The sequence below is a fragment of the Amblyraja radiata genome, chromosome 2 (genome assembly GCF_010909765.2).
Source record: "Amblyraja radiata isolate CabotCenter1 chromosome 2, sAmbRad1.1.pri, whole genome shotgun sequence".
Classification (NCBI taxonomy): Eukaryota; Metazoa; Chordata; class Chondrichthyes; order Rajiformes; family Rajidae; genus Amblyraja; species Amblyraja radiata.
Genome location: NC_045957.1, coordinates 130,985,557 through 131,057,645, shown reverse-complemented (window position 1 = coordinate 131,057,645; position 72,089 = coordinate 130,985,557). Strand labels below are relative to the sequence as shown.

The following is a 72,089-nucleotide window of genomic DNA, read 5'->3' as shown; positions in this document are numbered from 1 at the left end:
AGAGGTCAATGCAGGCAGGGCAGTAGACACATTCTATATGTGCCAAGCGCTTGTTAAGGTTTAACATGTTAAGCTATTCTGGAAGGTTAGATTGCATAGGATCCAGGGAGAGCCAGATAACTGGAATAGAATTGGCTTGATGATAGGAAGCAGAGGGTGATGGTGAAAAGTTGCTTTTCGAACTGGACGTCTGCAACTAGTGGTGTACTACAGGATCCTGCCAGGCCTATTGCTGTTTGTCATTTATATTAACAATTTGGATGAGAATTAACAAGGCATGGATAGTAAGTTTACAGATGACGCAAAAATAGGTGGTATCATAGACAGTGAAGATGAGTCTTAGAGTGATACAGCGTGGAAACAGGTCCTTCAGCCCACTTTGCCCACCCCAGCCAACATGTCCCAGCTACATTAGTCCCACCTGCCTGCGTTGGTCCATATCCCTCCAAATCAGTCCTATCCATGTACCTGTCTAACTGTTTCTTAAATGTTGGGATTGTCCCACCCTCGCCTACCTCCTCTGACATCTTGTTCCATACACTCACCACGCTTTGTGTGAAAATGGTACCCCTCAGATTCCTATTAAATCTTTTCCCCTTCACCTTAAACCTATGTCCTCTGGTCCTCGATTCACCTACTCTGGACAAGAGACTCTGTGCATCTACCTGATCTAAACCTCCCATGATTTTATACACCTATAAGATCACCCCTCAACCTCCTGTGCTCCAAGAAATAAAATCCCAGCCTAGTCAACCTCCCTCTAAACCTGGCAACATCCTCATAAATCTTCTCTGTACCCTTTCCAGATTGACAACATCTTTCTTATAACATGGTGCCCAGAACTGAACACAATACTCTGAATGCGGTCTCACCAATATCTCATACGTGCAACATGATCTCCCAACTTCTATACTCAATACTCTGACTGGTGAAGGCCAATGTGCCAATAGCCTTTTTGACCACACGATCTACCTGCGACTCCACCTTCAAGGAACCATGCACCTGCACTCCTAGATCCCTCTGCTCTACAACACTCCCCAGAGCCCTACCATTCACTGTGTAGGTCCTGACCATGTTAGGCTTCCCAAAATGCAACACCTCACATTTCTCTGTATTAAATTCCATCAACCATTCCTCAAGCCCACCTGGCCAATCGATCAAGATCATTGCTGCAATTTTTCACGTCCATCTTCACTATCTGCCAAACCACCCACTTTTGTACCATCGGCGAACTTGCCTATCTTGGCATGTATGTTCTTATCCAAATCATTGATTTAACGCGCCCAGTAACAACCCTGAAGCACACCACTAGTCACAGGCCTCCAGTCCGAGAAGCAACCTTTCACCATCTGCTTCCTTCCATAAACACAATTTTCTATCCAGAATATCAAAAATTCTTATCAAGACTTACAGCAGGATTTTGATCGGCTAGGCAAGTGGGCCAAGGAATGGGTCATGGAGTTTAAATGAGATAAGTGCAACTTGGTGCTTTTTGTAATGTCAGGACCTTCACAGTGAATGGCAGGGCAGAGGGGCTGGGAATACAAGTAACTAAGTGATTAATCTTTATAGTCCAAAATTTTAATAGGGTTTAATGAAACTTTAAGCGTGAGTTTATTAGCTAAATACTATTACTTACAAATTGGTTCCTAGACATCAAACTAAATATTTAATATGTATGTCTATGCTTTCAGAGCATTGAACAGAAAATCAATTATCTAAACCTTAACAACATTTCAAAATAAGACTTTTGTCCTTAGGCCGCACATCATGAACACAACTGCAGCCACCGCGGCTAATATAATTTTAATATAACAGACATTATCTCATCTAGCTATTCATGAATCGATTTTCAACTGTGCAATGTTTTTTAACAGTCTTCAGAGATTAACATGTAATATATAATTTATGCTTTCCAATCATCTGATTCGTCTTATTACCTCATGCGAAATAACGATTTCAGGGGTGATTGAGACCAGGAACAATGTTCTAACAACATACAGAGTGGCAGGATTCAGGTTTAATCCCTCAATCCAGGTTTCCCCGACTGCTGGAAATGTAAACCAGCACCTGTAGTTCCGTGCTTCTACATCTTGTTTGAATGTTAGTAGGAGGAAAAGATAGTAATGGGGTCACAGAGGATCTGTGGGTGCTCAGTCAATATTCGTACTGACAGAAGCTGGGAAATAGGTCACCAAAATTATTTCCTTATCTGCTAGTCTGAGCCAGCAATATGAACAAATATTCCTGGGAAAAATAGAAGATGGCTTTGATTCTAAATTTTAACCGGGGCAACAACAAATTGGGACCATAACTTACAAGACCCCTTTTACGTTAACCAGATTTGATCACTAACCAAATGCATCCTAGTCAGGCACGGGGTCAGGAGACCGCTGATGAAGACATCTGAGAATAATCTTGGGCACAGGAATGGAGGTATCTTTCTGCAGGCATCAGCAAGATGACCTGCAGCCCAAGATTTGTTGTTTTAATTGTCCTCCCCACCCGTCACTTTCTAGACCACCCACCCCCCTCCTCTGGCCACCTGCTTCTTGAACTGGGTTTCCCCAGTGGTCTGAACTCAGTCATCAGCCCCATATTTCTGCATATCAGGAAGTTCTGAACTCCATGAAATGAGAGCTGGAATCACTGCCAGATACATGCCTGTTTAACAGGGTAAGTTGCCAGTGTGGACAAAGCAAGCACACAGTGCTCATATTTTAACCTTGCAAACATACCATTCTCATTCTGTGAAGAGACACACATGTTTGTATTAGAAGATACAAACCCGCTAAATTTGGTGATCTAAAATGTTTTAACTGTTTGGGTAAAACGTATTATAATACAATTCTGTTCTCTAGATAAAGTAGAACAATATGATTGAATGTAGAAAATAATATCATTGCACAGCTTGCCAGCTATAGAAATAATGCTACGGTATATACTGCATTTCAGCAGTTATGCTTAGTCTCTCTTTCACTCAAATACATGTACACACTGATACATACACAAACACACACACACACACACAAACCCATACACAAATACACACCCACAGAAGAGTTAGAGCAGTAAGAATTTTTGGTCTCAATGCCAGAAGGTGTGGTGTTCCATTTCTTAGATTCCATTTGAATCATACGCAGAATGTGAATGCATAAATAATCTGCTAAAACAGATTTATAAAAACTGAGTGCCAAGATCGCACAGCAATATGGGTAATCACACTGCTGTCCAGAATCCACCCACCCCCATACCATATGTTACTGCTGGTAGCATAGATCACTGAAATGGATTTTGCAGGATTTTTGTTTATAAATTTCATTCAAATACAAATATATACTGACATATACATGATCCTCACAGTAGGCTGTGAAAATAAGGATACTTATATTTTCAATTAGATTACTGTAACAGCCATGGCGTAATGACACTAACATTCAAACAAGATGTAGAAGCACGGAACTACAGGTGCTGGTTTACAAAAAAAAGAAACTAAGTGCTGGAGTAACTCAGCGTGTCACGCAGCATCTCTCGAGAATATAGATAAGTGACATTTCGGGTCAGAACCCTTCGTCAGACAAATTATTTCAAGCATTCTGTTAAATCTAAGACCATATTACTTTAATAAACTAGTGATATTGAACTTGGAAATATTTATAGGTAATAGAGTACTAATATTCAGAATAGGCACAAATGCAGCATTCAATGTGTTTAGCTACTGATTGAGAGTTTGAGTTCATGATTGGTTTTACACTCACATGGATTTCAGGATAACTCGAACGGTGGTAATACATAATCAGCAAAGTGAAAGAAAAGTCCTGTGTGGCTACGCTTGTTTCTTTTTGAACATATTGCAACCTGGACATATGAGACCACGTTCTCTCCACAATGCTACCTGACCTGTTAAGTATCCCAGAATTACGTTTTTAATTTCAGATTTTTAGCACCTAAGGGTTCCTTTGTTCAAAACCGAAAATGCGTTTTTCCTTAGACACAAGGAAATGCAGACATTAGTTTACAAAAAAAGAAAAAAAGTGCTGGAGTAACTCAGCAGGTCATGCAGCATCCCTGGAGAACATTGATAGGCGACATTTCATGTTGGGAGGTACACAAAAATGCTGGAGAAACTCAGCGGGTGCAGCAGCATCTAAGGAGCGAAGGGAATAGGCAACGTTTCGGGCCGAAACCCTTCTTCAGCATTTTTATGTACCTTCGATTTTCCAGCATCTGCAGTTCCTTCTTAAACATTTCATGTTGGGACCCTTCTTCAGATTAATTGTAGTGGGGGGGGGGAGAAGAAAACTGGAAGAGAGGTGGAGACTGGACAAAACTTGGCAGGTGATAGATGGACCATGGGGGGGGGGGGGGGGGGGGGGGGGAGTGTGTGTGTGTGTGTGTGTGTGTGTGTGTGTGTGTGTGTGTGTGTGTGTGTGTGTGTGTGTGTGCGTGCGCGTGCGTGTGTGTGTTCTAAAATTAGAGATTCAATGTTAATATGCCCAATTATTCTCCATCCCCAATACCCAAGTGGAATATGAGGTGCTGTTCCTCCAATGGAGAGGCCCAGGACTGTAAGGTCTGTATGGAAATGAGTAGGGGAGTTAAAATGATTAGTAAACCAGGAGATCCAGCAGGCCTTGACGGACCGAGCGCAAGAGTTCAATGAAATGCTCGCCTAGTCTATGCTCAGTCTCACTAATGTAAAGGAGGCCACATCAGGAGAACTAAATGCAGGTTGGAGGAAGTGCATGTGAACCTCTCTCTCACCTAGAAGGATTGCAGTGGTCCCTGGATAAATGTGAGGGAGGAGGTACAGGGACAGGTGTTACATCTCCTCCATTTGCAGGGGGTGGATAGGATGGGGATGAGTGAACCACAGAGTTGTGGAGGGAGCGGTCTCTGTGGAAAGCAGAAAGGTGTGGAGTGGAAAATGTGATTGGTGGTGGAATCACATTCAAATGGCAGAAATGTAGATGAATAATGTGTTGGATGTGGGGGCTGATTGGGTGAAAGATAACAACCTCAATCCTCATTCATCTGGGGGAGAAGATACAAGAGCAGAGCTACTGGATTTAGAGGCCACACAGGTGTGGTCCTTATACCTCCTCCCTCACATCCATCCAGGGACTCGAGCAGTCCTTCCAGGTGAGACAGCAATTCATGTGTACCTCCTATAATAATCATCAACTGTATTTGGTGCACCCAATGTTGCTCTTTTACATCTTTTCTTTTTTTTTGTTCTTCTATTCACTCCTTTGATGTGAACACAAGGGCAATTATTGTCCATCCCTAATTGCCCCTAAACTGAAGGGCAATAGGAAGTCAGCATATTGCTTAGCCAAAGATAAAATACAGGCAAGGAAAATTAAGCAGCTTTTTCACGGGGCGACTTGACGCAAGAGTCAACCAGAATTTAACATCGTGGGAACCTCGTGCGATAACAGTACGGCATTCGTGGACCACCGTGGCGCTAACGGCAGGTAATCGTGTAACTTGGTGACTCGGGAGAAAATTCAAGCAAGTTTGAATTTCTCCAAGAGTGACTTGTACACTTGTGGTTGAGCATTGCAACATTATATGAACGTAGTGGCCAGTGCAATATCCGTGCGATATCCGTAATAACTCTTGCGGTTACCGTAGGAACTCCTGCGAACGGTGAACCCGGAAGCTGGACAGAGGGGACAGAAGGTGAGTAAAAATTGTCTTCTGTGGGATTGAATTTAAAAAATAAATAAAAATAAAGATTTGCATCCGCATATGGACATCAACTTATTCATGAGTTATGTTAATGAGATTCAAGAAAATAACTATAATCTTTAAAAGGGACTTTAAAAGGGACTTTACTGAAAGGTCCCGCATTTTTATGGTCCGTGATAAATTTTTCACATGTACTTCTTTGAGAGATACAGCTCGAAGTCCACGCCGACTAGCGATCGATGCCTTTCCGAAGCAGGGTCCGGAACGCTACCAATCAATGTTCTCCAGAGACCCGTGTAAGGAGTGAACTGCACATGCTGGTTTAAACCGAAGACAGACACAAAAAGCTGGAGTAACTCAGCGAGTCAAGCCGCATCTCTGGAGAAAAATAGCTGATGTTTTGGGACGAGACACATCTTCAGACTCAATTCCGATTAGGATGTCTGAAGAAGGGTTCCGATTCGAATCATCACCTATTCTTTTTCTCCAGAGATGCTGCCTGACCCGCTGACTTACTCCAGCTTTTTATGTTTTTCTTCCCAGATCTGACTTACATGCTGAGTTACACCAACATTTTGTGTCCTTTTGTGCGTATTAACCAGCATCTGCAGTTCCTTGAGACATTACCTAACTTCAGATTTTAGAGATATAGCGCGGAAACAGGCCCTTTGGCCCGCGCCGACCACCTATTCTTATCCGGCTTCAGAACGGTTCTTCCTTCCATTCGTTTGGGCACTGACCCGACCTACCAACCTACCTCAATGCGGACATTGGACTTTTTCCCCCTGGAACTGTCCTGAAAACATATATTCTGAACTCTGGTATTTTCCTCTTCGCTCTACCTGGTGTTCTTGTGCATGTGTCGGAAGGAACAGCAGATGCCGGTTTAAAGAGAATGCTGGAGTAACTCGATGGTTCAAAATGCTGGAGTAACTCAACGGGACATGCAGCATCTCTAAAGAGAAGGAACGGGTGACGTTTCGGGTCGAGGCCCTTCTTCAGACTGTACGTGGCTTGGTTATATTCATGTATAGCATTATCTGATATGATTGTATAGCACGCAAACAAAAGTTTATTCCCTGCATAGAATCATACAGCGTAGAAACAGGCCCTTCGACCCAACTTGCCCACACCGACCAATATGTCCCATCTACACTAGTCCCATTTGCCCGCGTTTGGCCCATAACCATCTAAACCTATCCTATCCATGCTTCAGTCTAATGCGTCTTAAACATTGCGACAGTACCTGCCTCAACTACCTTAACGGATAGCTCATTCCATACACCCACCACCCTTTGCGTAAAATAGTTACCCCTTAGGCTCTCATTAAATCATTCCCCCCGAACCTAAACCTGTATCTGCTGGTTCTCGATATGAGACAATAATAACAAACCAAAGCGAGTTAGGACATCAACGGGGAGATCCTGGATAAACCCAAGGTAGCCACAAAATGGAGGAACTCAGCGCAACAGGCAGCATCTCTGGGGAGAAGGAATGGGTGACATTTCGGGTCGAGACCCTTCTGATATGCTGCCTGTCCCGCTGAGCTACATGTTGTGTCTATCTTCGTTTTAATCCAGCATCTGCAGTTCCTTCCTGGCCGAACCCGATTGAAAGATGAGAGGCTGGGCGATAGAGCACTGGGTGTGACAAGGATCAGGCTTCAGTAAGCAAAGTAAAGAGAGGTGGCAACGTTATGGAAATGAAGCGGGTAATCCGAGTGATGGCGAGACGGTATCCTCTAATGTGTCGGAAAGAACTGTAGATGTTGGTTTGCGCCGATGATAGACACAGTAATACTGGAGACAGACATAAAATACTGGACGGGCAGCATCTGGATAAAAGGAATGGGTGACGTTTCGGGACGAGACTCTGAAGAAGGGTCTCGAACCGAAACGTCACACATTCCTTCTCTCCAGAGATGCTGCCCGTCCCGCTGTGTTACTCCAGCATTTCGTGTCTATCTTCCGTATGCTCTGTGATGGTCATCTCGGAGTCATGTGGCAACTCTGGTCTGTAGACACGAGGAACTGCAGATGCAGGAATCACGAGCAAAACACAGAGCGTTGGACGAGCCTGACCCTTTGAGTTCCTCCATCACTTTGTGTTGAAGTCAGGTCTGGACATTGCTTGGCTCAGTCTCAGGCGCCGGCTAACTAGGAAGATCGAGTCAAAGTCCAGCACTAACACTCAAGAAATAACGTTTGCGGCCTGATGTTCCCAATATTTAATTGAAATCATTAATAAAGTAAATAAATAGATACCGGTCTAATCAGTATCTACGGGATTGGACAGGCTAGATGCAGGAAGAATGTTCCCGATGTTGGGGGAGTCCAGAACCAGGGTCCCAGTTTTACAGTCTACCGTGGGAACTCTTTAACTCAGTAAAGTAAAGTAGCCTTTATTGTCATATCAGCGCACAGGCAGCAGTTCTTCTTCTTTCGTGTGGCATGCACAGCCTAAAGTTGTTGGACAACTTGTTCTATTTGATCTTCCGTTTGTGCACGTCGAGTTGATTGCATTAGTCGAAACAGGGCGGACCACGTGAAGGTTGCAATCTTCTACCCCAGGCAGCAGTTGATTGTTGCTCTATTCAGTTTCCCAGGGGGTCGGGACGGGACTGGAGTTGGGAGGGAAAGGTGGGGGAGTCGAGGGAGAGGAGGGGGAGACAGATGGGGGTGTCTTCATTTACTGGCGGCGGGTGTCTGTCACTGAAACAGGCAGGTGAGATTTCACATCCACCTTGTGTGTGCCTCTCTCTCTCTCTCCCTCCCTCCCTCTTACACAGGCTGAGAGACTCTGCCTCTGTGAGTGTACGTCTCTTTCTCCCCCTCTTCCACACACATAAGACCGAGGTACTGTGCTCAGTCCATCTGTGTCTCCCACATACACAGTAAAACATGTCTCCAAATGAGCCAATTCAACCAAGGGAGGATATTTATAGTGTGTGAAAAAAAAGTGACATCATTTGTGCCACGTGATGATTTAACAACACTTCACAATGTTCATTCAAGATTTAACGGGAAAGCTCGGGAGATGGACAAGTCACTCGCACAAATAACAGAAATGCCGAGTACCGTGGGAACTCTTTATCTACCCCCCGTTATATCATGTGATATCGTGCTAGACCACGACCACTTCACTCTGGTTACATCTTGCATCAAGTCGCCCCGTGAAAAAGTGCCATTAGTGAAGTGCATTGATGAACAACTAGGTGTTATTCACCAATATGACAGCCCCTTGATTACCACTATTACTTTTTTTTTTTATACAAAAAACATTTAAAAAAATACAATACAAAAAAAACATGACAAGGTTCAATTCACGGATGAATTTCACTCGTTTTATCATGTCCCATTATGATAAGCTCTCCCGATCTGAGAGAACTCCTCCTGAATCCCCATTAATATTTTATACACTAGTGAAATCATGCTTTTGTAATTGGTTTGCTTCACTAGTTGTTTTTGTAAAAATAGAATCTTAGCCTCAAACTATACTGCATAATGACGTAGCAGTTCTTTCAAGCCCCCTTTGATCCTCGCCCTCATCCATTTTTAATAAAAACGCAATCTAATCCGAACAGGGCAGACTTGGGTATCCTGAGAAAACAAATTCATGACTGGAGGCATCAGTTAGCCACTTTACTGGAACTGCTGGTGTAATGTGTCACAACACTTACTGTTACCAAGACAGATAAATGTGCCTCTGTCAGTAGCTCTTCCTAGGAACAATATTTGTTTCTTCCAAAAGGTGTGTTTATTCTTCCTGTTCTGGCATTCTAACGAGCTACACCTCCCCAAATAGATTTTCTAAGCAGAAATTTAAATTCCCTTCTGCAAGATTCTCACAATCCATCACAATAGACTGCGTATGACCAATCAGGTCACTGTAGTCTTCTTACTTATGTAGTCAATTTCATCTGATTGAAATGAAACAATCTAGTTTACTTTGGTGACTATCAGGGTAGCCGTGCACACGATACATTGGAATACCTTGTAAATGGGGCCCAACCTTGCATTATTTTTTAACTCCACATTCTATTCCCGAAGCAACAAATATTCCAGCATGCGTAATCTGAAGAAGGGTCCCCATCCCCAACATCACCTATCCACATTCTCCATAGATGCTGCCTGATCCACTGATTTACTCCAGCACTTTGTATCTTTTTTTGTAAGACAGCATCTGCAGTTCCTTGTGTCTATACTTTTATTTCACTTTTTTATTGCATTACATTTTATTTTATAATGAATCTTCTGAGTTAACAGTATGCGAGAAAGTGAACTCTGATGTGTTTAAAGAGAGCACAGAGAACATTTGTGCATTTTTACTTGAAATTGTCTGCTAGTCAAAAACACTAAAACATAGAAGCACTCCTGGTCCTAGGTCAGCCGTATGTCTGTGGCACACCCAGGAACCTGCCTTTGGTCGCAAACGTAGTCATTTCGAACCACAATTGCCCACATACTCCCAGTAATAGTCAGCCAAAGACATAGCTTTAGGGTGTGAGGAGGAAAGTTTGTTTTAAAAAAGAGATTTGCATGGCAAATCTTTTCTACACAAAGAGTGAAAAGTGCCTGGAAAGTGATGTAGGGGAGGTGACAGATGCAGGAAAGATAACAATGTTTAAGAGGCATTTAGACAGGCACTTAAGCATAAGTAAGAAGATGGGATTAGTTTTGATTAGCATCATGGCCGGCACAGACGTCGTGGGCCAAAGCGTCTATCCCTGTGTTGTATTATTCAATGTTCTATGATGTCAAACTATTTACATTGACAGAGATACCAAATTTTCAGTTTAACTATGCACTCTTTCCCGTAATTGCATCACTAATGAGCAGCACAAAATATCTAGATGCTTGATTACTGTGTTCTCTGTCATTATTATATCCCCATTCTTTCCAGTCTATCCAGTGAAGAAAGACTGGATAGGCTCGGCTTGTACTCGCTAGAATTTAGAAGATTGAGGGAGGATCTTATAGAAACTTACAAAATTCTTAAGGGGTTGGACGGGCTAGATGCAGGGAGATTGTTCCCGATGTTGGGGAAGTCCAGAACAAGGGGTCACAGTTTAAGGATAAAGGAGAAATCTTTTAGGACTGAGATGAGAAAAACACTTTTTACACAGAGAGTGGTGAATCTCTGGAATTCTCTGCCACAGAATGTAGTTGAGGCCAGTTCATTGGCTATATTTAAGAGGGAGTTAGATGTGGCCCTTGTGGCTAAAGGGATCAGGGGATATGAAGAGAAAGCAGGTACAGGATACTGAGTTGGATGATCAGCCATGATCATATTGAATGGCGGTGCAGGCTCGAAGGGCCGAATGGCCTACTCCTGCACCTATTTTCTATGTTTCTATGTCTATATTTTACATATGGCTCTCATTGTCTTAATCTGCTTCTATTAAATTGTCTTTTGGTATCTAATATTCTAGCTCATACTTTCTTGGTCGATTGCACTGTCTATGTCATGTCTTTATTTGCCTATTCAAATATCTTTATATCTCAAATACTCTCCTAATTATGTCTCTGCAACTCTCTCCATGACTGTCAGATGGCCTAGTCATACCCATGAACATGCTACGACAGTATCTATTGAAAGGCACTTTTAATACACCACAGCATGTTGCTTCAGCTGTGCAGCAGCGTAGACTGCCAGCACGAGTTGGGTTACGATAATATGAACAGTGTTGTGGGCAGAGCTTCTAATAATAAAGCACTGCATTGGTTAGTAAGTGAAGTAACCAATCTACATCTTTCCTTGAGGAAATAAAAGTGAAGCACATCTAAATATTGGTGACTTATAAGAATAAACACACTACTATGTGATGACTGAATAATACAGTATCTGAAACGCTAATAGCGCATACAGGGACATACAGATAGTTTAAACAAAATCCCAGTATCGAGCGGGCGGCCTACGAACTCGTCCCACGCGCATGCGGTATAGATCCGCGTCTCCTTCCATCGCCGGGGAAGTAACCAGGGACCCATGCAGGGAGAGCATTGGAGAGCCGAGGGGGTGAACACGGCGAGCGGGGCACCGAACATTGTGGTGGGGGTATAGGGGGCATAGGGTTGGTCTGCAGCAGCAGAGCGCGAGGGAAGAGACAGTCCAAGGGTAGGTCGGTCGTGTGGCTTCTGGATACGAGACCGCAGGACGTGGTTCCTTCACAGGAATGAGATTTTGACGGATGCGTCTGTAAATTCCTCCGTCAGCACTTACGAGATACGAGCGGGGCTATTTTGCAGGGGTGTGGATGTGACCCAAACGGCCATAGCACTTGTCGGTCTGAAGGCGAACAACTTGCCCACTGGAGAGAGGTTTAAGTGGTTTGCTGGACTTATCGAGAAATCGTTTCAGGGCTACGCGTTTCAGTTGGAGTTGTTTCTGGTCAACAGGAGGTGAACGGACCTGCGGCTGCAGCAGCTGCTGCGGCACGGGCAGGGCAGAACGGGTTGGCCGAGACATCAGATGTTGGGCTGGAGACGCCAGTATTGGGTCACGGGCGATGTTTCTTACGTTGAGCAGGTCCAAGAACACATTGGATTTAGCAAGGTGTGAGAGCTCCATTAATTGTTTGGCGCTACGAACTGCTCGTTCTGCGAGTCCGTTGGACTGTGGAAATTCAGGACTGCTGGTGACATGGCGAAAATCCCATCGTAGAGCAACGTTTTTGAAACATTGGCTGGTGAACTGACTGCTGTTATCAGATAGGAGACGTGCAGGGGCGCCGTGTACGGAGAAGTGGCGTGACAGCTTTTGGATGACTGTATCGGATGTGATGTTTTGAAGTAGGTCAATTTCAAACCAGCCCGAATACGAGTCAACGAGAACCAGATAGTGTTTTCCACGCCACTTGAATATGTCGGTAGCGACTGTGGACCACGGTAGAGGAGGAACAGGGTGTGAGAGCAAGGGCTGCTTCTGTTGGTGTGGCTGTAGGCTGTTGCAGACAGCGCAGGCTTCAACTTTTTTGCGTATATACTCGGTCATCCCAGGCCAGTAAAACATGCTCTTTGCTCGTTGTAAGGTCGCTTGCACACCAGGCTGGCCCCTGTGGATGGCATCAAAGTACTTGCATTGTAGAACAGCTGGGATGACTGCTTTGTGACCCTTGATTATGACCCTGTCCTGTAGCACCAGTTCGTTGTGAACTAGGTAAAATGGGCGAATCACAAGTGGGGTACTTTGTTGATTATCCGGCCAGCCTCGCCGGATGACTGAGGACAGTAGTTGTAGAGTTGTATCTGCAGCTGTGTGCTCTGCCAGGCTGCTTAGGCATTCAGTAGGTGCGTACGACACCATCATTACTGTGAACTGGTCTTGTTCTGATGGCTGTTGCTCTTGATAGCGTGTCAGCTAGGTGCATGTCCTTGCTCTTTTTGTGGACTATAGTGAAATCGAAATGCTGTAGCTGCATGATCATCCATTGCAGGCAAGCTGGAGCAGCATGAATGGGTTTGTTTAGAACGGTGACCAGCAGCTGGTGGTCTGTTTCAACAGTCATGGACTTGCCAAAAATCAAGTCCTTGAATTTCGTGCAGACAAAAACCACGGCAAGTAATTCCTTTTGGATCTGGGCATAACGTTGTTCAGTCTCAGACAGGGTGCGAGAGGCGCAAGCAACAGGTCTGCAGTCTCCTTCGGTGGAAGTCAGTAGGCAAGCAGCGCCAAGTCCATATTGGGATGCATCACACGTGAGCATCACTGGTTACTTCAAAGCAAAGTAGGCAAGGGTTGAAGCAATGGACAATTGCAATTTGAGGATTTCAAAAGCTCTCTGGTGTTGTGGGTACCAGGACCAGGCAGTGTCCTTGTGAGTCAGTTGTCGCAGGGGAGCAGATATTTCGCTGAGGTTGGGAATGAATTTCCCCAAGTAGTTGACCATTCCCAGGAATCCCTGTAAACTCGTTGATGGCAGTGGTCTTGGATGGGTCCGGTCTGGTCTGAGGCCATCACTGTGTCGGACATACGTGTCCGACATAGTTGACCTCCTTGACACAAAATCTGCATTTGAGGGGGTTGAGCTTGAGATGGATGTCTTTAGCACGGTTGAGTACTTTTTTCAAGTTGGCATCATGTTCAGCCGTGTTGCGTCCGGCAACATCGACAATGATGGCGCATGGATTCCCCGCAAATAATTGTTCCATTGTGCGTTGGAATACCTCACTAGCAGAATTGATGCCTAAGGGCATCCGCAGAAATTTATAGCGGCCAAAGGGGGTGCCAAACATGGTGGGATTGGACGAATCAGGGTCCAGCGGGATCTGCCAGAACAAACTTTTGGCATCCAGAACAGAAAACACGGATGCATTGCCTATCTGAGCAGCAACTTCCTCTACTGTACACCATCGGTAGGGGGCGCTGCACTGGGGGCGCTGCACTGGCAGCAGCCTGTCGGCAGAGTGTCCGTCTTTTTTCAACTTTATTTATTTTTTTAGTATGTTTAAAAGTGTGTTTTTAATGTTTCTTTGTGTGTTATGTGTGGGGGGTGGTGTGGGGGGGTAAGGGGGAAACCGTTTCGGCCGCCTCTTCCATGGAGAGGCGACTTTTTCAGGTCGCCTCCCCCGTGGCCTAACAGCATGGATCGGCGCCGACTTTCCCGGAGACGCGCCCGGAGCTTCAGCGGCGGGCACAGCGTGGACTCTCGGCGCGGAGCGGGTGAGACCTCGCTGGAGGGGAGCGCTCCGTTACGCTGGCCCGCGGCAGCCGGCAGCCTGAAGCAGCGGTCTGCAGAACTCCAGCTGGTGCGGCGTCTACAGCCCGGGATCCCTCGTGGAGGACCCGGGGGGAAGAAGAAGCTTCCACCGCCAGCCCGCGGCCATCTTCTACCGCGGGCGTGGTATGGACTTACAATCTCCCCTGGAGGGGAGCTTCGACCGCCGGCCCTGCAGACTGCGGTGCTTCCGGCTGCGGCACGGCAGGTACTTTAAAACTTTGACCGCCGGCCTGCGGCCTACACCAGCCTGAAGCTGTCTCTGGTTGAGAAGAGCCGATCCTGGACTCACCTTGACTTTGACTTTGTCCCTTACCATCTGGACGCCCGCAGCAACGGCTGTGGAGGGTGGAGGTCCCGACCACGGGGGAAAATGGAGGAGGACTGGCCAAGCTCTGTGCCTTCCACCACAGTGATGAATGCTGTGGTGGATGTTTGTGTAAAATGTTTTATTGTGGTTGTGTTCTTTATTATTGTACCGCTGCTGGCAACCCAAATACCACCGACCTTGGTTGTGTGGCAATTAAATTATTTCTTTCTTCTTTCTATCGGATAGTGTGGGCGTCTGATCACTGTGTTCAGGTCTCTGGGGTTGATGCAAAATCGGATTTCTTCCTTGTTCTTCTTTGTTGCAACCACCATGGTGGAAACCTAGTCGGACGGGTCGGTGACCATAGCAATGACACCCAGGGACACCATCCACTGGAGCTCATTGTACACTCTGTCGCACATAGCATGTGGAATGCGGTGTGGTGCTCAGACCACAGGTAAGACATTTGGATCTGTGGCGATGTTGTATTTGATGGACAGCATTCCAAGCATATCGTCAAATAGTTCTTTGTATTGTGAAAGTACCTGCTGGGTGGGGCCCTTAGTGGGAGATATTTGATGGACAGCAGGCACAAAAGTAACCAGTCTTAGATCCTGGCACGCATTAATGCCAAGCAGAGTTGCAGCTTTCCCATGGACAATGAAAAACTTCAGTTTGTGAGCTTGTGACTCCAGGCAGCAATTCAATTCAGTTTCTCCAAGTGGGAGCAGCTCCCCTCCCCCATAGGCTAGCAAAATGACCGAAGTGCTTCCAATACATTCGACGTTACGGGTTTGTTTAAATTCAGATGACATGACATTGCACTTGGCAGCAGTGTCGATCTTTGCAACAGCGATGCTCTTGTTGACGAGCAGAGAAACATCAGGGTCAAGTTGATTGTTAGTGGAAGCAATCAGAGAGTTGTTACCTTCATGCTCTGGGAGCCGAACAGGAGAACGGCAGCATTTCATGAAGTGATTCTTTTTTTTGCAATAGTGGCAAATTTTTCAGAAAGCAACGCAGAGTTCGCGACCTAGAGGATGGGAGCCATCACAGTTAGACCATCGTTCGATAAATCTCTGAGGCCGTCGAGGTGGCGTGTGGTGTTGTGAATGCCGGTTACGATAGGAGGTGACGGTAGCACCGACACTGTACGAGGAATGTGGCCTAGGGCCCAATTACTTTGTGTGAGAAGCTGTTCAGCAATCCTACAAGCATGTTCAGCTCGGGCCAAGGTCAGTTCAGTATTGCGAAGTAATTCATCTCGCACCTAATAATAATATATCTTTTATTGTCATTGCACGTCAGTGCAACGAGATTTAGTGTGCAGCTCCACTGATGTACAAGAAAGGTAAATAAATACAATACATAAATAAGCAAGCTGAATTGATTGACGTGACCATCTGAGGGAGACTGTCCAAAGGGAGTGGGTGGGGGGGCACTCATTAGGGCCGGTTCAGAGCCGCTATAGCTCTTGGGATAAAACTGTTCTGAGTCTAGAGGTTCGGGCGTAGAAGGCCTTGTAACGTCTGCCGGAGGGAAGTAGTTGAAACAGACTGTGGCAGGGGTGTGATGAGTCCTTATGGATGCTGAGGGCCTTCCTGAGGCACCGTGTGTGGTAGATGCCCTCCAAGGCTGGTAGCTCTGTCCCGATGATCCGCTGCGCTCTGTTGACGACGCGCTGAAGAGCTCTCCTCTCCGCCTCCGTGCAGCTGAGATACCACACAGAGATGCCATACGTTAGTATGCTCTCTGTGGTGCAGCGATAGAACGTTGTCAGCAGCTGTTGGGGCAGACCAGTCTTTTTTAATGTCCTCAGGAAGAACAGTCGTTGCTGTGCCTTCTTGACCAGCGCGGCGGTGTTTGTGGACCATGTGAGGTCTTCTGAAATGTGAGTGCCCAGAAACTTAAAGCTGGACACTCTCTCCACACTTTCCCCGTAAATGGAGATTGGGGCGTATTCTCCAGAATGGGACCTCCTGAAGTCAATAATCAGCTCCTTGGTCTTGGAGGTGTTTAGTGCCAAGTTGTTATTGGCGCACCAGTCCGCCAGGTTCTGCACCTCCGCTCTGTAGTTTGTTTCATCACCGTTGGTGATCAGCCCAATCACTGTTGTGTCGTCTGCAAACTTCACGATGGTGTTGGTGTCGAATGCAGGGACACAGTCGTGAGTGAAGAGGGAGTAGAGCATGGGGCTTAGTACACAACCCTGTGGTGTGCCGGTGCTCAGGGTGATGGTGGAGGACAGGTACGGGCCCAGTCTCACTGCCTGCGGTCGCTCCGTGAGAAAGTTCAGGATCCAAGCGCATATCGGTGAGCTGAGGCCTAGCTGGTGGAGTTTGGTGGTGAGCTTGGTGCAGATGACCGTATTGAATGCAGAGCTATAGTCAATGAAGAGCATCCTCACATACGTGCCCTCGTGAATACCTCCGCCAGCTGTCCAGCACAGTCCTTTAATACTCTTCCCTGTACTCCATCCGGGCCTGCAGCCTTGCGTGGATTGATCCTACGCAGAGCGCACTGTACCTCCTGAGTGCTCAGTGTTAAGGCCTGTCCCTCCGCTATGGCCGGGGTTATTCCACACCTGGTGGTGTTGCCAGTATCGAACCGGGCAAAGAAGGTGTTTAGTTCGTTGGCCAGTGTGATATCACCGTGGGGGCAGGCGGGGCTGCTCTTGTAGTCAGTGATGTCCCTGACACCCTGCCACATGCTTCTGGTGTCCGCGGTATTAAAGTGATCTTCTACCCTTTGCCTGTGGATGACTTTGGCCTTTTTTATGCCTTTGTTCAGGTTCGACCTGGCCGCACTGTAAGCAGAAGTGTCCCTGGATTTAAAGGCGTTGTTGCGTGCCCTTAGCAGATCCTGAACCTCCTTGTTCATCCAGGGTTTCCGGTTTGGGAACATCTTTATTTGCTTGTCCACTGTGACAGTCTCCACACAGCAGTTGATGTAGGAGAGCACAGTGGATGTGTACAAGTCTACCTCTGTACCACTGGTAGCCTGTTGTGCAAACAGGTCCCAGTCGGTGCGATCAAAGCAGTCCTGGAGTTGTAGGGTGGCATCATCGGGCCATATTTAAGCATATTAACCTTATCACTAAGCAGGCCTCACACCAGTCTGTCGCGAATTAGTTCATCACACAGATTCCCAAAATGGCAGCGTGCAGCAATGTGTTTCAGACCACCAATTTTCTACAGGCTCACCTTGCTGTTGGTAATGAGCAAAAAACTTAGCACGTTCAAGTATGGAGTTGGCACAAAGGTCACACAGCTGTCGGAACTTAGTGAGTAGGACCGGAGGATCATCAATAGTTTCAGCAGGTACCACGATCTGGTTGTTGTGATCCAGAACTGCAGGCGCATAATCGAAACGCTCTGCATGCTTCATTGCTTCAGGGCCAGCGACGTTGAGTGGTATAGAGGCAAGCTCTTCTGGTGTAGCGTTGCGATGAGCAGCATGAATGTAATGATTGTAATTGCGCTCAAAAATACGCCAACGTTCAGCGATGTCAGAGTCAAAGATCAGGGGGTCTGGCCGGTGAAGTGAGCTGGCCATGGTAGCGCGAGTGAGTGGGTGAAAACAAAATACAGGGGATAAAATAAAACCCGATATACTTAAACACGGAGTGGGTTACGAACCACTTCGTGACACCATGTCAGGTGACCCAGTCAAACTCACAAACATGGTACAACAGTATTTATTGAAATACACTACAGCATGTTGCTTCAGCTGTGTAGCAGCGTAGACTGCCAGCACAAGTTGGGTTACGATAATATGAAGTGTTGTGGGCAGAGCTTCTAATAATAAAGCACTACATTGGTTAGTAAGTGAAGTAACCAATCTACAATGACCTTCCATTGCACTTTAACCCATTAGTCTCCCTCCTTCCCTGTTATTCTACCAATATTTGCACCCACGGTTACTCTAAGTATTCTGTCACTTTATCTCTGTTAGGCTCCCTATCATTTGCTGATATTGTCGTAGAATCATTGTCATATACCACAGAAACAGGCCATTTGGCCTTCCTTGTACCTAGTACCTTGCGAAGAGTCCACCAGGCACTATTCTGGAAGTTGGACAATTTATTAGATTTATCAAGCCAATTAACATACAAACCTGTACGTCTTTGGAGTGTGGGGGGAAACCGAATATCTTGGAGAAAACCCACGCAAAAAGACAGCGCCCGTAGTCGGGATCGAACCCGGGTCTCCGGTGCTGCATTTTGCTGTAAGGCAGCAACTCTACCGCTGTTCATCCACACCAACCAAGATGCCCGATCCAAGCTAGTCCCATTTTCCCAAGTTTGGCCCATACCTCTCCAAAATCTTTGTTATCCATGTACTTGTCGAAGCGCGTTTTAAATGCTGTTATGGTACCCGCAAATACATCATCTGGCAGCTTGTTCCATGTTCCATATACTCACCACCCTTTGAACAACAAAGTTGTCCTTCAGATTCCTATTAAATCTTGCCCCCTATCCCTTCCTCCCCCCCCCCCCCCCATCCCTTCCTCCCCCTCCCCTATCCCTTCCTCCCCCTCCCCTATCCCTTCCTCCCCCTCCCCTATCCCTTCCTCTCCCCTATCCCTTCCTCCCCCTCCCCTATCCCTTCCTCTTCCTCCCCTATCCCTTCCTCTCCTATCCCTTCCTCCCCCTCCCCTATCCCTATCCCTTCCTCCCCCTCCCCTATCCCTATCCCTTCCTCCCCCTCCCCCATCCCTTCCTCCCCCATCACTTCAAACCTATTCCCTCTTGTTCTTTATTCCCTTGGGTAAAACACTGTGCATTCACCCCTATCCATTCCCCTCATACTATTTATACATATCTGTAAGATCAGCGTTTGCCACTCTCCAATGGTGTTCCTAATACACGCTTGCAATTAATTGGTCTTTATTTCTCCGTCTGTGTGCGCTTTATTCTACCTGCATTGCCCCTCACACAGCAGCCACTTGCTCCTCAGGTCAGGGGTCAGGTCAGGCCCGGCCTTCACCGGAAGGGCAGTGTGTGGGGGGGAAGTGACGGTCCCTGGAGCCGGCTTCTGTTGTTAGCGACCGTCTCCATGGTAACGCGCACTCACCGTCTCCACCTTCCACCAACTGCACCTTCCACCGGCCCGCCATGGACGGCCTGCTCTCCGGCGAGTGCATCTACAACTTGCTGCCCCAGCCCGAGGAACCGCCTCGCCACCGGCTCAAGTGAGTGTCGGCCGTGGGGCTGGCGGGGAGGGGCGGCCCATGTGGGGGATGAGAGAGGTGGGAGATGGGGAGAGGGAGGAGAGGCAGAGGGGAGGAGAGGCGGAGGGGGTGATGGCGTGAGGAGGAGAGGCAGAGGGGGAGGGGGAGGGGTGGGAGATGGGGAGAGGGTGATGAGGGGAGGATGATGAGGAGGTGAGAGTGAAGGAGAGGGGGGGGAGACGGAGAGGGAGTATATGGAAGAATGAAGAGGAAGAAGGTGGGGAGGATGGAGAGAGAGAAAGGGGGGAATGGAGAGAGAGAAAGTGGGGGGAATGGAGAGAGAGAAAGTGGGGGGAATGGAGAGAGAGAAAGTGGGGGGAATGGAGAGGGAGAAGGTGGGGAGGATGGAGAGAGAGAAAGTGGGGAGGATGGAGAGAGAGAAGGTGGGGAGGATGGAGAGAGAAAAGGTGGGGAGGATGGAGAGAGAGAAGGTGGGGAGGATGGAGAGAGAGAAGGTGGGGAGGATGGAGAGAGAGAAGGTGGGGAGGATGGAGAGAGAGAAGGTGGGGAGGATGGAGAGAGAGAAGGTGGGGAGGATGGAGAGAGAGAAGGTGGGTAGGATGGAGAGAGAGAAGGTGGGGAGGATGGAGAGAGAGAAGGTGGGGGGAATGGAGAGAGAGAAAGTGGGGGTCCTGAGAGGGAGAAGGTGGGGGTGAGGGAGAAGTGGGGGAGGGGGGGGGGGGAGGGAGAAGTGGGGGAGGGGGTGGTGAGAGAGAAGGTGGGGGGCATAGAGGGAGAAGGTGGGGAGGATGGAGAGAGAGAAAGTGGGGAGGATGGAGAGAGAGAAAGTGGGGAGGATGGAGAGAGAGAAGGTGGGGGTCCTGAGAGGGAGAAGGTGGGGGAGAGGGAGAAGTGGGGGAGGGGGTGGGGGTGAGGGAGAAGCGGGAGAGGGGGTGGTGAGAGAGAAGGTGGGGGGCATAGAGGGAGAAGGTGTGGGGTGGAGAACAAGAAGATGCAACAGATGGAGAAGGTGGGGGAAAGAGAGAAGAGGAATGGAGAAGGGATGTTACAACATTTTGAGATGTTAAAAAATCAAGCCTGTAATTTATCCCATCAGATAAAGCATAAAAAGAAATTTAATTTGATACCTAATTCACTTTCATATCTTCAGTATTTAAAACGTTGTGGTCATTTTCATACTCGGAAATTAGCATCTTGTTTAGCAATGTTACAACATTTTGAGATTTTTTAAATCAAATCTTCAATTTATCCCATCAGATAAAGTATAAAAAGAACTTTAATTTGATACCTAATTCACTTTCATATCTTCAGTATTTAAAAAGTTGTGGTCATTTTCATACTCGGGAAATTAGCACCTTGTTCCCTATAGCTTTTCCATCAGCTGAACACAAAAGCTGTGGTGCAGGACAGTCACTTGACACAAAAGCCCATAACTTTCTTAAAAATTAAGATAACTGAATTACATTTTCAGTCATTATAGATCAAAGATTTCTGAAACAAATATGATACATCTTACTTGGATGACCTGAAATTAAAGTATATCATTAGTTAATTACCTAATTACGTAGCTAATTACAAAATTAACTGTTGTGACAGAAATAGTAATAAACACCCAGACTGCCTTGAAAATTCAAAAATGTGATATTCTCAAGATCAGAACTTTAATATTATTGTAACATTAAAACAAATAGTAAATACGCAACAAAAACATCATATTCATCAGGGTCATCAAATCAATTAAATTCATCTAAATTCAATTACTAGATCTAAACATCTATCCCATTCTAAAGAAAAGGCTAAAAATATTTTTTTTAATAGCCAAAGTATCCAAATAACAAACTGATCCCATTCACACAAGAATTCACAGTATATCACGATTTTTAAATCACACTTTGTCATGAATCTCTATGCTAAATCGAAGGAATTGAATGTTTAATTCCCATAAATTTTACTCTGTTGGTTTATAACACTGCAGCAGGCAAGGAGCCGTTTTGCACAGACATGTATTCAAAATCCACAATAATTCACTCTCAAGATAATCAAATTCATTATTTTTTGCACAATCATGTCATATGATCTAAATTATCTATATTTTGTGTAATTGTCTATCCATGATCAATATTTTCATACTAAATATCTGACTAAAAACTATGTACTGTGGAAGTTTTTAGTCAGATATTTAGTATGAAAATATTGATCATGGATAGACAATAACATAAAATGTAGATAATTTAGATGACTTATGACATGATAGTGCAAAAAATAATGAATTTGTTTATCTTGAGAGTGGATGTTTGTGGATTAAGACACAGAGATCAGATTGTGGCCGCTGCCATGGTTTTGCTCACACTCACAGCCGGCAGGCAAGACACGGCCGATACCGGGGCCTAAATAACATATTTCGCAACATCAGATTAAATTGAAATTACACCAAAAACTAGATAAGATGTTAACTAAACCCCCTCCAGTACATACCTTTTGTTTTGTCCTGAACTTGCGATCCGTGATTTTGAAGGCGTTGAAGGGGCCCGATTTTCATCCAGCGATTCAATAGTTAAACAACTTTTTTTTTTAAATATCGCGGACGGGATGACAGAACAAAATTTCCTCATGAGCTTGTTTTACGAGGAAATCCCATCCTGACAAGCGATAAAACCCTGCATTTTACTGCACTCCCCACCAACAGCCTCTTGAATCGCACGCACAGGCAGTGAGCAGATCAAGAGCGCCACTGATGGCAGGAATTTGGGGAGAGGGGGGTGGATAGGGTGGGTGTTAGAGGCAGATGGAGAGTGACAGAGGTAAAGGAGGGAGTGAGATAGAGAAACGTGATTTGGATATGAATGTAGGGGATGGAATTAGTATGTTTGCAGATGATCCAAAAGTTGGAGGTGGTGTTGATGCATTAGGGACAAATATTGATCAGTTGTTAAGATGTGCAGAACAATGGCAGATGAAGTTTAATTCTGATAATGAGGTGAGGTGATGCATTTTAGGACATACACACTGAATAATTAGGTTAGGGTTCGCTGAACACTTGCTCTCGGTCTGTCAAGGCTTGTTGGATCTAATGGATGACGACCATTTTGACTCCCCTTCCCATTCCCATATAAACATTTCTGTCCTTTTCCTCATCCATTGCCAGATTGAGGCCACACGCAAACTGGAGGATCAGTACCATATAATAACCATATAACCATATAACCATATAACAATTACAGCACGGAAACAGGCCATCTCAGTCCTTCTAGTCCGTGCCGAACACTTATTCTCCCCTAGTCCCATCTACCTGCACTCAGACCATAACCCTCCATTCCCTTCCCGTCCATATACCTATCCAATTTATTTTTAAATGATAAAATCGAACCTGCCTCCACCACTTCCACTGGAAGCTCATTCCACACAGCCACCACTCTCTGAGTAAAGAAATCACCCCTCATGTTACCCCTAAACTTCTGTCCCTTAATTCTCAAGTCATGTCCTCTTGTTTGAATCTTCCCTCCTCTCAATGGGAAAAGCTTACCCACGTCAACTCTGTCTATCCCTCTCATCATTATAAAGACCTCTATCAAGTCCCCTCTTAACCTTCTGCGCTCAATGTATGTCATATGTCCTCTTGGATACATACAACACAATGGTGTGAACACTGAATTCTCCAAATTTAGTTAACTAATGAACAATCTCTCCCCCGCCCACCTCTATTTTTCTTCCCCTGCCTCTTCTCTGTGCTCGACCTGGATGTGCATGTGCACCTATTTCTCCCACTATTCCATACCCCTTTCCCCTTCCCCAATCCTACATCTTGTCATCTGGTCTCACAATTTATGCATTTCTTCTCCATATCTTACTTGCTTTTGTCTCCTTCTCACCCCTGGCCTTTGTCCACCCATCTGCTATTAACCCCCCCCCCCCCCCCCCCCCCCCCCCCCCCCCCCCCCCCCCCCCCCTCATCTGCCTGCCTTTGTCCCACCCCACCTCTCTTCCAGCACTCTCCCCCCTACTACATCAATCTGAAGAAGGGATCCAACCTAAAACATTGGCATATGCATGTTCGCCAGAAAGGCTGCCTCACCCCCTGCGTTACACCAGCAATTTGTGTTGTGTTCAAAATTCCAGCATCTGCAGTTCCTTATATCTGCCTTGCAATAAGATTGGCCTTTGTTGGTCGGTTCTTTCAAAGGTCAAATTTACCCAGGGATACATACAGAAAGTTCTTGGATGTTGAAGTGAAGTTGTTTGAATAGTTAGTACACAATCTCAGCCAATGTTTTGTTCGCTAATAAGTTGACTATCCCCAATGATAAGTGAGTGAAGGGAATGAGCAAACATGAATAGAGACAAATGCAAAAAAGGGGGGAGAGGAGAGAAGGAGAGGAATCGATGGATGCTTGGATGACTAGAGATACAAGGGTACAGAGGTAAAACCTTAAAACCTAAATGCCATTCCAATCTTGTAATAGCCATTATGCCTGCTTATGTTGAAGTTCCTGAGAGGACCTCTAGTGCTCTATCCAGTCTTCGTATTGATTGCATTCTGAAGTGAAGTAGATGAAACATTCCACACATTTTTTCATAGCTTCGTTGGCATATTGCAGTTACTGCTTCACTGATCAGAGAAGGCATGTGCATCATATGCTTCTGAAATGTGGATGCAGAATGTGCTGGTGCAATCTGATCAGACTGCATCACTCCTTTGGAATCTAATTTTTTTCCGAAGACTTGTTCTCAGGAATGAATCCTGTTCCAGTTTTGGAGACACGCAAAAATTATTTCAGAACAATTGCCGCTTAGATTTCTGAAGCTATAATTAGTTAATAGCAACAAAAAACAGATAGGAATGTGAGAGCAGATTGGAAATGACTTGAAAATTTCTATTAAAAATATGTTTCGCCAGCATCTCAAATATTTTGTATTCCATTTATTGAATGTGTGTTACAGTCAAGGGCATTGTCTATTGCCCATCCCTAATTGCCCCAGAGCAGTTGATGCTGAGCTGCCACTTTGAATTACACCAGTTCTTGTGATAAAGGGAGGCCCTGAGTGGTGTTAAGTCAGGCGCTGCAGGTTTTTGATCTGACACTGCTACAAATTGGAAATGATTTCCAAGTCACGATGAAGTGTGACTTGGACGGGAACTGATATCTGATAGTGATGTCACACATTTATTGCCCGTCTCCAAAATGGTGTCTACTAAATGTTTGGAAGCTGCCATTGATAATGATTTAGTCAGTTGCGGCTTTGCATCTTGCCAATAGTACACTGCAGCCAGAGTGTATCGGTGGCGGATGAGGTGCTGGCAAACAGTCTGAAGAAGGGTCTCGACCCGAAATGGCACCCATTCCTTCTCTCCAGAGATGCTGCCTGTACTGCTGAGTTACTCCAGCTTTTTGTGTCTATCTTAGGTTTAAACCAGCATCTGCAGTTCCTTCCTACACAGACAACTTTCTCCTAAATGACACCAGATGCTGCATAAAGAGAATTAAAGTAACATAATATTCAAATACAATTTTATTCTCTGCACTGCATATGGAGGTTCATAATTTCAAGAAGATATCAGAATTTTTAGGTCTTACTGCATGTGAACTTCTTTGGAAAATAAGAAACATTTTATCCCAACATAATATCATATTCAAAAATATCTTGACTCAAAAATACTATGTTTTATTATTTTTTGAGGTATTATTCAAAACAACGGAAAATGGTACAAGAGGAGTTGGAGCGTAAGAAATCTTCTTACAAAACAATGGGTTTACCCAAGGTTGAGCCTCCTTGTCCAAGACATCATCTGTTGAAGCATTCCAAGGAACCAAAACTACCAGACAGTAAGCCTCTTTAAAATATAACAAAATATTCTATAATTTGGGAAGTGAAATATGGGTTTCATTAGCATGCTAAATGCATGCTTTTTTTTCCTTTTAAAGGTTAAATCATTTTGAAATGGGTTTCATTTTCTCTGTGCTCTGCTGAAATGTAAGCATCATGCTACAAGCCAACATGGTTTTATGTGCCTTCTATGAAGACAAACATATTTTTGAGGTGCTCAAAGAAATTAAGTTTCACCTGAAACCAGCATTGGATGAAGCAAATGATGTCCTGCATCCTGTTTTTGAAGGAAATGTCTATGGATATGGAGATACACTGGTTGACATATTCCAAAATTCTAACAGTTCATCACAATGAAAAGTTGTGAATAGGGAAAAAAAAGCTCTTGATCAATTAGCCTGACAACAATAGTTAACAATAGAAAATCCTGCAAATATATAATAACAAAATAGAGATGGGGGGCATTTCGAAAAGAATAATAAGACTGATCTCTGGTCCTAGACTCTCCCACTAGTGGAACCATCCTCTCCACATTCAATCTATTCAGGTCCTTCACTATTGGGTAAAAGTGTTAATGAACTCCAACGAGTACAGGCCTGGTGCCGACAAACAGCATACGTTAACCCAATCGTCCCCGGGATCATTCTTACAGTATAAACCTCCTCTGGACCCTCTCCAGTGGCAGCACATCGTTCTCAGATATGATGCCCAAAACTGCTCACAATACTCCAAATGCAGTCGAACCAGTGCGTTATAAAGCCTCAGCAATACATCCCTGTTTTTATACTTTAGTCCTCTTGAAATAAATGCTAACTGCATTTACCTTCCTTACCACTGATGCAACTGGCAAATCCTGCACCAGTACTCCTAAGTCACTTTGCACCTCTGATTTCTGATTCCTCGTCCCATTTAGAAAATAGACCTACTACCAAATTTTATTCCTACTACCAAAATGCATAACTCCACACTTTGCTACACTGTATTCCATCTGCCACTTCTTTGCCTACTCTCCCAACCTGTCCAACTCCTTCTGCAGAGTCCCTGCTTTCTCTATACCACCTGTCCCTCCATCTATCTTCATATCATCCACAAACTTGGCTACGAAGCCTTCCATCCCCTCATCCAAATTATCAATATACAACGTGAAGAGTAACGGCCCTAGCACCGACCCCTGAGGAACTAGTCACCAGCAGCCAACCAGAAAAGGCACCTTTATTCCCAGTTTTTGCCTTCTGCCAATCAGCCCACCTTCTATCCATGCTAGCATCTTCCCTCTAATACCATGGTCTCTCATCTTCTTTAGCAGCCTCACTTGTGGCCCCTTATGAAAATCCAGGTAAACAACATCCACTGACTCTCCTTTGTCTATTCTGCTATTTACTTCCTCAAAGAATTCCAACAGAATACAGGATTTCTTTAATGAGATGCTATTGTTATTAACCAAAATTAGAGCTCAAAGCTTTGGGATAATACTTTTTAGTATTGGCTGAGCATTGATTGTGAGAACAAATGTGGATAATAGAAATGATTTTTGAGTTGAGAGGCTATGACCAGGGGATGCTGGATGTATCAATGACAGATAGCCCACTATATCAATTAATTGGATGATAGGATGCTAAGTATAATATAAATCTTTTTATTGTTAATTCAAAGCTAGGTTGTAGTGTGGAATGTGAGGAGCATGTAAAGAGCTTTGGAACATGTAGAGAAACTACACAAAGTGAATGAACATGGAAAAAGTAATATAATGGACGACACATGGCACAATGGGCTAAGTGTTCGGCTGGCAACCGGAAGGTAGCTGGTTCGAATTCCGCTTGGAGTGCATACTGTCGTTGTGTCCTTGGGCAAGACACTTCACCCACCTTTGCCTGTGTGTGTCCTTGGGCAAGACACTTCACCCACCTTTGCCTGTGTGTGTGAATGTAATTATGTGAAGCACTTTGGGGTCAATGCAAGTTGACTAAAAATGTGCTATATAAATAAATGTATTTAATTTATTTATTTATTTAATGTTGAAATTTGTGAAGTCATTGACCTTGATTTTTTTTTTAAAGAGTGATATTTTTTGTTAAATGCTGAGTGATTAATGTATTTCAATGTTCAGTGGGCCTGGGTGTCCTGGTAGACAAATCACTGAAAGTTAATGTGTAGGCACTACAAGCAATTGCAAAGGAAGGTGATACATTGCAAGAGACTGAGTGTAAGAGTAAAGATTAATTATTCTTATTAGAAACATAGAAACATAGAAATTAGGTGCAGGAGTAGGCCATTCGGCCCTTCGAGCCTGCACCGCCATTCAATATGATCATGGCTGATCATCCAACTCAGTATCCCGTACCTGCCTTCTCTCCATACCCTCTGACCCCCTTAGCCACAAGGGCCACATCTAACTCCCTCTTAAATATAGCCAATGAACTGGCCTCGACTACCCTCTGTGGCAGGGAGTTCCAGAGATTCACCACTCTCTGTGTGAAAAAAGTTCTTCTCATCTCGGTTTTAAAGGATTTCCCCCTTATCCTTAAGCTGTGACCCCTTGTCCTGGACTTCCCCAACATCGGGAGCAATCTTCCTGCATCTAGCCTGTCCAACCCCTTAAGAATTTTGTAAGTTTCTATAAGATCCCCTCTCAATCTCCTAAATTCTACAGAGTATAAACCAAGTCTATCCAGTCTTTCTTCATAAGACAGTCCTGACATCCCAGGAATCAGTCTGGTGAACCTTCTCTGCACTCCCTCTATGGCAATAATGTCCTTCCTCAGATTTGGAGACCAAAACTGTACGCAATACTCCAGGTGTGGTCTCACCAAGACCCTGTACAACTGCAGTAGAACCTCCCTGCTCCTATACTCAAATCCTTTTGCTATGAAAGCTAACATACCATTTGCTTTCTTCACTGCCTGCTGCACCTGCATGCCCACTTTCAATGACTGGTGTACCATGACACCCAGGTCTCGCTGCATCTCCCCTTTTCCTAGTCGGCCACCATTTAGATAATAGTCTGCTTTCCTGTTTTTGCCACCAAAATGGATAACCTCACATTTATCCACATTATACTGCATCTGACAAACATTTGCCCACTCACCCAGCCTATCCAAGTCACCTTGCAGTCTCCTAGCATCCTCCTCACAGCTAACACTGCCCCCCAGCTTAGTGTCATCCGCAAACTTGGAGATATTGCCTTCAATTCCCTCATCCAGATCATTAATATATATTGTAAATAGCTGGGGTCCCAGCACTGAGCCTTGCGGTACCCCACTAGTCACTGCCTGCCATTGTGAAAAGGACCCGTTTACTCCTACTCTTTGCTTCCTGTTTGCCAGCCAGTTCTCTATCCACATCAATTCTGAACCCCCAATGCCGTGTGCTTTAAGTTTGTAAACTAATCTCTTATGTGGGACCTTGTCGAAAGCCTTCTGGAAGTCCAGATACACCACATCCACTGGTTCTCCCCTATCCACGCTACTAGTTACATCCTCGAAAAATTCTATAAGATTCGTCAGACATGATTTGCCTTTTGTAAATCCATGCTGACTTTGTCCAATGATTTCACCACTTTCCAAATGTGCTGCTATCCCATCTTTAATAACTGACTATAGCAGTTTCCCCACTACCGATGTTAGACTAACTGGTCTGTAATTCCCCGTTTTCTCTCTCCCTCCCTTCTTAAAAAGTGGGGTTACGTTTGCTACCCGCCAATCCTCAGGAACTACTCCAGAATCTAAAGAGTTTTGAAAGATTATTACTAATGCATCCACTATTTCTGGAGCTACTTCCTTAAGTACTCTGGGATGCAGCCTATCTGGCCCTGGGGATTTATCGGCCTTTAATCCATTCAATTTACCCAACACCACTTCCCGGCTAACCTGGATTTCACTCAATTCCTCCAACTCCTTTGACCCGCGGTCCCCTGCTATTTCCGGCAGATTATTTATGTCTTCCTTAGTGAAGACGGAACCAAAGTAGTTATTCAATTGGTCCGCCATATCCTTGTTCCCCATGATCAACTCACCCGTTTCTGACTGCAAGGGACCTACATTTGTTTTAACTAATCTCTTTCTTTTCACATATCTATAAAAACTTTTGCAGTCAGTTTTTATGTTCCCTGCCAGTTTTCTTTCATAATCTATTTTTCCTTTCCTAATTAAGCCCTTTGTCCTCCTCTGCTGGTCTCTGAATTTCTCCCAGTCCTCCGGTATGCTGCTTTTTCTGGCTAATTTGTACGCATCATCCTTCGCTTTGATACTATCCCTGATTTCCCTTGTTATCCACGGATGCACTACCTTCCCTGATTTATTCTTTTGCCAAACTGGGATGAACAATTTTTGTAGTTCATCCATGCAGTCTTTAAATGTCTTCCATTGCATATCCACCGTCAACCCTTTTAGAATTAATTGCCAGTCAATCTTGGCCAATTCACGTCTCATACCCTCAAAGTTACCTTTCTTTAAGTTCAGAACCATTGTTTCTGAATTAACAATGTCACTCTCCATCCTAATGAAGAACTCAACCATATTATGGTCACTCTTGCCCAAGGGGGCACGTACAACAAGACTGCTAACTAACCCTTCCTCATTACTCAATACCCAGTCTAAAATAGCCTGCTCTCTCGTTGGTTCCTCTACATGTTGATTTAGATAACTATCCCGCATACATTCCAAAAAATCCTCTTCCTCAGCACCCCTGCCAATTTGATTCACCCAATCTATATGTAGATTGAAGTCACCCATTATAACGGTTTTGCCTTTGTCGCACGCATTTCTAATTTCCTGTTTGATACCATCTCCAACTTCACTACTACTGTTAGGTGGCCTGTACACAACACCCACCAGCGTTTTCTGCCCCTTAGTGTTTCACAGCTCTACCCATACCGATTCCACATCCTGCAAACTAATGTCCTTCCTTTCCATTGCGTTAATCTCCTCTCTAATCAGCAACGCTACCCCACCTCCTTTTCCTTTCTCTCTATCCCTCCTGAATATTGAATATCCCTGGATGTTCAGCTCCCAGCCTTGGTCACCCTGGAGCCATGTCTCCGTGATCCCAACTATATCATAGTCATTAATAGCTATCTGCACATTCAACTCATCCACCTTATTACGAATGCTCCTTGCATTGAGACACAAAGCCTTCAGGCTTGTTTTTACAACACTCTTACCCCTTATACAATTTTGTTGAAAAGTGCCCCTTTTTGATTTTTGCCCTGGATTTTCCGGCCTGCCACTTTTACTTTTCACCTTGCTACCTATTGCTGCTACCCTCATTTTACACCCCTCTGTCTCTACGCTCACACATTTAAGAAACCCTTTCCCTTTAACTCCATCCTCCACTAGCCCATTCGACACCCCACCCCCCTTATTCAGTTTAAAACCACCCGTGTAGCAGTGGCAAACCTGCCTGCCAGAATGCTGGTCCCACACCTGTTAAGATGCAATCCGTCCCTTTTGTACAGTCCCCCCTTACCCCAAAACAGATCCCAGTGATCTAAGAATCTAAATCTAAATTTTATTATACCAAACTCTAATGAGATCTCGACTTGAAGAATGTGTACAGATCTGTTCTCCATACCTAAGAAAGGATATGTCTGCAAACAATTGACCATATAGTCTGACATCAATAGAAGGAAAGGAAGGCAATAAAGGCTCACTAGGCAGGTTGTCATGAGAATCGGTGGGGTAGGCTTAATTCAGTTTAGTTTAGAGATACAGTGTGGAAACAGGCCCTTCGGCCCATCGAGTTTGCACTGACCAGCAATCCCTGCACATGAACACTATCCAACACACACTAGGGACAGTTTTCACTTATACCAAGTTAATTAGACTACAAATCTGTATGTCTTTGGAGTGTGGGAGGAAACCGAAGATCTTGGAGAAAACCCACACAATTACGGGGAGAACATACAAACTCTGTCCAGACAGCACCCATAGTCGGGATTGAACCCGGGTCTCTGGTACTTTAAGCGCTGTAAGGCAGCAACACTACCACTGCGCCACTGTGACGCCCACTTTCGCAACGTTTAAGAAGCAATTAGACAGTGGAACAAGTGTTAATTTACCTTTTGTTTGGGGTTTCTAGAATTGGGGCTTATTTCAAACTAAGAACCCAGGGAGAGTTTAGAAGAACTTTCTTTACACAAATAGTAGTGAATCTTTAGAAATGCGACAAACTGGCACACCTGGTAGAGCTGCTGCCTTACAGTACGTGAGACCAAGGTTCAATCCCCACCTGGGGTGCTGTCTGTGTGGAGTTTTCACATTCTCCCTGTGACTGCATGGGTTTCCTCCAGGTGTTCCAGATTCTTCTCTCATCCCGTGCGGGTTTATAGGTTAATTGGCCACTGTTGAAATTGTTCCTAGTGTGGAGGGACTGGATGAGAAAGTACGATAACATTAGAACATTAGAATGATTGATCGACAGTCGGCGTGTACGGTGGGCCGAAGGACCAATTACTATGCTGTATATCTCTAAACTAATTTGCAACCTCAGGGGAGCGTATTGGTTCAGTCGCTAATACATTAATAATTTAAAAATTATGCATTTTGGGATAGCCAATTGCCCCTTAATTCCCAGTAATTCGAACCACTTACAGTAAATTTCTGTAGTTCAAACACTTGTCCATCTCCATCAAAATATATTTTATAACCATACCACCATAGCTGTATGGAATAGAACTTTTCATATACATCAACAGTGCAGGAAGCAATCCTTTTTCGCACTCTCTTCAATGCAAATATTAAATTAAAGAATTGCTCACATTTTGAGATCACCGCTGTACACAATACTCTGGGTGAAGCCTCACCAGTGCACTGTATTGTATTGAAACTTCCCTACTATTATACTCTACACCCCTTGAAATAAAGATCTACATTTCATTTATCTTCCTCATTACTTGTACCTGCAGGCTAACTTTCTGTTTCATATACAAATCCCTTGTACTGCAATATTTAGCAGCCATTTACATTTTGCTATTTTATTCTTCCTTCCGAAGTGAAACCTCTCACTTTCCTACATACAGTGTGGAAACGGGCCCTTCGATCCAGTCAACCATGCTGACCAAGTTCCCATACCCAGCTTGTCCCACTTGCTTGTGCAGGTCCATATCCTCCAAACATTTCCTATCCATGTATCTGTCCGAGTGGCTTTTAAATTCCTGATTGTACCCACCTCTACCACTAAACTAGATTTGCAGGGGGGGGGGGGGGGGGGCACGATCCATTGCAGGTCTGAGGCAGGTGAGAGGTTGGAAGTCAGTATGGAAGGTGATGAAAGAAAGTTCAATGGACAGAATAAGCAGGAGCACAGCAGGAAGCGAGAAGGACTGATGGATTGAATTGCATTTATTTAAATGTGAGAAGCCTGATGAGTAAGTCAGATGAGCTCAGGGCATGGATAGGTATGTGCGACTGGGACGTTGTAACTGCTATGGAAACCTGGCTGAGAGAGGGACAGAACTGGGGGCTTAATGTTCCAGGGTACAGGTGCTACAAGACAGATAGAGGTGGGGGTAGTAGAGGAGAGGGTGTTTAGCTTAGTGAAGTTTAGAGATACAGTGCAGGAACAGGCCCTTCGGCTCATCGAGTCCATGCCATCCAGTGATCACCCTATACACTAGCGCACACTGCACACTAAGGACAATTTACAATTTTTTACGAAAGCCAATTAACCTACAAACCTGTAAGTCTTTGGAATATGGGAAGAAACCAGAACTCCCGGAGAAACCCCCTGCGGGCACAGGAAGAACATACAAATTCTGTAAAGGCAGCACCCATAGTCAGGATTGAACCGGGTCTCTGATGGTGTAAGGCAGCAACTCTACCGTTGCGCCCTGTGTTGCTTTATTGATGAAGGAGAAAGTCAGGGAAGTAGTCTGAGATTACATTACTGATGGTTCATCCAGTGAGGCTAGATGGGTGGAGCTAAAAAATAAAAAGGGGATGATCACCTTATTTGGGAGTAGACCCCCAAATAGTCAACAAGAATTAGAACAACAAATATGATTTGGAAATATTGGTGCTGAGCTATGTGTTGTAGCATTTATCTTGGTTTGCTTCAGGTCAGTCAGTATGATAAGTTTTGACATATGATTGAAATTCCACATTTCAGAGTTAAGGCTGCACAGTGTTACAGGAGACTGGGACGATTTCTCTCCACATTAAATGCAGCATCAACTGAAAAGACGTATCTTCACCATGTTTTGTGCATAGCCTTTGTGACTGTGATTCCTTGATGCATATCAACAGATTATAGGGTTATTATATTAATGAGAAGAACATTCAGCCATTCTTAGTGACTTATTCCAATAGAATAGATTATGGCAGATATCTAACTACTAACAGTTTTAGTTTCATTGGTGGAATCAAAGTTTCTATGGTAGAAATATTAATCTTACTGTTCCAGGAGAGAGGGACCTTTTATTGGGTCCCAATTAACGCTATAGAACAGACTGAAAACAAATTATCTTATCAATATTCACTTTACTTACCACAAGCTTGGGTGCGACCCTGAAATGTCAAAGATGCAATATTGTACTCCAAATTCAGCAGGGCTTGCAGAGAATTGAATGTGTAATCAAATATTTAGTGCATGTTAATTCAGTAGATAGAAAATTGCAGGTATGATGCCTGCATCGTGAGACCTGTTAGGGATGTAAGAATATGGAAGAGGTCCGTATTTTGCATGGATATCAGTTGTCAATCAGGTGCTGGATGGGAGAACCTGTTATTTCATTCTGCGATGTTGCAGAATGGGGATGATCTCAAGTATGTCGCAGAACAATGGAGAATTCTTCAGTTTAAAATATTTCAAGAATGTAATATGTTTCAATCCACAGGGGAACCTTACAAAGTCCCTGTAGATGGAATAATATCCTCTATTCCAACTGACAAGCCACTCATGGGACTCCACACAAAGAAGAATTTTGTTGAATCCAATATTGCTGAAGTCAAGATGTCAGTCCCCAAGAAGCCTGTGCCCATCTATGTTGATACCAAAAGAGGAAATAGAAACTTATTGGAACCATCAGGGCTTCTTCCGACCCTCCTGCACAGAAAGGTAGAAACCAGCATTTAATGGATTGCATTCATGGACTGGAGAGAATATGTGGGGGATTTCTGCTTTAAACTTATCAAACCAATGTTTTATCAGCTTTACCATATACAAGAAATGAAAATTCTTCTAATTATTCAATATCCCATACATCCAAAATCATGTATCATGATATATCTCCCTTATCCTTTTGGTTGCATTTGGGGAAGAAGCATGTGAAAAAGCCACACTATATTAAATCATATTAAGCATTGCAGAGATTTCATCTCTGTAACTTTAATGTATATAAAATTTAGCTTGTTATTTGTATTCATTATTATTGGTTAGAGCTTCACGTTCCTTTAATATTACCAACGATCTATTGTCGACCAACCATATTGATGCGACAGCCAAGAAGGCACAACCTATGATTCTACTTCCTCAAGTGACTGAGGAAATTTACCATGTCTCCAATGACTCTTACAAACATCTACACTTGGATAGCATACTGTCAGGTTGCATTACAACTTGGTTTGGGAACAGCTCCGCCCAAAAGCACGAAAAATCGCAGAGAGTTGTAGATGTAGCCCAGTTGTAGATGTAGCCTAGATGTAGCCCAGTTCATCTCACACACCAGACTGCCCCATCACTGAATCCATCTACACTTAATGCTGCCTCAGAAAAACAGCCAACATAATCAAAGACTTGTCCCACCCCGGTCATTCCACCTTCTCCTTCCTTCCATTGGGCAAAAGATATAGATGCTTCAAAGCACACACCACCAGAATTGGAAACAGCTTATTCCCATCTGTTATCAGGCTACTGAATGGTCCTTCCATTCAATTCATCTCAACCTCATTGCAGATATTGGACTTTGTCAATGGAATAGATGTGTTACAATGCTGAGAATCATGTTCTGCACTGTATCTTCTTTGCTCTATGTATTGTACTTCTATTTGACGTGATTGTATTTATGTATAGTCTTGACTGATCTGATTGGATAGCATGCAAAACAATGCTTATCACTGCACCACGGTACATGTAACAATAATAAACTTAAGCCTTGTTACATGTACCAAGATACATTAAAAAGCTTTGTTTTACGTGTTACCCAAGCAAATTGTACCATTCATATGTACATTAGGTAGCACAAAAGAGAAAACAGAGTGGAGAATATAATGTGTAAGAAGGAACTGCAGATGCTTTTTAAACCGAAGATTGACACAAAAAGCTGGAGTAACTCAGCGGGACAGGAAGCATCTCTGGAGAGAATGAATGGATGATGTTTCGGGTGTATATAATCATGAGGGGAATAGATAGGGTGAATGCATTGAACCTTTTTCCCAGGGTAGGAGAATCAGAGCACGTTTAAGGTGAGAGGGGAAAGATTCTGAAGAAGGGTCTCGACTCGAAACATCTCCCGTTCCTTCTCTTCAGAGATGCTGCCTGTCCCGCTGAGTTACTCCAGCTTTTTGGGTAGAATATAGTGTCACAGCTACAGAGAAAGTGCAGGTAAGAATAGCAATGAGACTGTGTGCTGACATATGCTTTCACTATATATTAGACAAGTTTAGTAAAGTGCATTATCATCATTGTGCAGCAAGAAATGCTGTAAGAAAATGATCCAATTGGGGAATTTTTATTTAATACATAACCCTAATTTAATCCTCAAAGCTTCCAGTAAATATCACACATATCATCGAGTCATAGTCACACAACTCAGAAACAGATCCTTTGGCCCAACTCGTCCATGGCGACCAACATATCCCATCTAAGCTAGTCCTATTTGCCCACATTTGACCCATATCCCTCTAAATCTTTCCTATCCATTTACCTGTTCAAATGTCCTTTAAATGCCGTGACTGTACCTGCCTTAACTACTTCCTCTGGCAGCTAGATCCGTATACCCATCACTGTCTGTCTGTAAACATTGCCCCTCAGGTTCCATTTAAATCTTTCCCCTCTCACCTTAAACGTGCTCTGCAGTTCTTGATTCTCCTACCCTGGGAAAAAGACTCTATGCATTCACCCTATCTATTTCCCTTATGATTTTATACACGATTATAAGACCACTCCTCAGTCTCCTGCAATTCAAGGGACAGCAGGTCTTTGAGTCCTGGCAACATCCTCGTAAATCTTCTATAGTAGGGTGACCAAAACTGAAAACGATACTCCAAGTGCAGCCTCATCAATGGCGTGTGTAATATTGACAGAGAAGAGCTTATGAATATGTATTAAGCATCATAGGTACTTACAACCAGTCATAAAACATTAATATTTTAGGCTAATTTACATTTTTAAATAATTCTAGTCATGAGACTTTGATAAAATAGTATATATTATTTATTTTGTCAGCTGACTGAATTAATTGTATGACCTATAACCAGCACATTTGCAAATCTTCATTACAGCATTACAAATTACTTTCCATAGTTATTAAATATGTACAACTTTGCTGTAGATATTTAAAGAGGGCTTTTGTAAATCTCTGCACTAGGGCACATCTGCTAGCCTGCCCTGCAGGTTCAGATTATTTAAGTCACATAGATGTCCCCAGCACAGGCTTGCGCCCTTTTTGATCTTGCCTCTGAAAATCAAATCAGAGATTCAATTTAGGTAGACATAACAAAAAGCAAGGAAAAGAATCTCTTGGTGAGAATAATCCATATACCCACTAATAAAGCCATCATTATACCACAGAGAATAAGTTCAGAGATGATTCATGCTTCCAAGAAAAGAAATGCATTATTCATGAATAATTTTAATCGTCCTATAAATTAGACAAATTCAATTGGCAATGGTAGTCTTGAGGACAAGCCAATTGTATATTTTCAGGACAATTTCTTAGAACAATACCTTGTGGAACCAAACAGGAAACACTATTTTAAATCTGGTCATGTGTAGTGAGATATTATCTCACGGTAAAAGATCCTCAGAGGAAGAGCAACCATGGCAATATAATATTTAGTATTCAGCCTCAATATGAGACACTGTGATCTGAAGGTAATGCCTTAAAGTTAAAGAAAGTTAATTATAATGGTACAAAAGCAGAGCTGGTTAAAGTGTGCAAGGAAAACTGATTAAAAGTCAAGGCAATGGATAAGCAGTGGTATACATTTAAGAAGATAGTCAGCAAAGATGTATTCCATTGATCATTAAAAACTTTAAGAAGGATGGTCCATTAAAGCTAACTGTAAAAATTAAGCATGGTATTAAATGGAATGAGAATAATGCTATGAATATGAATGTTAAGGCAGAAGATTGGGAAAGTTTTAGAAAATAATAAAGGATGGCTAAAAATATGACAAGTAGAACATGACGGTAAATTAAGTAAATAGAATAATGGACATCCAAGGCATTCAGATTGTTATTCTGCAACAGTAAGGACTATTCTACAAACTCTACTTGGTGTCTACATATTCCATATATGAGTTTAGGGCCAGGACTCATGGTGGGTGAGGACAGCACAGTGCGCAGTAGTAGAGTTACTGCCTTACAGCGCCAAAGACCCAGGTTTGATCCTGACTACGGGTGCTATCTGTACAGAGTTTGTACATTCTCCCTGTGAATAGCGTGGGTTTTCTCCAGATGCTCTGGTTTCTTCCCACATTCCAAAGAAGTGCAGGTTTATAGGTTAATTGGCTTCTGTAAATTGTCCCTAATATGTAGGTCAGAACTAGTGTATAGGTGATCATTGGTTGGTACGTACTCGGTGGGCCAAAGGGCCTGTTTCCATGCTGTATGTCTAAGATCTAGGCTTGGGGATGGGAGGTGAGGGTACAAACGAAAGAAAATGAGTGGGGTTACTGCGAGGTTTGGGAGATAATGGGGGAAACCAGAGGGAATAAAAGGAAAGGGACTCTGGAATGGGAAATGAGTGCACAATGGAGAGAAAAGGCGCAGGGTAACGGGGGGGTCTTTCCATTAAACTGTCTGAAGAAGAATTCTGACCCGAAACATCGCCTGTCCATTCCTTCCACAGATGCTGCCTGACTCGCTGAATTATTCCAATACTTTGTGTTTTACGCAAGATTTCAGCATCTACTGGTTTATTGTTTCTCCCACAGCTTGCATATGTTTATATACTGTCGGCGTGCAAAAGTCAATCCCAGAGCATCCTGAAGTAAAGTGAACTATTGCATTATGGAATGTTTAAATTAATTTTTTATACATAAAGCCTTTATATAATTCTTACAATTGAAACCTTTCACAGCATGGATTTAACATTTACAGTTTGGAACCTGAACATACAAGTTTTAGAGCTGCATCATCATAAACAACAACACCCAAGCTCACGAGGAGTGATGTTTGTGCTTATAGCCAAAGACAGATTTTATAAGAAAATCTGTGCCTATATTCTCACTTTTTACCTCCTCCCAAGTGGGGATGTGTAGGCTGGTGCTTGAATAAATGAGGTGTCATGACAGTAACTCGATGAATCAGAACAGGAATATGTGGAATTATCAAACCTCTCATCAGATGTTTCTCAGCGAGACAGGCAAATATTGTTTATTTTAGGAGAGTGCATTCTAAATTGTGAATAACATGACTGAGTAATGATGAAAGATTTGTCAAATAAGCCTTTTGTTCCTTTCTTGAATCATCAGCTCTCCTCTGCTCCACCTCCCACTCTATCTTTCACTGCCTATTTGACTTCTACGATGTGGTTTAGGGATACGTCCTCAAGTCAAGCTTTATGGTTTCTGTTCTCACAAACAGCACTAACCTTGCCTCTGCAGAGAAGAATTCGATGAACAATCAAAATTCATATATGTAGATGGACTGTTAATTAATTTATGATTGCATTTCACATACGTTTCTGTATGCAGGCATTCCATTTGTCTTCTTTTAAAACAGGAAATGTGACAGGTTCCCCACCCTGTATAAACATCAAGATTCAAGAGAGTTTATTGTCATGTGTCCCAGATAGGACAATGAAATTATTGCTTTGCTCCAGCACAACAGAATATAGTAGGCATAAATAGTAAGATTAAACGAGAACTTACCAGTTTGAAGTTTGATCTTTATTTTATGAGGAGTAATGTTGAGGGATTACGTGAAGACCCCGTCCAGTACGCATGCGTGTCAATCTTCAAATCAGCGTTGTGAAATCACAGAAAACAGTTGTTGAAATGAACATAGTAAGATAAGAGAACCATAATACCTGTTGAACTTTATGATAGAGGGCTGGGAGCGGAGGGCACGTAATCCCTCAACGTTACTCCTCATAAAATAAAGATCAAACTTCAAACTGGTAAGTTCTCATTTAATCTTACTATTTTACTTCGGAGTCCCGTGAGTGACTACGTGAAGATTTTAAAGCTCTGTGATTTCATGCCGTGGAACCGAGTCCAGGCGTCATACACTGCATCAGTAGGCCAATGATGAGTGAGCATTAAGAATGCATTCAGACATGACATAGATATAGACATGTTGATGCTATTAATGAATAATAGTGGCAATAGTAACCTCCCTCAACCTGGAGGAAGTATGAACCATACCTAACATAGAGTTGGCAAATACCCCTGATCTGGCAATAGGTTTATTCTGAATATTTGGACAGATCAATAGTTTGACCATCCTGCAACCGCTAGGATGTGGTCCATCCCTGCTGCTGAGATATAGCTGTCCTGGTGGAGTGAGACTCAATGTCAATGTCCACTCCTGTATATGCCAGACCCATATAACCATCTGGAGAAGGTTCGTAGTGATACCTTCTAACAACATTTTATGTAACTAATAATATTGCTGTCAGTCTATAAAGCTCTTAGGAACCTTGACATACTGGTGTAAATGCGTGATCACACACAACCCAAGGTCCATGGGTTATGCAACTCTAGTTTGGTCTTGTGTCCCTGTCTAATCTGCTTGATTAATCATAAACAAAACATGTTAAAATAGCCCGCAGATAAGATCATCCTATCCAGTGTTGCAATGACTGGACCCATAGCACTGTACTCAGTGTCATGGCGTAATCACTAGTACGTGAGTATGACCATGGGCAGGGATGTTGCTGATGCCCATCAGTGAAGTGATGTAGTACAATGTTAACAACCCATATCTCTGCGTCCCTAAACCTGGGAGGTTTTAAGATGACGATACCTTCATTCTCTGGATATCAGAGGGTGAGAACCGGACAGATTGGTTTATGTACTCATCATCCAAATGATTAGGAGGTACTTAAGGCACAGTAATGGAATAGTAACAATGTTATAATCCCATAAAACTGAATTTTAATGAGTCAGTCATCCGTGCCGAGTTAAATGTAAGGAAGCATAAACAATGCTTCCCATCTCCTATGCAGATAGCTGCTATATGGTGCTATCCCTGCAATCTGTAGTGAGCATTCTAACGCTCATGGTTTGACAACCCAAGCCGCAGAAACGATCTCTCAGAGTCTGTGAGTCTATGATTGATTATATCATGCAGAGGATGGTTTCAACATCACAACTGAACCAGCATCTTTTTATCCGGAATTAACCATGTAAGGTTTATGTTCATTCTTCGCCTCATCGGGAGCCTTAGATGTATAACCCAGGCAGGCACTATGAAAAACCCGGAAGCGGGAATCTTGCGGATTTTGCAAAACCCGTCTATTGAGGCCAAATGGAGGAAGACATAAAAGAACATTCCTTCCTAGTCTAGCGAGAATGCACCCTTCGCCACTGTATGCCTCGTTCACTGTTGATTGAAACTGGATGCAAGCAACTCAATAGTTAGTGTTCTATCAATCCACATTGTCATTAAATACTTTGTGATCACACATTCATTCTGTGTTGTCATTGATTTTGCATAATAATACTCCAGTGCTAAATGTGGTTTGGTAAAACTATCACCGGATACTTTGATTTGATTGTACCTTTGTGATTAACATATACCACCACCAAAGTGTATCACCTTGGACTTGTGCATGCAGTTTATGCATATCCACACACCCTTTAATGCACAGAATGCACCTGGTGTCCATTGGCAGTTGATACCATGACTGAACACTTGATAACTCATGCTAATCCCATCTGCCTCCGTAACTAGAGATGTTATTAGTAAATTACCCATCTTTGGGCAATAGCATCAGTTTGGAAATTACTGAAGATTTACGGACAAGAGGTTTTAGTGGAGCAAAGCTGTCCATCATAGTGACTTTGATTGTTTCAGCTAAAAATCGCAGAGGTCTAATTTTTATCTCAGAGCTGATCCCAGACCAATAAATGGATGATTGTATCCCAACAATCAATAGTTTCAGTTGGTATCAACTTAATTTAAATTTAACTGGACGGGTGTGAACCAATTCCTCAAATATAACTATGTGGCTGATAAGGCTAATTTAGTGAAATACAGTATGTTCAATATCATCCAGATTGGCCATGCTACTTATTTGTTAGCTCTGTGCAGTCGAAGCACTGATAGTAGTGATTTGGTAAATAATCTGGAAACTGGAGTTAGCCCATTGTAACGCCACTGAGTGAATCGTTGCCTCATCCAGTTAAATTTCAAATATCTTCAACCCTGTGAGTGGAAATGATCACATGGAAGATATTCAGAAAATATTGCACATGCGGTTTGAGACTGTTGACAATGATCAGTCCACATCCCATTCTTGTGAGCCTTGTCTTGAAAGGCAATTCCAACCATACCTGTGTGCAGTATAAACTAATCTTATGTTATCCCAAACCAGTGTAAATATTCAAACCAGTTTAATATTACCAACTTGTATCCGTGACTGGAGACATCATCGATGAGGTTCCATAACTTTATCCGAATGGGAGGACTTATGCAACCCGACCAGGAGCTGCCTCAAACATGTGTGCATGATTACATCTGCTCCTGGAGGTAGAGGAGCTCGCGTACGAGGTTGGCGCATCTTCCAACGAAGGCCGTTCTGGGCTGTGGCCTAAAAAGATCTTTGTCCTGGTTGTACGTCCTTCAAGCTTTCACCAGCTTCAGTTCATTGTGGTTTGCTGGTGGGTGCGTAGGGGTGCTGCCGTCGAAGATGTGAGGTCTTGCGTGATGATGTGGCCTTCCTGAACCCGACGGCCACTCGTCGAGCTCCTGCTGCTGGTAGTGTTGTTCCTGCACCCCCTGCACACTTGTGGTTTCTTCAGCCAAACCCCTGTCTTCAGAGTCAGCCCAGAAGTGACTCCTAATACACCCCTCTGTCGAGGGAGTTGCATTATGCAACCCTCAATAAGGTGCTGCTATGGGCGTCCAAGGACCCCCTGGTGACTAGGCTCCATATACCGGAGCATGTCACATTGGAGCTTCTGGTCCATCAACCGCTCCATGCGGTATATGCGATCACAATTGCTCCCGCCAGCGTCCATTCCTGTAACATATTCTCACAAAACAGCACACAACGACCTTCGAGTAAGGAATTTACCTGCATGTCCTTTTAAAACCTTCTGCTGCGGGGCAACACTACTAAGGAATTTACCTGCATGTCCTTTTAAAACCTTCTGCTGCGGGGCAACACTCCTCCCGAGCCTGGTCTCGTGGTCGTGGTTTGTTACAGGTGGGGTTCCTCTGTGGTCCTTGTAGAAACACTCCAATGCGAGTTATTTCTCCCCCCCAGCTTTTCCTCCGCGGTCCCTCATAACAGGGCTTCTCCATGGTGTTCTCCAGCTGGGGCTTTCTTTCCACCCTCCCCCCCCCCCCCCCCCCGGTATCCCCGCAGTAACTGCAGCCGGGATATCCCCGTGGTCCCTATCAAAGGGACAGCCGCAATTTACAAAGTTGGGGGGGGGGGGGGGTTTCCTGCTTCGGGGGGGGGGGGGGGTATACTTACTGCCGTCTGCTCCTCGCATCCCGCAGTCTACAGAGCGGGTTCTCGGTCGCTCCCCGTATTCATCGGTCTCCGGAGCAGCTGTCCCGGTGTCCCCGGCATCAATATGAAGCCGCTGGCACCACTGCCAGTGGCTCGAAGGTGAATCTACCGCCGTCCGCTCCCCGTGGTCTCCAGAGCGGCTATGCAGGTGCCTCCTGCACCAATATGAAGCCACTGGCTCCACAGCCAGCGGCTCGAAGGCGAATCCGCCGCCGTCCGCTCCCCGCGGTCTCCGGAGCGGCTATGCAGGTGCCCTCCCCGGCACCAATATGAAGCCGCTGGCTCCACAGCCAGCGGCTTGAAGGCGAATCCCCGCTGTCCGCTCCCCGCGTCCCGCGGTCTCCCGAGCGGGTTCTCCACCATATGAAGCCGCTGGTTTGCTGCCAGCGGCTCAATGGTGAATATACCGCCGCTTGCTACCCGCATTCCGCGGCTCCGAGTGCCTAGGTCCGTGGGCGGGATTCCCCGAGACCGGGGTTCCCTGAAGTTCGAGACTGGGGTTTCCCCTCCGTCCCGACTTAGCCCCAAACTTTAAGCAGGACCTCTAAGTAGAGGTTCCTGCAAGAAGATTTTAAAAACCTGAAAGTATTTTAAAAACTCACCTCAGGTCTGTTGCTGGCAGGAGAATCACTTCACCCTGCCAGTCGTCACGCAATGCGATAGACGATATGGCACGCATGCGTACTGGACGGGGTCTTCACGTAGTCACTCACGTGACTCCGAAGTAAAATAAATACAGAACAGAACAGTGTGACCATATACCATTGAATCTATATATACACACACATAAATAAGCAGATAAAGTGCAATGGGCTATTAATGTTCAGAGTTTTGTTTGAGTTGAGCTTAATAGCCTGATGGCTGTGGGGAGACAGCTATTCCTGAACCTGGATGTTGCAGATTTCAGGCTCATGTACCTTCTACCGGAAGGCAGTGGGGAGATGATTAAGTGGCCAGGATGGTGTGGATCCTTGATGATGCTGGCAGCCTTTTTGAGGCAGCGACTGCGATAGATCTCCTCGATGGTAGGGAGGCCAGAGCCAATGATTGTAGAAAATGTGATGTGGTACAATATAATGGGTGTGTAAAATTGCACAGCTGTGTATGATAGAAATTATTGACATGATCTGGTTCCACAGCACTTTAACATTTGCATTAGGAGATAGTGAATTGAATCCTCATTCAAGACATGATTAATACATGATCTAGACTGACATTTGACCATTATACTTAGGCACCTCCGTTGTAGCAAGTCCCTTTATTGAACAAGCCACTAAATTGAGTATTTTTCGTGGGTGGTTGCAAAATGTCCCGCTGCACCTTTACAGAGAATTAGATATCCTGTTATCCTAATCAGCATTGTTTTTTTCACGCAATATTATTTAATGAATAAAGAAATTCTGAGAAGGTTTACGCAACTGATACCAGAAACGGGCAAGTTCATTTATGATAAAGGTTCGGACAGGCTAGCTTTGCACCTGCTGGAGCTTAAAAGAGTGCGAAGAGACTTGATTGAAACAAGTTTGCTTTTGTGGGAGAATTTGGAACGAGGGGTCAGTGCTTAAAAATAAAGGATTGCCCAATCAAGACGGGAGGGCTAAGCGGCCTACTCCTGCTCCTAATTCTCATGTTTGTATAAACTGAGCATTCACCTTAATATGCTATGTGGAAATGGTTAAATTACAGTTATGACTGGTCTTAAAGTTCTTAATCAAAGTAGGTCGCTGTCAGACGCTGCCGAGCGAAACAGCAACTGGCTGTGGCTGAAGAGGAAGTCTCCACCTGGGCTGCAAAATGACCAACAAGAGGGATAAAACGGAGGGGAGCGCACCTGGGATGCCAGGTGTTGCTGTTGAGCCCTCTGGAGGTGTCGTGGGCCTATCAACAAAACACCAAGGAAGGAGGGTGCTCACCTGATGACCCCAATGAAGTTTTTACCCCTACCCCCAGATAGTAAGAAGCTGCCAGTTATAGTAGGGATTGTAATACCATGTCCTATAAGCTCAACTCATATTTTCAGGACGAGAGACATTGGAATGATGATTGTCTCTCTGACAATATATTTTATTTGCGCTTTCTGTGACCCTAGCTACTGTAAGTATGATGTAAAGTATGCTTCCATCTCAGCGGCACTAATGGGATGTCAGAAGGTCTGACTGGAACTGCATTTTTTTAGAAATACGGTAAATGTATTGATTTCTTTTTGTCGTGTATCCCGAGATACAAGGAAAACTTGGCAAATCATACCACACATGAGTACATCTGATAGTGCTAAATAGAAAATAAACAGTGTATAATAATAGTGTTACAGCTACCGAGAACGTGTAGATTAAGAAAAAGCACAAGTGCTCCAACAAGATAGATTGGAAGATTGGGAATATATCCTTACCAGATGAGAGGTCCATTCAAGAATCAGATAACAGCGGTGAAGAAGCTGTTCTTCAATCTGGTGATATATACTTTCAACCTTTTCTATGTTCTGCCTGGCAGGGGAGAGGAGAAGAATGAATCACCAGGTTGTGAGTGATCCTTGATTATGCTGGCAGCTTTTGTAAAGCAACATGATGTGTAGATGGAGTCGATGGGGGAAGGTTTGCATGCTGGACTGGGCTGCCTTCAGAATTCTGCCATTTCTTGCGGTCTTGGGCATTGGAATTGTCATACCAAGGTGTGAAGCATCAGTAGGAATTGGTAAGAATATTAAGCGAGTTCGGTGTTCCGACTGCGCAAGTCCAGGTCATAGGTCACTCGCTATAAACATTCTCAGCAACTGTGGTGCTGTGTTGTGTGCAGGCTTGCGTTTAGTCCATGGTGGGGATCGGGATCGGGTCTCCGGCGCTGCGGGCACTGTTGAGTTGCTGCTTGGCCGTTCTCATCCCCTCCCGAGTGTCCCATCCCTGTTCGGAGGTGTCCGGGGTGGCCCTGGACTGGCGGGGCGGGGACGGGGCCAACCCGGCGGAACAGGCAGAGCCGAGCCAGAGCCAGGTAGCGGGAGAGTGGGGTGTAACAGCGAGAGAGAGAGGGGGCAGATTCGAGTGGGAGACAGGGGGGGACAGGGACGGTCCAGTGGCAGTTCGGCAACGCTTGCGGCTACAGGGACCCGGGTTCGATCCTGGCTGTGGATGAGGCGCGGGTCTGTGTGCTCGCTCTCCCCTGTCTCCCACTTGCACCTGCCCCCTCTCTCTCGCTGTTACATCCCGCTATCTGGCACCCCCGTTTCTCAGATTAAATATATTTTTACACATAAATCATGAAGAAAGATAAGAATTTATACACTGTTTGTACAGCCAGCGCTTTGTTCGCTTTTTCTTTATAGCGAGTGGCCTTTGACAAATCCCATGATTCCTTGCGTTTTTCAGAATACCAAACTTGCTTATTGATAACTTGCTGAATTTCCTTACCCTTCAGAGGGTCGTAGGTTTGGTGTGCTTTCTTGGCCGTATCATCAATGTGGTTGTACTCAGACAAATTGTTGGTGATTTTTATGCCTAGGAGCTTGACTATCTCGAACATCTCCACTTTAGTACCATTGTTACAGACTGGGGCAGGTAGTTTGCATCTGGAGTATTGTGTACACTTTTGATCTCCCCATTACAGAAAAGACGTGGAGGCTTTGGATAGAGTGCAGAAGAGGTTTACCAGCATGCTATCTGGATTAGCTAGTATCACCAAACTTCTGAATTCTCTGGGGTGGATCCCTCTCCAAGACAGACATGAAGCTCACCGTTTGACCTGTTTTTACAAAATGTTAAATGGTCAGCTCGACATAGACTGCAAGACCTACACCAAACCCAAACCAATTAGGAGCAGACGAGGACATTCAATCCAATTTGTGATCCCAGCTACAAAGACAGATGTGTACAGCAATTCGTTCTTCCCCCGCACAATTAATGCATGGAATAATCTCCACCCAACTATAGTTACCCAACCAGATGCAACTAAATTTAAAGTAGCTCTTTCTTCCCAATAACCCTTTCTGGCTTAAGCCCTCCCTTCACCACCTCCAGTTTAAATTCCATTTGGAATATTTTGGAGGACCAAGAAACCAAGAACCAAGCTATAAGGAGAAATTGGACAAACATGATTTTTTTTTTTTTTCTGCAGCATCAGAGGCTGAGGGAAGACCTGATAAAAGTATATAAAATTATGAGGCATAGAAGGGTAGACAGTAACAATTTTTATTCCCAGGATGGAAATGCCAATGATTTGAGTGCATAAATTTAAAGTGAAAAGGGCAAGATTTAAATAAGATATGCGGGGTAAGTTTTTTTAACAGAGTAGTTGGTGCTTGGAATGCACTGTCATATGGAGGCAGACATAATAGTGGCATCTCAGAGACGTTTAGATCAGCACAAGGAACATCAGGGAATGGAGGGATATGGATCATGCACAGTCAGATGAGACTGGTTTTACCTGGCATCATGTTCGGCACAGACATTTTCGGCATAAGGGCCTGTTCTATATGGTTCTATATTTTATATTTTGTCTTGTCATTACTTGAGACTTGATGCTGATGACATTGCTGTGGTGTTAACTGCAAACTTGTAAATTGAGTTAGACCAGAATTTGGCTGCATAGTCATGAGTGTACGTGGAATATGGTAGGGAGTTGAGAAAGCAGTATTGCAGGGGACTGGTGTTGAGAATTATCATATAGGATGTTTTGTCAGCTATCCTTATTGGTTGCCGTCTTTGGGTCAGGAGGTCCACAATCCAGTTGTAAATGGGATGCTGAGTCCTAGCTCCAGGAGTTTGGAGATTAGTATGGCTGGAATTATGGTGTTGAAGGTAGAGCTATAGTCAATGAATAGTCCGGTGGGCGGCGCGACTCACGTCGCAGCGGCCTCTGCAGTCCGTCTGTCTTTTTATTATTTTCTGTCTCGTTTCAATGTAGTTTTTATTTTATTTGTTTTGATGGGGTATGTGTGTGGGGGGCGGTGGGGGGGGGGGGGGGGGAAACTTTAAAATCTTTCCCCTGCACGGGAGACCCAACCTTTTCTTTGTCGGGTCTTCGTTGGCGTTGGGGCTGCAACGTGGAGCGGCCTCCAGCAGGAACGACCTGGGGCTCCAGCTGCGGACTTACGTACCATCACGAAGCTGGCCGAGTCCGGAGTGGGTGGAGCGGTGGTGGCGCGCTGCTGTGACCCGACCCCCGGGGATTCGGAGGCTCCAACCGCAGGTCTGGCAGACAGGAACACCGGGAGCCCGCGGGTCCCTGCTGGGAGACCATTTTTCGGGGCTTCCGCAACGGCGACTTCTCCCGCCCGAGTTGCGGGGTTGAAGATTACCTGGAGCAGGGCCTTACATCACCGCCCCGCGCAGCTTGGAATGGCTGCGGGACTTTGCTAGCGCACGCCGGGGGCTCCAACAACAAGACCCGGAGCGTGGCCTTGCATCACCCGGCGTGACTTTAATGGCCGCGGGACAATTACCATCGCCCGCCGGGGGCTTTGACTCTGACATCGGGGGGGAGAAGGGAGTGCAGGGGAGAGATACGTTTTTTGCCTTCCATCACAGCGAGGAGGAGATGCGCTGTGATGGATGTCTGTGTAAATTGTGTTGTGTCTTGGGTCTTTTTCTTTTTGAGTGTATGACTGCAGAAACAACATTTCATTTGGACCTCAACGAGGTTCAAATGACAAATAAAATTGTATTGTATTGAATAGAAGTCTGACATAGGTTTCCTTGTTTTCCAGATGTTTGAAAGACCAGTTAGGTAGCGTTTACTGTAGACCTGTGGCAGTGGACCAAAACTATCTGGGAGACTGATATGCATCTTGACCCAACCTATTTATCAGCTGCCAGAGTCATAACACTAGGGAAAGTAATTAAGCCAATGTTCTTTGAGCTATTTAGGAGAGTGTCAAGCTTCAAGTAGAAACTTTAATATAGTTGTTTAAAGACACAAAAATACATTGGATAAATTAAATTACTATTGTGAAATTGCATAATTCATCAAAATATCATCAACATGGGGATGATCAGCCATCATCACATTGAATGGCGGTGCTGGCATGAAGGGCCGAATGGCCTACTCCTGCACCTATTGTCTATTGCCTATTGTCTATCCTATTCAAAATAATATTTAATGATTTTTGTTCCTGTAAAAGAAGTGTCATCAGAATGTTTTCTCTTTCCCCTGCAAGCATTTGAGTGATTCACCAGATTAAAGTGTGGTATGATCATGTGCTATAATTAGACGTGCTCAGTTCTATCATAAAGTAGTGTGCTTTTGAACATCTCAAAGATTATAAATAAGGGTGACAGGCATTGAAATTCAAATCAAGAATGTTTAAATAAGGAAGTTAGATGTGGCCCTTGTGGCTAAGGGAATCAGAGGGTATGGAGAGAAGGCAGGTACGGGATACTGAGTTGGATGATCAGCCATGATCATATTGAATGGCGGTGCAGGCTCGAAGGGCCGAATGGCCTACTCCTGCACCTAATTTCTATGTTTCTATGTTTCTAATAACATGATTTTGAGGAAAGAAACTGAATGCACATATTTTTAATCATATAAAGTTTAATGTCAACATTAAAGTCATATTTTAGATTTTTGATTGCTAATGAGGAAACACGTTGTTATTAAATTCAATGGCATTTAAAGTAATAGTACAACATGGGAACAAGATATTTAGCCTGCAGTGTCTGAGATGACCATGATACCAATCTAAACTAATCCTATCTACCTGCACATGCTTCATATCCCTCCATACCCTGCGTGTTCATGTGTCTGCCTAAATGCCTCTTAAACATTGTTAACGTATCTGCTTCTACTAGTCAAGTCAAGTCAAGTCAAGTTTATTTGTCACATACACATACGAGATGTGCAATGAAATGAAAGTGGCAATGCTCGCGGACTTTTGTGCAAAAGACAAACAACCAAACAACCAAACAAACTATAAACACAATCATAACACACATATTCTTTTACATAATAAATAATGGAAGGAAAAACGTTCAGTAGAGTTAGTCCCTGGTGAGATAGGCTTTTACAGTCCGAATGGCCTCTGGGAAGAAACTCCTTCTCAACCTCTCCGTTCTCACCGTATGGCAATGGAGGCGTTTGCCTGACCATAACAGCTGGAACAGTCCGTTGCAGGGGTGGAAGGGGTCTCTCATGATATTGTTGGCTCTGGAGTTGCACCTCCTGATGTATAGTTCCTGCAGGGGGGCAAGTGAAGTTCCCATAGTGCGTTCGGCCGAACACACTACTCTCTGCAGAGCCTTCTTGTCCTTGGCAGAGCAATTCCCAAACCAGATAGTAATGTTCCCGGACAAGATGCTTTCCACCACCGCTGCGTAGAAGCACTGGAGGATCCTCGGAGACACTCTGAATTTCCTCAATTGCCTGAGGTGGTAAAGGCGCTGCCTTGCCTTACTCACGAGTGCTGAGGCGTGTGATGCCCATGTCATATCCTCGGAGATGTGGACTCCCAGATATTTAAAACAGTTCACCCTATCCACAGGATCCCCATTTATCCTCAATGGAGTGTACGTCCTCGGATGATGTGCCCTCCTAAAGTCCATGATCAGCTCCTTCGTTTTTTTGATGTGTGTACAGGGAGTACATTAGGGGGCTGAGGATGCAACCCTGGGGCGATCCTGTGCTCAGTGAGGGACTTCGATGTATTCCCTCCCATCTTGACTACCTGGGGCCTGGCGGTGAGAAAGTCCAGGACCCAGGCACACGGGGAGGTGTTGAGCCCCAATTCCATTAGCTTCTCGGCCAGTCTGGTGGGGACTATCGTGTTGAAGGCTGAACATGTCTTGTACTATATCCTCCGGCAGCATGTTCCAGGCATCTACGATCTATTGTGTGTAAAAAAACACATGTCTTGTAAATCTCTTTTAAACCTTTTCTCCCTCACCTTAAACATGTGCTCTCTGTATTTGACATTTTCACCCTGGGAAAAATATTCTGATTAACTACCTGGCGATGTCTCTGTGAGTCCTGTCATTTACTATATATTTGAATTCCCAAAACCTCACACTGTCTAGATTAAACTCCACATGCCAAATGTCCCAATTATCTCTATCCTTTGACAACTCCAATTCATTAATTCAACGATAAAACAGAATATGTGTTTAATGTTCCATGGGTTAATCTCAGTAATTCACTTAATAGGGCTATGGGAAAATACCAGATTATATCATCAAGCGGACAGTAGAGGAGAAGAAAGCCCAAGAAGAATATGATGCCTATGTTAAAGAGCGTATTCGGCAAGGCTCCATGAAACTGTTATCTGAAGAGGAGCGAAACAATGTGTTAATGGTATGAAGCGATTATATGTTTTTAATTATTTATTGATAAAGATCAAACTTCTGGGTAACATCTGGAAATTTGAGGGAAACAAAGGATGAAACTTATAAAGATTCCTGAACAAAACGTGGCATTTGTTACCTGTGCTTGGCCAGTTTTGTGCCATTACCAGATTTTGAAATGGTGCTCCAAAGAACCAAGACCAGTGCAGCGCAGGTTCACGAGGTTAATTCTCGGGATGGCAGGACTGTCATATGTTGATAGAATGGAGCGGCTTGGCTACTATACTATGGAATTTAGGATGAGAGGGCATCTTATTGAAACATATAAGATTACTCAGGGATTGGACATGCTAGAAACAGGAAACATGTACCCGATGTTGGGGGAATCCAGAACCGTGGCCACAGTTTAAGAATTAGGGGTAGGCCATTTACATAGAAACATAGAACATAGAAAATAGGTGCAGGAGGAGACCATTCATTGTGATCATGGCTGATCGTCCCCTATCAATAACCCGTGCCTGCCTTCTCCCCATATCCCTTGACTCCACTAGCCCCTAGAGCTCTATCTAACTCTCTCTTAAATTTAAATTTAGAACGGATATGAGGAAAAACTTTTTCACCCAGAGAGTTGTGAATCTGTGGAATTCTCTGCCTCAGAAGGCAGTGGAGACCAATTCTCTGGATGCTTTCAAGAGAGAGTTAGCGCTCTTAAAGATAGTGGAGTCAGGGGATATGGCGAGAAGGCAGGAATGGGGTACTAATTGCGGATGATCATCCATGTGGTGGTGCTGGCTCAAAGGACCAAATGACCTGCTTCTGCACCTATTGTCTACTGTCTATTCATTAATGTATATTACAAAAAGCAATGTGTAGGAAGGAACTCCAGATGCTGGTTTAAACTGAAGAAAGACACAGAAAGTTGGAGTAACTCAATGGGACAGGCAGCATCTCTGGAGAGACGGAATGGGTGACGTTTTTGGTCGAGACACTTTTTCAGACTGAAAGTCATGGGAAAGGGAAACTTCAGACTGAAAGACCATTGTCAGAGTGATGCTAAACGTTATTACTTTTTTACATATCTTTCATTCATTGTTCTTTATCTCTCTGTATCATCGTTGTCTATATCTCTCGTTGCCCTTTCTCGTGACTTTCAGTCTGAAGAAGGGTCTCGACCCGAAACGTCATCCAGTTTTCACTTTCTCTTCCACCCTTTTCCTCCGGCATATAACTCTCCAGCTAAATGTCGCTTCCTTTGAGGAATAGTTTAATTAATGTCGGCATTTTTTTTTCATATTAATATAACCATATAACCATATAACAATTACAGCACGAAAACAGGCCGTCCCGACCCTTCTAGTCCGTGCCAAACACGTATTCTCCCCTAGTCCCATATACCTGCGCTCAGACCATAACCCTCCATTCCTTTCCCGTCCATATAACTATTCAATTTATTTTTAAATGATAAAAATGAAACCTGCCTCCACCACCTTCACTGGAAGCTCATTCCACACAGCCACTACTCTCTGAGTAAAGAAGTTCCCCCTCATGTTACCCCTAAACTTCTGTCCCTTAATTCTCAAGTCATGTCCCCTTGTTTGAATCTTCCCTACTCTCAGTGGGAAAAGCTTATCCACGTCAACTCTGTCTATCCCTCTCATCATTTTAAAGACCTCTATCAAGTCCCCCGTTAACCTTCTGCGCTCCAAAGAATAAAGCCCTAACTTGTTCAACCTTTCTCTGTAACTTAGTTGCTGAAACCCAGGCAACATTCTAGTAAATCTCCTCTGTACTCTCTCTATTTTGTTGACAGCCTTGACTGTAGGAAGGCTGTCAACAAAATAGAGAGAGTACAGAGGAGATTTACTAGAATGTTGCATGGGTTTCAGCAACTAAGTTACAGAGAAAGGTTGAACAAGTTAGGGCTTTATTCTTTGGAGCGCAGAAGGTTAACGGGGGACTTGATAGAGTCTTTAAACATGATGAGAGGATAGACAGAGTTGACCGTGGATAAGCTTTTCCCACTGAGAAGTAGGGAAGATACAATTTTAACATTACATCCCAACTTCTATACTCAATGCTCTGATTTATAAAGGCCGGCACACCAAAAGCTTTCTTTACCACCCTATCTACATGAGATTCCACTTTCAGGGAACTGTGCACAGTTATTCCCAGATCCCTCTGTTCACCTGCATTCTTCAATGCCCTACCATTTACCATGTACGTCCTATTTTGATTTGTCCTGCCAAGATGTAGCACCTCACACTTATCAGCATTAAACTCCATCTGCCATATTTCAGCCCACTCTTCCAACTGGCATCAATCTCTCTGTAGACTTTGAAAATCTACTTCATTATCCACAACCCCACCTATCTTAGTATCATCTGCATACTTACTAATCCAATTTACCACACCATCATCCAGATCATTGATGTACATGACAAACAACAGTGGACCCAACACAGATCCCTGTGGCATCCCACTAGTCACTGGCCTCCAACCTGACAAACAACCATCCACCATTACTCTCTGGCATCTCCCATTCAGCCAGTGTTGAATCCATCTTGCAACTCCACCATTAATAACCAACAATTGAACCTTCTTAACCAACCTTCCATGAGAAACATTGTCAAGGGCCTTACTGAAGTCCATATATACAACATCCACTGCTTTACCCTCATCAATTTCCCGAGTAACCTCTTCAAAAAATTCAAGAAGCTTAGTCAAACATGACCTTCCAGGCACAAATCCATGTTGACTGTTCCTAATCAGACCCTGTTTATCCAGATGCTTATATATATTATCTCTAAGTATCCTTTCCATTAATTTGCCCACCACTGACGTCAAACTAACAGGTTTATAATTGCTAGGTTTACTCTTAGACCCCTTTTTAAACAATGGAACAACATGCGCAGTACGCCAATCCTCCGGCACTATTCCCGTTTCTAATGACATTTGAAATATTTCTGTCATAGCCCCGGCTATTTCTACACTAACTTCCCTCAATGTCCTAGGGAATATCCTGTCTGAACCTGGAGACTTATCCACTTTTACATTTCTCAAAAGTGTCAGTACTTCCTCTTCTTTGAATCTCATAGTTTCCATAGCTACTCTACTTGTTTCCCTTACCTCACATAATTCAATATCCTTCTCCTTGGTGAATACCAAAGAAAATAAATTGTTCAATATCTCCCCCATCTCTTTTGGCTCTGCAGATAGCTGTCCAATCTGACTCTCTAATGGACCAATTTTATCCCTCGTTATCCTTTTGCTATTAATATAGCTGTAGAAACCCTTTGGATTTACTTTCACCTTACTTGCCAAAGCAACCTCATATCTTCTTTTAGCTTTTCTAATTTCTTTCTTAAGATTCTTTTTACATTCTTTATACTCCTTAAGCACCTCATTTACTCCATGCTGCCTATAATTATTGTAGATCTCTCTCTTTTTCCGAACCAAGTGTCCAATTTCCCTTGAAAACCATGGCTCTTTCCAATTTTTACTATTTCCTTTCAACCGAACAGGGACATAAAGATTCCGTACTCTTAAAATTTCACCTTTAAATGTCCTCCATTTCTCTTCCACATCTTTCCCATAAAACAAACTGTCCCAATTTACTCATTTTAAATCCTTTCGCTTCTCCTCAAAGTTAGCCTTTCTCCAATCAAAAATCTCAACCCTAGGTCCAGCTCTGACCCTCTCCATAATTATATTGAAACTAATGGTATTGTGATCACTGGTCCCGAACTGTTCCCCAACGCATACCTCTGCCACCTGACCCATCTCATTTCCTAACAGGAGGTCCAGCACTGCCCCTTCTCTAGTAGGTACTTCTATGTATTGCTGCAAAAAACTATCCTGCACACATTTTACAAACTCCAACCCATCCAGCCCATTTACAGAATGTGTTTCCCAGTCTATATGTGGAAAATTGAAATCTCCCACAATCACTACCTTGTGCTTACTACTAATATCTGCAATCTCCTTACATATTTGCTCTTCCAATTCTCGCTCCCCATTTGGCGGTCTATAATACACCCCTATAAGTGTTGCTACCCCTTTCCCATTTCTCAGTTCCACCCAAATAGCCTCCCTAGACGAGCCCTCTAATCTATCCTGCCAAAGCACTGCTGTAATATCTTCGCTGATAAGCAATGCAACACCTCCACCTCTTGCCCCTCCAATTCTATCACACCAGAATCAACAAAATCCTGGAATATTTAGTTTCCAATCACAGCCCTCCTGCAACCATGTTTCACTGATCGCCACAACATCATACTTCCAGGTGTCAATCCAGGCTCTAAGTTCATCCACCTTTCTTACAATGCTCCTAGCATTAAAATATACACATTTAAGAAACCCACCCTCTCTTATTCTCTGTTCATTGTCTTTTTCTTCTCTTTTGCTGTCTCACAAAATGCCATAATTGCTGTGCAATAAGAAGAGATCAGAATAAAAGTGTGGCAGGAAGAGCTATTCATATTTTGTCCCTGGAACCTGTAGTACATAGGGCAGTCACTAAATCAACTTTAGTTATTTGGAGACAATATTGGACTGAAGCCATTGGAATTGCAAAACAAAGATCAAGGAAGTACTTTTTCTCTGCTGTGTTGCTGAATTCATAATCTGGTTTGCAAGCTCCAGTTAATTTTGCAAGGAAGAGACTTGCATTCGTTTGTAATAACTCTAGTAAAGAGTCAACAAAATTATTTAATTGCAGTGCAGTTTTTATTTCTAATAAATATTTCTAATAGTGCATTTCACTAGCTTGGGTAGATAATTGGTTAACAATGTTTTAACATCAAGAGCTGAACTCCTCAATTATAGGAAGTTGAATGCTCGGTAAATAATTTTGAATGCCAGTTGATATGTTGATGCCAAGGTAGTTTAAGAAATACTATTTCAATTTCAAACTGATAGCACAATATTGATTTGTTTGCTTTTCTATTTCTGGTAACTTTTTAGGGACTGAAGCAGAACTGGGAGGAACTGAATCATTCATTTCAAGGTCTTTCAATATTGATCGATACTGTTTCCAAGCAAAACCATAAAGAAAAACTTGAGACCAAAATGAAAAAACTAGAGCAAGACATTGACCTGATTGAGAGGCACAAATTTATATATATTCCACAACATTAAATACCTTATTAAACTTATTACGTATGTTTTGGAAAAGGTGAACTGTATTATAAAATGCACCTTGTAAGCATTTGATTCTAGTAATTTATCACATAATATGTCTATAGTTATCATATTTAGAGGATGTATGCATGAAAGTGCAAAAATGGAGAATTCAAATGTATTGTTAGCACAACATTTGTGGGGGGGGGGAGGGGGTTTAACAATTATTTTAAGGTAACAAGGAAACTTTTGTATTGTACAAACATTTTGTATCAATAATATTGATTTTTATGAGAAGCTATCAGCGGGTTTGAATCTATCATTTCAGATTTCTTAATGGATTAAAATTTACACTTCGGGAGTTACCATGTCACAGGATATGGAAAATGGTTGATCAATAAATCAGTTGGGGAATGTCCACAACAAGGCACTGGAAAAGATCACAATACTCTGGCAGGGATATCTTTGTAAAACAACACCTCAAGACATAAATTGGCATGTAAAGATAGTCAGCCATTGCAGAGAAACACTAAGAAGACATTAAATTGAAAACATTGCAAATGTATTCTGCATCCATTGAAGACGAACAAAATAATCGACAGGAAGAAAGATCCCTTGAATAGATGTCCTAGTTGTAGTCCACAACGCTCATGTGTAAAGACAAATCTTACAAAAGTAGCTGGAAGATTATGACAATAAATTGTGAACTCATTTGAAAAGCCCGTTTGTGGATTCAAGATCTATCACAGAAATTTGAACATCAAATTAGGTTACTGTTCAGTATCGTTCTGGGTGAAAACTAAGCTATACACAGTATCTGTTTTAAATGATACTTTAAATAGAGACTTAATTGACCTCAGTTGGACATTAAAGTATTTATTCATATTAAAAAGATCAATGTTCCTCCTTGCACAAATTTATCCCTCAACTGCCATTGTTTGAGAAAAAAAGATTGCCATCACAGTAGTGCTCATAGGACCTCACCCCGTGAAATTTAGGACGCTACCTTCCCTACCCAACAACAGTAACAATAGTTCAAAGGGACACCATTAGCACTAAAGCTTTTGAAAGCGGCACAAAGGTGTGAACTTCATTGTTCAAATACCAAGGTAATAGAATGCAAGGGGTGGTTATTTGATCACTGACCTTGAAAGCTCGGCTCACACCTTGAGAGGGGAAATTAAGGAGAACTCTGATTTACGGCAAGATGGTAAGCTTGGAGGAGTGGGAGGAAAACATTCCTGTGCCCCGGCCTGAATGATGTGTTGTACAGGGACTTCCCAGAATCACCCTGTCTCCCTGCAGCTGTTGAGCTTGCATATGTGGGGAGTCTGACAAACAAAGGGTTAAATCGGAGACCTACTCCCAGAGGGTAGTTCATTTTTCTGGCCCATTCCTGCCTCCATTACACCAGAAGTGGGCAGGTTGGACTGGCATTATGACAGGCGATAAATAATGTTTTGATATTTCATCCAGAACCAACTTATCTATTTTTGTGTCTGAAACCCCCCACCCCGTCATGACTTGCATTATAATGTCAATGTTTTTTTCAATTATTTTCTTTTGGGCTGCAGCAAAACTGCTTGAAGAAGGGGTTCCATTGAAGCACTTTTTGTTGGAATGTTTAAATTTACCTTACCAATATTTATTCATATGGATGTGCACTTGGAGTGGAATCATCCCTCAGAGTCCTTCACAATGCACAGTCTAGATGGAGCTATCAACCCGTCAAATAAACTTTTGCTAAATTCACAGAATTGAGAAGGTTTTGAGGAGGCTCTTAATAAAACTACAGGGAGGAAGGGTGAGGATTCTTTTATTTTTCCAGTATGCAGAATCTACTTCATAGCCAAATTGCATAGTTGTAATGTTATTCTGTTCCTGCCATATGAGTACTCACAGAGCCACTAACTTGTTTATTTGAAACACAGGAACCTTGTGTACCATGGGGAGATTCTAAGTGAGGATTAACTATGCTTTAAACAAAACATCACTGACTCTTACACTGGGGTAAATTGTACGGTATTTTCAGTGAAATCTGTACGACACAGGAAAAAAAAGAATGCGGGGACATTTATGTGATGCTTTCAATACAAACAAGGTATCAAAAATGGCAATTACCTACTTTCTCCTCCAGCTTTCAAATTCTAGAATTTCAGAAATAGCACAACTCAACACGTCCCCCCAGACCATTGCCCTGTCGGGTGGAGCCGTCAGGTGGAATGCAAAGCGACCCCACAGTCTGACACAATACAAAAGGTGGGAAGCCTGACAGGAGCACGTCCCCACTATCCTCCCAAAGCCACCTTCTGCAATCCTCACCCACGCCCTTTGAACCTTACTTTATGCGTCCAGATGCGCTCTAGATTAAGGAGGTTTTAATGTCTGTTTAGTAGGAAGTCCGCACGCATATTGTTTCTCCAGTATCTTTGCCATCATTGTTAGTGAAACCGTTGTGACAACTCTTATTTCTAACACATACTAATTTTTTCAATCTCTAAGTCTGAATTTCAGCAAGGGTTATTGGAAATCAGACTAATCACTCCTACTCTGCCAAAACAGTTTTCAATATGGGCAGGTGGAAATAAATGGGTTGTTCGTTTCTCTGCGCCTGCTGTCTGACCCGTTTCCAAGGCAGCAAAAACCTACAGGGACATAAGAAATGAGCTCGCTATTACATCTGTCACTGTAACCTATCCCAGAGACAGCATGTGATGTTTACATTTTTATTTTTCTGAGCACCCCGCCCTGATCAGATGTGAAAATTCCCAATTCCTGTCAATTGCCTCATCTATAATGTGTGATGGGTAGCCAGTCCGGTGGGCGCAGAGTGTTCGATTGGGATTTCAAAAATGCTTTCCTAATCCATTTAGTTCTACTTTTCATGTCAATACATACAAACCACAATCATTCATAACACAGTGGCAAAACATTCATGCCTAATGTAAATTAAGAACTCCCAAATATGAAAGAGAACTAAATATTGTTCAAATTGGTTATTGTTCACATTCAGATTGAAAGGGATTGTAAGCTTTTTCTAGGTGCGTTGCAGACATTTTTAAGGCAGAACTGTGAAAAATATCACCTCTTAAAAAATATTATTGATACCAGAATGTGTATTTTACAAAAACAAATTTAATGACTGCACAAATCTTTTTCACATTATGTAATAGAGACATAATTCTTCCTTGGACAAAATAAAAACATATGGTTCTTGGTGTTGGCGGTGATTTATTATTATCATATGTACTGAAATACAGTGAAAAACGTAGTTATGTTTGCTATCCAGGTAAATCATTCATGCAAAATTATAATCAAAACATACATGAGTGCAATAGGCAGTGCAAAAAGAGAAAGGATAGCTGCAGAATATAGTGCTACAGCTACAGATAAAATGTGGATAAAAGTGCAAAGACCACAACAAGAGAAAAGACTTTGCCTTCCATCACAGTGGGTTCACTGTGATGGATGTTTGTGTGAACTTAATTGTGTGTATGTCTGTAGGACATTGTTTTTGTTTGTATGGCTGTGGAAACAAAATTTCGTTTGAGTCTCACTGGGGCTCAAATGACAATAAATTTGTATAAATATACAACAAGTTAGATGGAAGATCATGATTAAAGCCCTAGCACATGAGCACTCCATTTAAGAGCCTGATAACAATGGGGAGGAAGCTGTTCTTGAATCTCATGGTATGTTTAGTTTAGAGATACAGCACGGAAACAGCCTCTTCGTCCCACAGAGTCCGCACCGACCAGCGACCCCCACACATTAACACTACCCTACACACACTAGGGACAATGGTACACTTATGTGGAATGTAGGAGGAAACCGAAGATCTCGGAGAAAATCCATGCAGGTCACAGGGAGAACGTACAATCTCCGTACAGACAGCACCCGTAGATCGAACACGGGTCTCTGGTGCTGCAAGTGCTGTAAGGCAGCAACTCTACCGCTGCACCACCGTGCCATAGGCTTTAAGCTTTTTTATCTTCTGCCCAATGGGAGAGGTCCTTGATTATATTGGCTGTTTTCCCAAGGCAGTGTGATAAGTAGATAGATTCAATGGGTTGGGGGGAGGCGTGGTGGAAGGCCGGTTTACGTGATGTACAGGGCTACATCCACAACTCTGAAATTTCTTGTAGTTTTGGGGAGCGTAATTGCCAAATCAAGTTGAGAAGCATGGGGATAGGATGCTTTCTACGGTACATCTGCAGAACTTGGAAAGAGTCATCAGAACTGTGCCCAAATCCCTTAGTCATCTGAGGAAGTGGCGACATTGGTGTACTTTCTTGGTTGTAATGGCAAGGTGGTTGGACCAAGACAAGTTTTTGGTGATATTTATACCTAAGAACTTCATGTTCTTGGTGATCTCCACATCATCATAATGGGTGTGTACTCCACCTGCTTTCTAACATTGATGACTCGCTCCTTTGTTTTGCTGATATTGAGGGAGAGGTTGTTATCTTGATGCAATGTTATTAAGGTCTCTATCTCATTCCTGTACTGTGTCTCATCATTGTTTGAGATCGGCCTACTTCAGTGGTGTCATAGGGTTACGGATTCATGCGGCCAACTTGTATGTGCCGACCAAAATGCTCATCTAACCTTGTCCATTTTGCCAACATTTGGCCATATCTATCTAATCCATTCCCATCCATTTACCTGTTTAAATGTATTTTAAATGTTGTTTTTGTACCTGCCTCAACCACTTCCACTGGCAGCTTGTTCCATATACCCACCACCCTAAGTGAAAAAGTTGCCCCTCAGGTTCCTATTAAATCTTTCCCCTCTCACATGTTTTCTGGTTCTTGATTTCCATTTGGCCACACAGGCATGAGTGTATAGTAAAGGGAGTATAGTAAAGAGGCTGAGAATGGAGCTTTATGGGGTCCGTTTTGAGAAATATTGTAGATGATTCAAGATTGTTCCCGATGTTGGGGACGTCCAGAACAAGGGGTCACAGTTTAAGGATAAGGGGGAAATCTTTTAGGACCGAGATGAGAAAAACATTTTTCACACAGAGAGTGGTGAATCTCTGGAATTCTCTACCACAGAAAGTAGTTGAGGCCAGTTCATTGGCTATATTTAAGAGGGAGTTAGATGTGGCCCTTGTGGCTAAAGGCATCAGGGGGTATGGAGAGAAGGCAGGTATAGGATACTGAGTTGGATGATCAGCCATGGTCATATTGAATGGCGGTGCAGGCTCGAAGGGCCGAATGGCCTACTCCTGGTTTCGGCCCGAAACGTTGCCTTTTTCCTTCGCTCCATAGATGCTGCTGCACCCGCTGAGTTTCTCCAGCTTTTTTGTGTACCTTCTATATTTCTATGATGTTTTGCCAACAATTCATCCAGAATGTGGCCTAGGACCCAGTTGAGGGTGGTGAGTCATATTGCATGAGTTGTGGATGAGTTTGACTGGAATTATGGTGTTGAATGAGGATATGTAATCATGTAATTGAGGAATATGAGTCTGATGTAGGTGTCTTTGTCATCCATATAATCCGGGGATGAGTGTTGGGCCAGGGAGATGGGTCATCCTTAGTCCGTATTGCAGTGACAGGTGAATTGCAGTGGATCGGGTTGGCCTAGGAGGCTCAAGTTGCTGTGCATCATTGACCAGCCTCTCAAAGCACGTCATGATGGTGGTCATTAAGGCATGCCACCTTGATTTTCTTTAGCACTGGGATAACTGAAAACACCTGTCAATGTAGGTGGAAACCTCAGAATATGAGAGATTGCCAGTGAGGTAAGATGTATTCCCAAGACCTAGTGTACTGTTTGCCAGTTTGTTGATATAACGTTAGGTTTTGTACTAAATGTGCTTTACAGCATTGGTGGCTGTGGCTTTTTTTCAAATTGAAAACTTGCAGTTTGAGCAAAATAAAATCTATCCCCAACATGTACATCCATTCCAAGCATTGATTGATTTAGTGTTGGTAGCATCTTCAGCAACAACAGCCTCCAATTATATAGTAGCCTTTGTGAAATAAACATCTTAAGGGGCTGACCAACTGCGGCGACCTAATCCGCGAGTTCAGAAGAGTGTCTTCGATCTTCAAGCTGGAGGGCACTCGCCTGAAAAACCTCGAGCTGGATCGACCATCAGCGATGAAACCGCGAGCTGGATCGACCGACCGCACACACACAAACACATCGCAAAGGCGGGGGCCAGGGAAAGCAGGGGAGCGCTGTCTGAAATTCACACCCGCGATGAAGAGGAAGGTAATAGATGGCTGCACAGTGTACGGTAAGTCCTTTAGAGAGCCCGGAGGGGGGTGGGGAGAGAGATGGGGGGGGGGGGGGGAGAAGTAATGGAGACACTTTTAAGAAGTATAATAAAGGTTAGCGGGCATTTCCTTGGTCCTGAAAACTCCAATGAGTCAATTAAAATGCCCGGTCAGCGAAGGAGATTGCCTACGGCTGCCCTTGACTGCCTGTAACTACATAGCGACCCCACTCCACTGCACTACGAGTTCAAAAAGAACCACGCTGACCAATTTTTACTCGTGGAAAAATTTTCAACATGCTGAAAATTTTTCCGTGACCTAGCTGAGGCTACGAGTATGCGGGAACTTCCCTCAAGCATGAAGGAGAGTTCCTGTGACCTCCTAGGACCACGTGTCGACCATGCTGCGAGTTTGAGTCGAGGGCAAACTCTTCTAAACTCGCAGATTAGGTCACCGCAGTGGGACAGCCCCTTTAAGGTACTAGGCAACAAATTAACAATTAGGAACATCTGTGGTTGTTAGGCCAAATAAACAAAAGGTTTGGTCAAAGTAGATAAGTCTTAAAGCTCACCCTAAAGGTAACAAATCAGAGAGGTTTATGGAGGAAATTCCAACTCTTGGAGTATTGGCAGCTAAAGGCAAAGCCTCCGAAAGTGGTGCAATAAGTGGCAATCAACAATTAGAGGGCACCAGATATTTTGCAGTAGGGCTGGATGAGATTACAATTGTAGGGAACGACAAGCAAGTGAATGATTTAAAAAGAAAAATGAGGATTTTAAAGTCAAGTTAATGCTTAACCTGAACCTGATGAAGTGCTCAGTGAGGAGTGAATGAATGGGGTGCATAAGGGGATCGACCACAGAGTTTTGAATGATGCTAGATTTACAGAACATCCAGTAAGAGAAGATAACCTGTCTAGGAGTGCAGTTGAAATAGTTATGTCTGGAAATAGCAAAGCCATAGATGAGGGTTTAAGTATTAATTTGCTGAGGTAAGACTGGAATTTGCCAATGTTACAGAGGTAGAAATAGATACTTTATCTTTACTGGTATTTTATCAGAGTTTGAGAAAATATCTCGCAAAACCACTTCTAAACTGGCTTGTAAATTGATTGTGCCATTATTTTCTATAACAGAGACCAGGAAACCTGGCTAAAAATAGCATGCAATGGTATTGAGGTCGTTGACTCTTATACAATGTGAGCAGAAGGGAAGAAGTTAATTCTGCAGTTGCATTTTGCTCAGTAATAAATGGGTCACGTCCTACTATAAGAATTGTCATTACTGTCTTGAGAAGATTATGCAACCAATATGGGTATTTTTGAAGATTGTATGCACAAATTTGCTTCATGGATATAGAAAATAAAATTCTGAAACTGAGCTAAAATGTAAGTAAAAATAGCAAGATATCAACACCTTTAACATGGTACCATATGATGATCTGGCTGGTAAAAGGGTTTACTTATTTGAATACTTTGCCCCAGTAGAGATACCTTGTCAGTTAAAGTGAGCTCACCTTGTAAATCAGACTCAATATATGGAAGTAAACAAAATCGCTGTAGCTATTGAAATTTTATTGAATCACCTGCAGATCATTTTGCTGAACATCTGCGCTCGGTCCACCAGGGCCTACTGGATCTCCTAGGACCTACGGACCTACTCACCATCGCGGAGCTGGCCGAGTTCGGAGCGGGAGGAGCGGTGGTGGCGCGCTGCTACGGCCCGACCCCGGGGATTCGGAGGTTTACCGCAGGTCTGGTGGACAATGACACCGGGAGCCCGCGGGTCCCTGTTGGGAGACCGCTTTTCGGGGCTTCCGCAACGGCGACTTCACCCGCCCGAGTTGCGGGGTCGAAGAGTACCTGGAGCGGGGGCTTACATCATCGCCCGGCGTGGCTTGGAATGGTTGTGGGACTTTGCTAGCGCCCGCCGGGGGCTCCAACACCAAGACCCGGAGCGTGGCCTTGCATCACCCGGCACGGCGTAAATGGCCGCGGGACAATTGCCATCGCCCACCGGGGGCTTTGACTTTGACTCTGACATCGGGAGGGGAATGGGAAATGCAGGGGAGAGATAAGTCTTTGCCTTCCATCACAGCGAGGAGGAGATGCGCTGTGATGGATGTTTGTGTAAATTGTGTTGTGTCTTGGTTCTTTCTTGTGTGTATGACTGTAGAAACAACATTTTGTTTGAACCTCAATGAGGTTCAAATGACAAATAAATTGTATTGTATTGTATTGTATTGTATTTTATTAACCGTTTTAACTCTTCTTCCCATTCCCATGCTGACCTCTCTGTCCAAGGCCTCCTCCATTGACAAAACCAGGCCACCCAAGTAACATGAACATTGTTGGTGTTGTGGATAGCTATTGTCTCAGGCTCAGGCAGGATATAATTCAGAAGACATCAGGCAGTGCGTTGGCAGATTGAATTTAATCCCAACAAGGGCAAGGCAATGTATTTGGGGAAGTGAAATAGGGATAGAACATTTAGAGCAAATGGATGAACAAAGGATTTTGGGGTTCATGTTGATATTTGCCTGAAAATGAGACAAATGAGCAGAGGTGATGCGCAAAACATCGAACATTCCTTTGTCTCTTGTCTCTCTGAGTTCCTTCGGTAGGCAAGAACAGTGTGGAGTCACGCATTTTGGTAGTAGGAATAAAAGTGTAGACTATTTTCTAAATGGGATACAATTCAAAAATCAGAGGTGCAAAGGGACTTGGGATTGCTTGTGCAGGATTCCCAAAAAGCTAATTTGCAAGTTGAATCGGTAGGAAGGAAGGCAATATCTCGCCAAAGGAAGGCGAGATATTTTCTCAAACTCTGATAAAATACCAGTAAAGATAAAGTATACATTTCTACCTCTGTAACATTGGCAAATTCCAGCCTTACCTCAGCAAATTAATACTTAAACCCTCATCCATGGTTTTGCTATTGCAATGCTAGCATTTATTCTGAGAGGACTACAATACAAAAACAGGGATGTAATGCTGAGGTTTTGTAAGGCACTGGTGGGACTGCATTTGGAGTATTGTGAGCAGTTTTGGGCCCTATATCTGAGGACGGTTGTGCTGGCTTTGGAGAGGGTCCAGAGGAAGTTTACGAGAATGATCCCAGGAATGATTGGGTTAACGTATGATGAGCGTTTGATAGCACTGTACTCACTGGAGTTTAGAAGGATGAGGGGGTACCTCATTGAAACTTACTGAATAGTGATAGGCCTGGATAGAGTGAATATGAAGGGGTTGTTTCCACTAGTGGGAGAGTCTAGGACTAGCGGTCCTAGCCTCAGAATAAAAGGATGTACCTTTGGAGAAGAGATGAGAAGGAATTTCTTTAATCAGATGGCGGTGAATCTGTACTATTCATTGCCACGGAAGGCGTGGAGGCCAAATCAATGGATATATTTAAGGTGGATATTGAGAGATTCTTGAGTAGTATGGGTGTCAAAGGTTATGGGGCGAAGGCAGGAGAGTGGGGTTGAGAGGGAAAGATACATCAGCCATGATTGAATGGCGGCATAGACTTGGTGGGCCGAATGGCCCTTTTGCTGCTCCTAGTACTTATGAATTTATGAAGTGTCAAAATACTGGAGGGAATAGCTTTAAGGCGAGAGAGGAAGAGCTCAAAGGAGATAGATGTGTGTGGCAATGTGGTAGGTGCCTGAAGGGCACTGACAAGTGTGGTGGTGGAAGCAGATGTGGTAGTGGTGTGTGAGGCTTTTATATAACTCCATGAAAATGTAGGGAATGGAAGGATATGGATCATATGCAGGCAGAGGAGATTTGTTTAACTGCGCATCATGGTCAGCACAGACTTTGTGCACCACAGGGATTGTTCTTGTGTTGGACTGTTCTATGTTCCATATTCTATGTTCTTTGAGATGGGTGCGACAGTATTTTGTTACAGAGAGCTGTGGGTGCCATTGACTACCATACTCTGTAAGATGTTTATTTGATTTCAAACTATGATGAAATGCAAATATAAGAGAAGAATTGAAAAGTTGTGTCTCTTTTTGTTAGAACAAAGGAGATCAAAGTTTTATTGAATACTAGACCAAGTGCAGACCCGTTGGGTCTGTTTCCCCAACGGCGTTTGCGGGGGTGGGGGGGGGGGGGGGGGGGCTGAGGCAACACACACACATTAACCACCCCCCAAACACACAGGTGGGGGGGGGGGGGGGGAGAAGAGGGGAGGGAGGGGAGGGGGGGAGGAGGAAACGGGACAGATTTGGGAGGGAAAGGAGAGCGGGGTAGGGGGTGAGAGAGGGGGATGGGGAGAGAGATGTGGGTGAGGGGGGGGGTATGGGGAGGGACGGGAGGAGGGAGGGAAGGGGAGAGGGGTGGGTGGAGAGAGGGGAAAGAGTGGGGAGGGAGAGTGGAGGGGGAAGGGGGGAGAGAAGTGAAATGGAAGAGAGGGAGGATGGGGAGGGGAGAGAGATGTGGGGGGGAGGGATGGGGACGGAGAGGAGGAGGGAGGGGTAAGAGTGTGGAGGGAGGGGGAAGAGTGGGGACGGAGGGGGAGAGAGGTGGGGGGAGAGGGGGGAAAGAGTGGGGAGGGATAGTGGGAGGGGGGAGAAGTGGTAGAGTGGGGAGGGTCAGAGGGGTAGGGGAAGGGGTGGGGTGGAGAGGGGAGAGAGGGGGAAGGGAGGGGGTGAGAGAGGGGTGGGGAGGGAAAGGGGTGAGGTGAGGGAGAGAAGTGGAAGAGTGGGGAGGGAGGGGTAGGAGGAGTGGTGGACGAGGGACAGAGGGGTAGGGGGAAGGGGGCGGGGGGGAGAGGGGTGGGGTAAGGGGAGAAAAGTGAGAGAGTGGGGAGGGAGGGGTAGAGGGACTGGTGGAAGAGGGACAGAGGGGTAGGGGAAGGGGGCGGGGGGAGAGAGGTTTGGGGGTGGGGTAGAGAGGGAAGGGGGGTGGGGGAGAGAGTGATGGGTGGGAGAGGGAGAGGGGTGGGGAGAGGGAAACCATAGAAACATAGAAATTAAGTGCAGGAGTAGGCTATTTGTCCCTTCGAGCCTGCACCACCATTCAATATGATCATGGCTGATCATCCAACTCAGTATCCTGTACCTGCCTTCTCTCCATACCCCCTAATCCCTTTAGCCACAGGGGCCACATCTAACTCTCTCTTAAATACAGCCAATGAACAGGCCTCAACTACCTTCTGTGCCAGTGAATTCCAGAGATTCACCACTCTCTGTGTGAAAAATGTTTTTCTCATCTCGGTCGTAAAAGATTTACCCCTTATCCTTAAACTGTGACCCCTTGTTCTGGACTTCCCCAACATCTGGAACAATCTTCCTGCATCTAGCCTGTCCAACCCTTTAAGAATTTTGTAAGTTTCTATACGATACCCCCTCAATCTTCTAAAATCTAGCGAGTACAAACCGAGTCTGGGGCTGATTATACGGGTGAGATGCCAGTTTTTTTTTAAATATTTGGTGGGGGGGGGGGGGAGGATTTGATTACAAAAAGGCACATAAACACGACAAAATGTAATCAGGAGTTTCTATAAGATCCCCCCCCAATCTTCCAAAATCTAGCGAGTACAAGCCGAGTCTATCCAGTCTTTCTTCATATGAGTGAGAATGAGTAGGCCATTCGGCCCTTTGAGCCTGCACCACCATTCAATATGATCATGGCTGATCATCCAACTCAGTATCCTGTACCTGCCTTCTCTCCATACCCCCTGATCCCTTTAGCCACAAGGGCCACATCTAACTCCCTCTTAAGTTCCGATTGGACATATGTGAACATTGGGCATTGTGACATCACACGATGGAACGTTCACCATGGGCTGGTGCTCCTGCATAGGCATATGTAAATGAATCCATTCCATTTGGACATCTGTGAGCATCGGGCATTGTGACATCACACGTTGGAACGTTCACCAGGGGCTGGTGCTGCTTCTATGGGTGAGAAGCCAGTTTATTTTTGAAATATTGGGGGGGGGAAGGATTTGATTAAAAACGTGTACTTAAACACGACGAAATGTAATGAGCAGCGGATACTTAGAAAGAAAAATGAAATCTCTACCGAAATGGAAAAGATGTCGGCGATTCTGCGTCTGGTTTCGGAGTTGCAGTGAATCAAAGGAAGAAATGCAGCCGGCAGCCGTACATGTAAATGGATCCATTCCGATTGGACATCTGCGAGCATTGGGCATTGTGATTGGACATCTGCGAGCATTGGGCATTGTGACATCACACGATGGAAACGAATCAAAAGGAAGAAAGGCAGCCGGACGGACGGCAGGCGACAGGCACACAGTTTTATAAGATAGATAGATAGATAGATAGATAGATAGATAGATAGATAGATAGATAGATAGATAGATAGATAGATAGATAGATAGATAGATAGATAGATAGATAGATAGATAGATAGATAGATAGATAGATATGAATGAATACGTTTATTGTCATTGCACAATACTGTGCAACGAAATTCCATTACATCTCCTCCGGTTAAAAAAATACAAACACGACAACCATTGACACATATGTACACTTATTAATAAAAAATAAATAGGTATTTTAAAAGAATTTAAAAGAATTTAAAAGAATTTGGCGGCATTTCTTAGAATTACATTTTGCTTCCCCAGCATTCTCTGTTGGAATTTAGCTCTTTTATCGCACATGGGTAGAAACTATTCTTTAGTCTACCGGTGCGAGCCTTCAGAGTCCTGAATCGCCTCCCAGAGGGTAGCAGAGTAAAAAGGTGGTTGGCAGGGTGGGATGTGTCCTGCTTGATATTTGTGGCCCGGCGCAAGCATCGGGCCCTATATATGTCATCCAAGGAGGGCAGTTGGGCGTTTGTAATGTTCTGCGCAGTTTTTATAATTCCCTGCAACGCCCTCCTCTCAGCCACAGTACAGCTAGCAAACCACACCAGGATTCCATAGGAGAGGATACTCTCCACGGCGCATCGGTAGAAGGACAACAGCAGCGGCTGCGAGACGTTTGCTCTCCGCAGAGCCCTCAGGAAATACAGCCGCTGATGTGACTTCCTCACGAGAGTGACGGTGTTCATTTGCCATTTAAGGTCCTGGGAGATGTTTATTCCCAGGAACTTAAAGCCAGTGACTCTCTCCACCATGTCTCCTTTGATGTATAAAGGAGCAGGTTCCTCTCTCCTCTTCCTCCTGAAGTCAACGACCAGCTCTTTTGTCTTCGATGGGTTGAGTACCAGGTTGTTTTTGGTACACCAGACAGTCAGTTTTTGGACTTCATCCCTGTAGGCAGACTCGTCGTTGTTGTTTATCAGTCCCACCACAGTCGTGTCGTCCGCAAACTTAATGATCCTATTTGTACTGTGTGTTGGTATACAATCATAAGTGTATATTGTGTACAAAATGGGACTCAGCACACATCCTTGTGGCGCTCCTGTGCTGAGCGTCAGGACTGGGGAATAATTGGACCCCATCCTGACAGTCTGTGGGCGATCTGTTAGAAAGTCCTTAATCCATCCGCATGTTATTGCATTAACACCCAGATCAGACAGTTTGTCCACCATTCTGCTGGGGATGATTCTATTAAATGCAGAACTAAAATCTACAAATAACATCCTCACATATGAGCCAGGACGCTCCAGATGTGTCAGTGCAGAATGTAGAGCTGTGTTGATGGCATCTTCCGTTGACCTATTTGCTCTATACGCAAATTGATGCTGATCCAGGGTGGGTGGGAGTGAGGACTTAATGTGGGCCAGGACCAGCCGTTCAAAACATTTCATCACGGTCGAAGTGAGATAGATAGATAGGTAGATAGGTAGGTAGATAGATAGATAGATAGATAGATAGATAGATAGATAGATAGATAGATAGATAGATAGATAGATAGATAGATAGATAGATAGATAGATAGATAGATAGATAGATAGATAGATAGATAGATAGATAGATAGATAGATAGATAGATAGATAGATAGATAGATAGATAGATAGATAGATAGATAGATAGATAGATGTCACAAAGGGATGACAGTACCAACAAAATTATTGCCTCTGTGGAGAAAGTCCAGATCAATAGGACATAATCTTAAAATTAAACCAGGTGAAATTAGAAAGGACTTTTTTGCATAAATCATTGCGAAACTCACTCAAAAGGCTGATGAAGTTAACTCAATTAATACTTGCAAGAATGATGCCATTAGATTTTTATTAGGTATCAATTGATCCAGAAAAAGTGGCTACCATTGAAGTTAATAGCAGAACAGACTTAAGGAACTAACTCTCTGATTCTCGTCCAATCTTCCCACAAGAATATAGGTATAAACTGATTATGTCTTGTGATTGACAGTTCAAGACAATGGGTAAAAATGAAATGTAAGAGCTTCCAATTGTAGTAAAGAACAATATTCCTTACACATTGGGGTTGGGGTGTGGAGGGGGGTGGAATAAAGAACTACCATGTTCCCGCCGCAACTCCCTGGTTAACTCATCCCTTCCCACCCAAACCACATCCTCCCCAGGTACCTTTCCCTACAACCACAGAAGATGCAACACCTGTCGCTATACCTCCTGCCTCGACTCTGTCCAGGGACCCCAACAGTCCTTTCAGGTTAGGCAGAGGTTCACTTGGATTCTTATACATTGGTGAGACCAAATGCAGACTGGGCGATCGTTTCCCGGAACACCTTCGCTCAGCCCGCGTGAACCAACCTGATCTCCTGGTTGCTGGACACTTTAATTCTCCTTCCCATTCCTACATAGGGTGTTTCTGTCCTAGGTCTCCTCCATTGTCAGAGTGAGGCGAAAGCAAATTGGAGGAACAGCATCTCATATTTCGCTTGAGCAGCTTACAGCCCAGTGGTGTGAATATTGATTTATCTCACTTCAGATAGCCCTGGCATTCCCTCTCTCCACCAAAGTCGCACTAGCTTCTCATGTCCACCCTA

At 43.9% G+C, this 72,089-nt stretch overlaps 1 protein-coding gene across 1 annotated transcript; it reads left to right on the top strand.

Moving 5' to 3' along the window:
* The first annotated feature begins 19,755 nt into the window (after nt 1-19,755).
* enkur (enkurin, TRPC channel interacting protein) lies at nt 19,756-60,181 on the top strand. Its single transcript, XM_033015847.1, has 5 exons — nt 19,756-19,913; nt 25,590-25,735; nt 34,567-34,787; nt 51,709-51,855; nt 56,808-60,181. The coding sequence occupies exons 1-5, from the start codon at nt 19,837-19,839 to the stop codon at nt 56,979-56,981; spliced, it is 765 nt and encodes a 254-aa protein (XP_032871738.1). The 5' UTR covers nt 19,756-19,836; the 3' UTR covers nt 56,982-60,181.
* The last annotated feature ends 11,908 nt before the right edge of the window (nt 60,182-72,089 follow it).

Bases quoted from the DNA above. Each gene is read 5' to 3' on its own strand.
- enkur (XM_033015847.1), top strand. From the start codon at position 19,837: ATGGACGGCCTGCTCTCCGGCGAGTGCATCTACAACTTGCTGCCCCAG. The intron at 19,914-25,589 runs GTGAGTGTCGGC...TTATTTTTTGAG, and splicing joins CCGCCTCGCCACCGGCTCAA to GTATTATTCAAAACAACGGA. The intron at 25,736-34,566 runs GTAAGCCTCTTT...TTCAATCCACAG, and splicing joins GGAACCAAAACTACCAGACA to GGGAACCTTACAAAGTCCCT.